The following is a 63313-nucleotide window of genomic DNA, read 5'->3' as shown; positions in this document are numbered from 1 at the left end:
CCCCTAAACCTAACCCTAACCCGAAACCCTAACCCTTAACCCTAACCCCTAACCCCTAACCCTAAACCCTAGCCCTAACCCTAACCCCTAACGCTAACCCTAACCCTAAACCCTAACCCTAAAACCCTAAAACCCTAACTCTAACCCTAACCCTAACCCGCGACCCTTACCCCTAACCCAAACCCTAACCCCTACCCCTAACCCCTAATCCAAACCCCTAATCATAACCCCTAATCCTAACCCTAACCCATATGCCTTTAAACGCATCTCAGCGGGATGAGTTGAATCGTATATGGCGCGACTCTGTCGAGTAGAGTCGAAGGGCAAACACCACTTGCTTGTGTGACTTGTGGAACCGGGGCGGCATTTGCATTGAAGTCAATGATGGGTGTGATTGTTGCCGATTTGTAGCGCACTGTTTGGGAATGCAGTGCGTTTCATTACTTCAGCACCGATGTTCAGCAAACATTCAACTGTGTAAACGTATGGGACAGCTTGGGATGTCAATGCAGTAGTTTGTTACTTGAAAATCCGTGATGAAATAAAGGATTGCAGTGCAAATCGGCCAGTTTCGTTTTTTATTACCGGCGCTTGACGTGTTACTTGTGCCCTCTGGTGGACACGTGCAGTACCACAACCATTCAATTCGTGGTTACGTCTGCTATGTGGTGGACATGTGCAGTACAGGCCAACACAGTAGGCCAGCAGTTGCCGCTGTCAGACGTCACCCGCGCATTCCCCGCAGTTGTGAGTCGCTGGTGCTGCGGTGTCTTGGCGTTAGTGCCAAGCGCGGTTGGCTGCAATGAAGCCGTGAAGACACCGCACAGTGCCACTGCTGCTGTTACCGCGCCAGGCACTGCAGTTGTACCATGTGACCACACGGTGGCGATACAGCACCATGTTGTTTAAGTTGATTAGCGAGTGTCCATAATGGTTAGGTTATTTAGCGAGTGTACATGTTGGTTAAGTTGTTTAAGCGAGTGTCCATGTTGGTTAGGTTATTTAGCGAGTGTCCATGTTGGTTAGGTTATTTAGCGAGTGTCCATTTGGTTAGGTTATTTAGCGAGTGTCCATGTTGGTTAGGTTATTTAGTGAGTGTCCATGATGGTGAGGTAATTTAGTGAGTGTCCATGTTGGTTAGGTTATTTAGCGAGTGTCCATGTTGGTTAGGTTATTTAGCGAGTGTCCATGATGGTGAGGTAATTTAGTGAGTGTCCATGATGGTTAGGTAATTTAGCAAGTGTCCATGATGGTTAGGTTATTTAGCGAGTGTCCATGTTGGTTAGGTTATTTAGCGAGTGTCCATGTTGGTTAGGTTATTTAGCGAGTGTCCATGATGGTGAGGTCATTTAGCGAGTGTCCATGTTGGTTAGGTTATTTAGCGAGTGTCCATGTTGGTTAGGTTATTTATTGAGTGTCCATGATTGTGAGGTTATTTAGCGAGTGTCCATGATGGTGAGGTCATTTAGCGAGTTTTCATGTTGGTTAGGTTATTTAGCGAGTGTCCATGATGGTGAGGTTATTTAGCGAGTGTCCATGTTGGTTAGGTCATTTAGCGAGTTTTCATGTTGGTTAGGTTATTTAGCGAGTGTCCATGATGGTTAGGTTTTTTTAGCGAGTGTCCATGTTGGTGTGTATGTTGAACTTCTTTCACACCGTACAGAGCCAACTATGCTCATCGAAGGACAACTTACTAAGCTCAAAAAGCAGTTCTAAAGAAAATTTATTTTCAATATAGATTTTAAAAATGCGTAGCTCCAGTGACTTCCTAATATCGGAAGGAAAAACATTCCAGATGGATGCAAAAGTGCATCTGAAAGCGTGCAATGCAGAGACCGTCTTTATTCGATGACTAGCCAAAAGGTGCCGCGAGGATGACCAGAGTTTGCGTGATAATGTCAGCAAGGTATTGAGGTTCATTTGTGGCAAGCGCTTTGTATGTAATGAGTGCAACCTTATAATTCATAATAAATGTTTTTGGGTTAGATCGCGTTATTTATAAATGTGTCGTAACCCTCCACCACCCGACACGGCCAATCAGCAAAAAAGTGTCACGTTGACAAAAGACAAATAGTTCACTACTTTAGCCCACCGGTGTGTTGAAGAGTGAATCCACAAGATCTACAGTTTTAGTACGACGTTTCACTGGTAATTACATCCAGCATCATCCGGCAATTCGCCAGAATGGTGAAGCCCTCACTTGCTCCTGGTCTTATAATGTATGAGCTCGGAAACAGGAAGCCAATGCAGTTCTGTTGAGCATTGGACAGACATGGCCAAAAAATGTTGTACTCGCTGCAGCTTGGTAATGTTTTTGCCAGATGTGCCAGAGAGAAGTGAGTCGGAATAATCGAGCCCTAACCCCTGAACCCTAACCCCAACCCCTAACCCCAACCCCTAACCCCAACCCTTAACCCCTAAACCCTAACCCCTAACCCTAACGCCTAACCCCTAATCCTAACCCTTATCCCTATCCCTAACACAATTTTGTCCAAAAGCGGCATCGGTTAGTATGACAATTTGCTTTTTGGCCAAAAAAGGTATGCAGATTTTCTTCCTGTCAGGTGAAAATTTTATTTCGATATTTTCAATGTTGTACGTCATACGTAGCATACTACAGCCAACACAATGGAGGAATGCACTTGTTGTTGAAACATAAAGCTATGGAAATTTGGTAAATTTTGGCAAAAAAAACTGCATAGGTTGGTATGCTGTTTTATTTTTGAGATTTGAAAATGTAATCGTAAAATTTTCCACTTTTTTGCGTAATATATAGGATCCTAAGGCTAAACACAACCAAGGAATGCACTTTTTATTCAAAAATAAAACTATAAAAACTGGGCCAATTTTGCCAAAAAACGGCATAGGTTAGTGTGCCGATTTGCTTTTTTATACTTGAAATTTTCATGGTGAAATGTCCCAATTTTAATGTAATATATAGCATACTAAGGCTAAATACAATGGAGGAATTAACTTTTAACGAAAAATAAAGCTGTGAAAGTTTGGCCAATTTTTGCCAAAAACAGCATAGGTTAGTATGCCGATTTTCTTATTTTTCCTTTAAAATTTCATGGTGAAATTTCACACTTTTTACGTAGTATATAGGATACTAAGGCTAAACACACCCGAGGATTGCACTTTTGTTTAAAAAAACAAAAACTTAAAATTTGGCCAACATTGGCCAAAACGGCATAGGTTAGTATGGGGATTTTCTTTTTGTGGGACATGAACATTTCTAATACATAGCATACTAATGTAGTGAGAGAGCACGCCGACATACGGAGGGCTGCATAGGCATTGCCGCATCGGTCATAGCCAATCAGGGCTACGGGTTCGATCTGGGCCAAAGTTAATGGGCGGAGCTCAGGGGTACACGCGGGAACAATCGAGAAGGTTCTGAAGGGGGCGTGGTTAGAGGCGGAGCGAAGCCCCGCCTCTAACCACGCCCCCCTTCCAGGTGGATATAAGGAGAGGCAGGAAGAGGACTCGGGGTCGGTGTGGAAGCCTGGGTCCGGACTGCATCTCGTCAGCCACCGACCACGTGGCAGCCTCGAGCGAAGCTCTCCTGACTCCGCGGGGAAGCGAGAGCGAGGGAATCTGCGTGGGAATGGAGGAGCAGTGAGCGCGTGCATGAGGCAAGAGAGAGAGGGAGGGAGGGTGACCTTCTAAGAGAGTGCAGAGCCGAGCAGTCATCACTAATAAAGGAGAGACGCAAATCTCAACGTGTCATGGAAGTCGTTTATTAAATTAAGGTGAAATAAAATGGAGGAATTAACTTTTTGTCGAAATCTAAAGCTGTGAAAGTTTGGCCAGTTTCAGCCAAAAACGGCATAGGTTAGTATGCCGATTTTCGTATTTTTACTTTAAAATTTAATGGTGAAATTTCCCACTTTTTTACGTAATACAGAGCATACTAATGCTAAACAAAATGGAGGAATTAACTTCTTGGAAAATGAAGCTGTGAAAATTATGCCAATTTTGCCCAAAAACGGCATGGGTTGTGCTGATTTTCTTTTTTGGTACGTGAACATTTAATAATATGTTCAACATTAAATCAAATACATATACTAAGGGTAAATACAATGGAGGAATGAACTTTTTCATGGAAAATGTAGCTATGAAAATGTGGCACATTTTGGCAAAAAACTGAATAGGTGCCCTAACCCTAACCCCTAACCCCCTAAACCTAAACCCTAACCCGTGACCCTTACCCCTAACCTAAACCATAACCCTTAATCCTAACCCCTAACCCAACCCCCTAAACCTACGCCCAAACCCTAACCCCTAATCCTAACCCCTAATCATAACCCCTAATCCTAACCCTAATCCATATGCCTTTAAACGCATCTCAGCGAGATGAGTTGAATCGTATATGGCGCGACTCTGTCGAGTAGAGTCGAAGGGCAAACACCACTTGCTTGTGTGACTTGTGGAACCGGGGCGGCATTTGCATTGAAGTCAATGATGGGTGTGATTGTTGCCGATTTGTAGCGCACTGTTTGGAAATGCAGTGCGTTTCATTACTTCAGCACCGATGTTCAGCAAACATTCAACTGTGTAAACGTATGGGACAGCTTGGGATGTCAATGCAGTAGTTTGTTACTTGAAAATCCGTGAAAAAAAATTAAGAATTGCAGTGCAAATCGGCCAGTTTCGTTTTTTATTACCCGCGCTTGACGTGTTACTTGTGCCCTCTGGTGGACACGTGCAGTACCACAACCATTCAATTAGTTGTTACGTCTGCCTATGTGGTGGACATGTGCAGTACAGGCCAACACAGTAGGCCAGCAGTTGCCGCTGTCAGGCGTCACCCGCGCATTCCCCGCAGTTGTGAGTCGCTGGTGCTGCGGTGTCCTGGCGTTAGTGCCAAGCGCGGTTGGCTGCAATGAAGCCGTGAAGACACCGCACAGTGCCACTGCTGCTGTTACCGCGCCAGGCACTGCAATTGTACCATGTGACCACACGGTGGCGATACAGCACCATGTTGGTTAAGTTGTTTAGCGAGTGTCCATAATGGTTAGGTTATTTAGCGAGTGTACATGTTGGTTAAGTTGTTTAAGCGAGTGTCCATGTTGGTTAGGTTATTTAGCGAGTGTCCATGTTGGTTAGGTTATTTAGCGAGTGTCCATGTTGGTTAGGTTATTTAGCGAGTGTCCATGTTGGTTAGGTTATTTAGCGAGTGTCCATGTTGGTTAGGTTATTTAGCGAGTGTCCATGTTGGTTAGGTTATTTAGCGAGTGTCCATTTTGGTTAGGTTATTTAGCGAGTGTCCATGTTGGTTAGGTTATTTAGCGGGTGTCCATGTTGGTTAGGTTATTTAGCGAGTGTCCATGATGGTGCGGTAATTTTGTGAGTGTCCATGATGGTTAGGTAATTTAGCGAGTGTCCATGATGGTTAGGTTATTTAGCGAGTGTCCATGTTGGTTAGGTTATTTAGCGAGTGTCCATGTTGGTTAGGTTATTTAGCGAGTGTCCATGTTGGTTAGGTTATTTAGCGATTGTCCATGTTGGTTAGGTTATTTAGCGAGTGTCCATGTTGGTTAGGTTATTTATTGAGTCTCCATGTTGGTTAGGTTATTTATTGAGTGTCCATGATGGTGAGGTTATTTAGCGAGTGTCCATGATGGTGAGGTCATTTAGCGAGTGTCCATGTTGGTTAGGTTATTTAGCGAGTTTTCATGTTGGTTAGGTTATTTAGCGAGTGTCCATGATGGTTAGGTTTTTTAGCGAGTGTCCATGTTGGTGTGTATGTTGAACTTCTTTCACACCGTACAGAGCCAACTATGCTCATCGAAGGACAACTTACTAAGCTCAAAAAGCAGTTCTAAAGAAAATTTATTTTCAATATAGATTTTAAAAATGCGTAGCTCCAGTGACTTCCTAATATCGGGAGGAAAAATATTCCAGATGGATGCAAAAGTGCATCTGAAAGCGTGCAATGCAGAGACCGTCTTTATTCGATGACTAGCCAAAAGGTGCCGCGAGGCTGACCAGAGTTTTCGTGATAATGTCAGCAAGGTATTGAGGTTCATTTGTGGCAAGCGCTTTGTATGTAATGAGTGCAACTTTATAAATCATAAATGTTTTTGGGTTATAGCGCGTTCTTTATAAATGTGTCGTAACCCTCCACCACCCGACACGGCCAATCAGCAAAAAAGTGTCACGTTGACAAAAGACAAATAGTTCACTCCTTTAGCCCACCGGTGTGTTGAAGAGTGAATCCACAAGATCTACAGTTTAATTCGACGTTTCACTGGTAATTACATCCAGCATCATCGGGCAATTCGCCAGAATGGTGAAGCCCTCACTTGCTCGTGGTCTTATAATGTATGAGCTCGGAAACAGGAAGCCAATGCAGTTCTGTGACCATTGGACAGACATGGTCGGATCTTGCAGTACCCGTCATGACGCCTGCCAAAAAATGTTGTACTCGCTGCAGCTTGGTAATGTTTTTGCCAGATGTGCCAGAGAGAAGTGAGTCGGAATAATCGAGCCCTAACCCCTGAACCCTAACCCCAACCCCTAACCCCAACCCCTAACCCCAACCCCTAACCCCTAACCCCTAAACCCTAACCCTAACCCCTAAACCCTAACCCCTAACGCCTAACCCCTAATCCTAACCCTTATCCCTAACCCTAACACAATTTTGTCCAAAAGCGGCATCGGTTAGTATGACAATTTGCTTTTTGGCCAAAAAAGGTATGCAGATTTTTTCCTGTCAGGTGAAAATTTTATTTCGATATTTTCAATGTTGTACATCATACGTAGCATACTACAGCCAACACAATGGAGGAATGCACTTGTTGTTGAAACATAAAGCTATGGAAATTTGGTAAATTTTGGCAAAAAAACTGCATAGGTTGGTATGCTGTTTTATTTTTGAGATTTGAAAATGTAATCGTAAAATTTTCCACTTTTTTGCGTAATATATAGGATCCTAAGGCTAAACACAACCAAGGAATGCACTTTTTATTCAAAAATAAAACTATAAAAACTGGGCCAATTTTGCCAAAAAACGGCATAGGTTAGTGTGCCGATTTGCTTTTTTATACTTGAAATTTTCATGGTGAAATGTCCCACTTTTAATGTAATATATAGCATACTAAGGCTAAATACAAAGAAGGAATTAACTTTTGTCGAAAAATAAAGCTGTAAAAGTTTGGCCAATTTTGGCCAAAAACAGCATAGGTTAGTATGCCGATTTTGTTATTTTTCCTTAAAAATTTCATGGTGAAATTTCACACTTTTTACGTAGTATATAGGATACTAAGGCGTAACACACCCGAGGATTGCACTTTTGTAGAAAACAAAAACTTAAAATTTGGCCAACATTGGCCAAAACGGCATAGGTTAGTATGGCGATTTTCTTTTTGTGGGACATGAACATTTCATAGTGAAATGTTCCACTTTTTATCTAATACATAGCATACTAATGTAATGAGAGAGCACGCTGACATACATAGGCATTGCCGCATCGGTCATAGCCAATCAGGGCTACGGGTTCGATCTGGGCCAAAGTTCATGGGCGGAGCTCAGGGGTACACGCGGGAACGATCGAGAAGGTTCTGAAGGAGGCGTGGTTAGAGGCGGAGCGAAGCCCCGCCTCTAACCACACCCCCCTTCCAGGTGGATATAAGGAGAGGCAGGAAGAGGACTCGGGGTCGGTGTGGAAGCCTGGGTCCGGACTGCATCTCGTCAGCCACCGACCACGTGGCAGCCTCAAGCGAAGCTCTCCTGACTCCGCGGGGAAGCGAGAGCGAGGGAATCTGCGTGGGAATGGAGGAGCAGTGAGCGCGTGCATGAGGCAAGAGAGAGAGAGGGAGGGTGACCTTCTAAGAGAGTGCAGAGCCGAGCAGTCATCACTAATAAAGGAAAGACGCAAATCTCAACGTGTCATGGAAGTCGTTTATTAAATTAAGGTGAAATCAAAATGGAGGAATTAACTTTTTGTCGAAAACTAAAGCTGTGAAAGTTTGGCCAGTTTCAGCCAAAAAACGGCATAGGTTAGTATGCCGATTTTCTTATTTTTACTTTAAAATTTAATGGTGAAATTTCCCACTTTTTTACGTAATACAGAGCATACTAATGCTAAACAAAATGGAGGAATTAACTTCTTGGAAAATGAAGCTGTGAAAATTATGCAAATTTTGCCCAAAAACGGAATGGGTTGTGCTGATTTTCTTTTTTGGTACGTGAACATTTAATAATAATATGTTCAACTTTAAATCAAATGCATATCATACTAAGGGTAAATACAATGGAGGAATTAACTTTTTCATGGAAAATGTAGCTATGAAAATGTGGCACATTTTGGCAAAAAACTGAATAGGTGCCCTAACCCCTACCCCTAATTCTAACCCCCTAAACCTAAACCCTAACCCGTGACCCTTACCCCTAACCTAAACCATAACCCTTAATCCTAACACCTACCCCAACCCCCTAAACCTAAACCCAAACCCTAACCCCTAATCATAACCCCTAATCCTAACCCTAATCCATATACCTTTAAACGCATCTCAGCGAGATGAGTTGAATCGCATATGGCGCGACTCTGTCGAGTAGAGTCGAAGGGCAAACACCACTTGCTTGTGTGACTTGTGGAACCGGGGCGGCATTTGCATTGAAGTCAATGATGGGTGTGATTGTTGCCGATTTGTAGCGCACTCTTTGGGAATGCAGTGAGTTTCACTACTTCAGCACCGATGTTCACCAAATATTCAACTATGTAAACGTATGGGACAGCTTGGAATGTCAATGCAGTAGTTTGTTACTTGAAAATCCGTGAAAAAATAAAGAATTGCAGTGCAAATCGGCCAGTTTCGTTTTTTATTACCGGCGCTTGACGTGTTACTTGTGCCCTCTGGTGGACACGTGCAGTACCACAACCATTCAATTCGTGGTTACGTCTGCTATGTGGTGGACATGTGCAGTACAGGCCAACACAGTAGGCCAGCAGTTGCCGCTGTCAGACGTCACCCGCGCATTCCCCGCAGTTGTGAGTCGCTGGTGCTGCGGTGTCCTGGCGTTTGTGCCAAGCGCGGTTGGCTGCAATGAAGCCGTGAAGACACCGCACAGTGCCACTGCTGCTGTTACCGCGCCGAGGCACTGCAGTTGTACCATGTGGCCACACGGTGGCGATACAGCACCATGTTGGTTAAGTTGTTTAGCGAGTGTCCATAATGGTTAGGTTATTTAACGAGTGTCCATGTTGGTTAAGTTGTTTTAGGAAGTGTCCATGATAGGTTATTTAGCGAGTGTCCATGATGGTGAGGTTATTTAGCGAGTGTCCATGATGGTTAGATTATTTAGCGAGTGTTCATGATGGTTAGGTTATTTAGCGAGTGTCCATGTTGGTTAAGTTGTTTTAGCGAGTGTCCATGATGGTTAGGTTATTTAGCGAGTGTCCATGTTGGTTAGGTAATTTAGCGAGTGTCCATGATGGTTAGGTAATTTAGCGAGTGTCCATGATGGTTAGGTTATTTAGCGAGTGTCCATGATGGTTAGGTTATTTAGCGAGTTATTTAGTCACGAAAGCTTTAAATCAAAATTTATTTAGCGAGTGTCCATGTTGGTTAGGTTATTTAGCGAGTGTCCATGTTGGTTAAGTTGTTTTAGCGAGTGTCCATGATAGGTAATTTAGCGAGTGTCCATGATGGTTAGGTTATTTAGTGAGTGCCTATGTTGTTTAGGTTATTTAGCGAGTGTCCATGATGGTTAGGTTATTTAGCGAGTGGTCCATGTTGGTTAGGTTATTTAGTGAGTGTCCATGTTGGTGTGTATGTTGAACTTCTTTCACACCGTACATAGCCAACCATGCTCATCGGAAGTGTGGGGGGAGGACAACTTACTAAGCACAAAAAACAGTTCCAAAGAAAATGTATTTTCAATCTAGATTGTAAAAATGCGTAGCTCCAGTGACTTCCTAATATCAGAAGAACATTCCAGATGGCTGTAGAAGTATATCTGAAAACGTGCAATGCAGAGACTGTCTTTATTCGATGACTAGCCAAAAGCTGCTGCGAGGATGACCAGAGTTAGCGTGATGGTTTATGCTCTTTGATGATACCAGCAAGGTATTGTGGTTCATTTGTGGCAAGCGCTTTGTATGTAATGAGTGCAACCTTATAATGAATGAGTTCAGCAACAGGAAGCCAATGCAGTTCGGTGAGCACTGGACAGACTTGGTCGGATCTTGCAGTACCCGTCACGTCGCCTGCCATAGAATTTTGTACTCGCTGCAGCTTGGTAATGTTTTTGCCAGATGTGCCGTAGAGTTGCTAGTCGGAATAATCGAGCCCTAACCCTATCCCTAACCCCTGAACCCTAACCCCTGAACTATAACCCTAACCCCTTATCCTAACACTACCACCAACCCTAACTTCTAACCTAACCGCCCTAACACTAACCCCTAACCCTAACCCCTAACCTTATCATGTAACCCTAACACGTAACCCAAACCCTAACCCTTAACCCTCACCCCTACCCTGACCCTGACCGACCCTGACCCTAACCCTAATCCCTAACCCTAATTCTCGCGAGAGTTGGCGGGAGGCATGAGCGAATTCTCGCGAGAGTTGGGGGGGGGCATGAACGAATTCTCGCGAGAGTTGGGGTGCGAGGCGTGAGAGGAGCAGAGGGAGGAGCATGTGGCGGTGTTTGGGTGGCAGGGGAGGGACCCATGCGGCCGGACCGAGTTTGTGAGACGAGTGGAGACTCAGAATGCGGAAGGACAAAAAAAACGAACGTGTTCCGTGTTGACACCACAGGCAACAAGACCGCCGTGAGTGTGTGGGTCTCTGTGTGGAACGTCTGTGGGTCTCTGTGTGGTGAGTCTGTGGGTCTCTATTTGGAGAGTCTGTGGGTCTCTGTTTGGAACGTCTGTGGGTCTCTGTGTGGTGAGTCTGTGGGTCTCTATTTGGAGAGTCTGAGGGTCTCTGTGTGGAGAGTCTGTGGGTCTCTGTGTGGAGAGTCTATGGGTCTCTGTGTGGATAATCTGTGGGTCTCTCTGTGGTGAGTCTGTGGATCTCTGTGTGGTGAGTCTGTGGGTCTCTGTGTGGAGAGCCTATGGGTCTCTGTGTGGAGAATCTGTGGGTCTCTGTGTGGAGAGTCTGTGGGTCTCTGTGTGGTGAGTCTGTGGGTCTCTGTGTGGTGAGTCTATGCGTCTCTGTGTGGTGAGTCTGTGGGTCTCTATTTGGAGAGTCTGTGGGTCTCTGTGTGGAGAGTCTGTGGGTCTCTGTGTGGAGAGTCTATGGGTCTCTGTGTGGATAATCTGTGGGTCTCTCTGTGGTGAGTCTGTGGGTCTCTGTGTGGAGAGCCTATGGGTCTCTGTGTGGAGAATCTGTGGGTCTCTGTGTGGAGAGTCTGTGGGTCTCTGTGTGGTGAGTCTATGGGTTTCTGTGTGGTGAGTCTGTGTGTCTCTGTGTGGAGAGACTGTGGGTCTCTGTGTGGTGAGTCTGTGGGTCTCTGTCTGGTGAGTCTATGCGTCTCTGTGTGGTGAGTCTATGGGTCTCTGTGTGGTGAGTCTGTGGGTCTCTGTGAGGTGAGTCTGTGGGTCTCTGTGTGGTGAGTCTGTGGGTCTCTGTGTGGTGAGTCTATGGGTCTCAATTTGGAGAGTCTGTGGGTCTCTGTGTGGTGAGTCTGTTGGTCTCTGTGTGGTGAGTCTGTGGGTCTCTGTGTGGAGAGTCTGTGGGTCTCTATTTGGAGAGTCTACGGGTCTCTGTGTGGTGAGTCTGTGGGTCTCTGTGTGGAAAGTCTGTGGGTCTCTGTGTGGTGAGTCTGTTGGTCTCTATTTGGAGAGTCTGTGGGTCTCTATTTGGAGAGTCTATGGGTCTCTATTTGGAGAGTCTGCGGGTCTCTGTGTCGTGAGTCTGTGGGTCTCTGTGTGGTGAGTCTGTGGGTCTCTGTGTGGTGAGTCTGTGGATCTCTGTGTGGTGAGTCTGTGGGTCTCTGTGTGGAGAGTCTGTGGGTCTCTATTTGGAGAGTCTGTGGGTGTCTGTGTGGAGAGTCTGTGGGTCTCTATTTGGAGAGTCTGTGGGTCTCTATTTGGAGAGTCTGTGGGTCTGTGTGGTGAGTCTGTGGGTCTCTCTGGTGAGTCTGTGGGTCTGTGTGTGGATAGTCTTTGGGTCACTGTGTAGTGAGTCTGTGGGTCTCTGTGGTGAGTCTGTGGGTCTCTGTGTGGTGAGTCTGTGGGTCTCTGGGGTGAGTCTATGGGTCTCTGTGGTGAGTCTGTGGGTGTCTGTGGTGAGTCTGTGGGTCTCTGTGGTGAGTCTGTGGGTCTCTGTGGTGAGTCTGTGGGTCTGTGTGGTGAGTCTATGGGTCTCTGGGGTGAGTCTATGGGTCTCTGTGGTGAGTCTGTGTGTCTGTGTGGTGAGTCTGTGGGTCTCTGTGTGGCGAGTCTGTGGGTCTCTGTGGTGAGTCTGTGGGTCTCTGTAGTGAGTCTGTGGGTCTCTGTGTGGTGAGTCTGTTGGTCTCTGTGTAGTGAGTCTGTGGGTCTCTGTGTGGTGAGTCTGTGGGTCTCTGTGGTGAGTCTGTGGAGAGTATGTGGGTCTCTTTGGGTCTCTGTGTGGTGAGTCTGTGGGTCTATGTGGTGAGTCTGTCAGTCTGTGTGGTGAGTCTGTGGTTGTGTGTGGTGAGTCTGTGGGTCTCTGTGGTGAATTCTAGATTTAAAGCTTTCGTGACTGCAAGGATCCATACTCTTTGGTTCTATTCGGTAAAGTCACGTTGGTAAATAAAAAAAAATCACGACGTTTTGGCCACAACACAAGCGGCCTTCATCAGGTGAAGGGACCAGGCTATCTCGAGGACAGCGCTAGAGTGAAACACAGCCACGCTCAGACCGCGACCTTTAAGCTGTGTGCCTAGGAAACAAGGTGCCTTGACAAAGGAATTAGCATAAAAATTAGCATTTGATTGGCCGACTTAGCATGATGAACGGTGTAGAGGTGGTGTACATGCGGGTGAACAAGCCGGTTGGCACGGGGGGGAGGGGGAGTTTACCTATTGATGGTGTGAAAAGGGAATTTTTAAGAGCTGCGAAAGTTTGGGGTACTACTACTTGAAAATATACTGTACCATTAAAAATTAGTTTAATGTTTGGTTCGATTTAGAACATCTTTCCAATGGTTGCTTAATTTGAAACCATTTTCTCGGTTGAAATTGTGTTTGTAGATCTGAATTGCCTCGTGAACAAATCTCTGATAAAAACCCGTGGGTTTGCAAAGAACCTTGGTATCGGAGAAAATTATATCGTGATCACCCAGAGCGTTGTTACAGTGATCAGCTACGGCAGAAGAATTCGTTCTGCCGTGTTTCAAATCTGATTTGTGCTCGCGAATTCGGTCTGAGACATGTTGCTTTGTCTCCCCGATATAGCAATCACCGCAGGTACAACTCAATTTGTAAACCCCGGGGTACTGTAAGTCAGGAATGACATCCTTCACGGATGGGATCAGATCACGAATTTTGTGTACTGTATTGAACCGGACCTGGATCTTGTGTTTGTTTAGAATTTTGGAAATCTTTTTAGTAACGCCTGCTATATATGGTAGTGTGATGGTTTTGACCAGAGTATCAAGTGGTTGTTTCTGTATGGAGGGAGAAACAGCTTGGCGGATGGTACGGTCAGAGTATCCATTCCTTTTGAGGGCCAGGTGTACATGTTTTAATTCACTGGTCAGGTGGTGTTGGTCCGAAATGCAATGAGCCCTATGGTATAAAGTTTTGATGAGATAATTATTTTGGGCTGGGTGGTGGTGGGAATCAGGTTTCAAGTAGGAATCTGTGTGGGTGGGTTTCCTGTAGACAGAATGCCCCAATGAGCCATCAGGTCTCCTCTCAAACAGAACATCTAAGAATGGTAGCTTGCCATCTTTCTCCACTTCCATGGTGAATTTGATGGCGGGATGTCTGGAATTGATGTGGTGTAGGAAAAGGTTCAGAGCTGGGAGGCCATGTGGCCAAATGACGAAAGTGTCATCCACATATCTCTTCCACAGGGAAGGTCTGAGGGTGGAAGTCTGGATGGCGTCTGATTCAAATGAGTCTGTGGGTCTCTGTGGTGAGTCTGTGGGTCTCTGTGTGGTGAGTCTGTGGGTCTCTGTGTGGTGAGTCTGTGGGTCTCTGTGTAGTGAGTCTGTGGGTCTCTGTGTGGTGAGTCTGTGGGTCTCTGTGGTGAGTCTGTGGAGAGTATGTGGGTCTCTGTGGGTCTCTGTGTGGTGAGTCTGTGGGTCTCTGTGGTGAGTCTGTGTGTCTGTGTGGTGAGTCTGTGGGTCTCTGTGGTGAGTCTGTGGGTCTCTGTGTGCTGAGTCTGTGGGTCTCTGTGTAGTGAGTCTGTGGGTCTCTGTGTGGTGAGTCTGTGGGTCTCTGTGTAGTGAGTCTGTGGGTCTCTGTGTGGTGAGTCTGTGGGTCTCTGTGGTGAGTCTGTGGAGAGTATGTGGGTCTCTGTGGTGAGTCTGTGGGTCTCTGTGTGGTGAGTCTGTGGGTCTCTGTGGTGAGTCTGTGGGTCTCTGTGGTGAGTATGTGGGTCTGTGTCGTGAGTCTGCTTGAACCAATGCTGGTTCACTGCCCATATGTATTGCTCCATTAATAAAGGGCGCCACGGTGGCTCGGGAGATGTTAACGACCTCACCTGGATTTCAGGAGGGCATGGGTTCCATTCCGACTCTTGACACCTGCTGTACGAGTCTGCGTGTCTCTCTCACCCCGTGGTCACGTGGATTTTTCTCCACATTTAGAAACACGCGTTCAGAGTAAGGGTTACTGCTCTAAATGTCCACATGATAAGCCACTTTTTTAAAGCTTGCATTAGTGATAGACAGGTCGCTCCTGAAAAAAAAGCGCTCTAAAGCTCAGTGGGCCTTGGTAAAATAAAAATAAAAGTTTATTATTCAATTGGGATCGCACGCAGAGGCATGCAACCATCGTGAAAACTTGACAGGACCCTCCTGAAAAAAGTGTCACGAGACTCGGTGAGGCTTTCGTTGGTAAACAAAGGGAATGGCAACGATAAAAACAAAATAATAATCGCACAACAAAAACTACGCAATTTGTATTTTTAGCAGGTAAGGCACACAGAGATATACAGCTCTTTTTTCATAAGCGACCTGGCCATGACAAATGATAGCTTTAACGAAGTGGCTTATCGCGTGTAAATGTATAGCGGCAGTCAAACACTCTGAACGTTTGATATTTATTTTAAATGTGGAGGTAAAAACTGGAGGACACTGAGAAAAATCCACGCAACCACCGCGGGGAGAGAGACACGAAAAGTCCAAATAATCAGCAGGCGCCAGGGTCGAGATGGGGATCGAACCCACGAGCTCCTGCGTACCAGGCGAGGGAGTAAACATCTCCTAGCCACCGTGGCACCCACGGTAATAATGATGATCGCCAGGTCCTGTTTCCTCACCCCACCCTAGTGACTCACGATGGCCAAGAATCAAGCCACGGCCGGTAACCACCACCACCACTGCATCGCCTTCAAGGTGGTGGTGATAGGCGACATATCCACCGACAAGGAGAGTCTGATGCACCGCTTCACAGCCGACGAGTATAAGCCAAACATGGGTAACATTGGCACGTCCTTTTTGTGTCATAATCTTGAGGTGGGTGGCAAGAACTTCGTAATGGCGCTCTACGGCTTGAGTGGCTTGAAGAGCTACCTGTCTCTCAACACGGCGCTCTACCGCGGGGCGCAGGGGGCGATGCTGGTCTACGACATCACCAACCGCGAGTCGTTCGAGACGGCCAAGTTCTTTCTCTGGCATCTGCGCGAGCATCACGATGGCGCCGTCGTGATGCTGCTCGGGGAAAAGAGCGACCTGGAGGTCAGGCGAGCGGTCGCCACGGCCGAGGCCGAGGCCTTCAGCCAGGAGGAGGACCTCTACTTCATGGAGGCTTCGGCTCTGGAGTCTACGAACGTGCAGGAGGCCTTCCTGAAGCTCTTGTCGGTGATGATTGCGAAGGCCGAGCGCGAGGACCCCTCCATCATGGCTGCACCTCCGACCGTAGAGCCTGGAAAACGCCCAGGCAAGAAGGGGTGCCAGGTCTGTTGAGGTTTAATCTCTGAACCCCACTGCCACTCCCTATCTCACTTCTACTACTCCCCATCTCCGTCATCAACTCACTCACCCACCATTGGTGTATCCATCAACTCCATCACAACTGGTATAACCATCAACTCACCCACTCACTACTGGTGTAAGTGTCGCGTCATCGACAGGCATTGTGTATAGCGTCTTGTTATATATACTTACCTGTAGTAGCAGACGCGTGTCCATAGGGGGTGGTAACCCGGGATGGGTAGGATGAGCCGGGCAGTTGGGACACGAGGCTCTCCCAGCCCCAAGAGAGGGGTTGGGGGGGGGGGGTATTCCAGAGCCCCCGAGAGAGTTCCAGAAGGAGGGCGTGGCCAGGGGCGGAGAGACCCTGGCACGACTATAAAAGGCGGACCTCGGGACGAGTCCGGTAGTCTTTGTCAAGCTGAAGAAGAAGACCGGCTAGGCTAGGACCCTGGGAACCCCGGGACCCGAGGTCCTTGTAAGGGCCGGGGCTGTAGTGGGCCGGTGGTCGGGACCCGAAGACCTTGGCTGGGTCGGGTCAGAGAGCCTCCCCCTAGGTCCCCTTAGCCGGAGGAACGGGAGTGTAGTCCCAGTGATTAGGGCACGCTAGCCCCGAGGCTGTACCTCCCCAGGTATCGGGTAGAGGGGCCGCTACCCCTCTGTGTTAGGGACCCGTGTATCTCACACGTAGCTAATAAACGTGTTGCCTCAAGCGCTCCGTCTCCGGTCTCCTTGGACCCACTACATGAGCATCAACCGCATCAGAACTTAACAAGGCCAATGCGCACATCACTTTCATGAATGCAAATTTTAAGACACAGCCAGAGAAATGTTATTGTGGCCATGCAACTAAACTATGGACTGTATATTAAACTCATAGACACGAGATAGATGCCCATAGAGATACATAGTGACCCATTGCGACCGGCAGTGACCAATAAAGACCCATAGTGACCCATGGAGACCCATAGAGACCCATAGTGACCCATAGAGACCCATAGTGACCCATAGAGACCCATAGTGACCCATAGAGACCCATAGTGACCCATAGAGACCCATAGTGACCCATAGAGACCCATAGTGACCCATAGAGACCCGTAGAGACCCGTAGAGACCCGTAGAGACCCGTAGAGACCCGTAGAGACCCATAGTGACCCATAGAGACCCATAGTGACCCATAGAGACCCATAGTGACCCATAGAGACCCATAGTGACCCATAGAGACCCATAGTGACCCATAGTGACCCATAGTGACCCATAGAGACCCGTAGAGACCCGTAGAGACCCGTAGAGACCCATAGTGACCCATAGTGACCCATAGAGACCCGTAGTGACCCATAGAGACCCGTAGAGATAGTTGTGGTGCCACGACCGCGGGGCAACTCGGCAAGCGCCGCGATTGTCCACTACCCCAACTCTGAGCACACGCAGCAGCACTTGCACCACGTGGTGTCCTGGCGGGGGATTGCTGGGCACGTTGGGTTTTAATCCCAAGGGCCCCTAGAGGTTTCCCGGTGCCAGGTGCTGCTCCATCAACCCATGAAGACATCACAAAATCAAAACGCGAGTACATCATGAAGACATGGGTTTAGAGTGGACAGATATCGATAGTCACCACTGAGACAGTTGAAGCACTGAAGCCAGACATCACCAGTTGATATCAACATGGACATCAATACGGGAGGCGTCATTGACACAGCGAGCCCGTTGTATTCAAGGACCAGAGCTCCCACGTGCCCAAGTTGATAGCCAAACAAGGTTGCACTGTTATTAAAATACTCTTGTAATGGAAAACAACGCTGTTCTACATTGGAGCGCATGCAGTGAATGGGCTCTGTGGATGAGAGCCCATTCAATGGATAGAGATGGGGTGAAGGGTAGGTTTAAGGCCTCCGAGTCACTGCAGCATTACTTTCTAAACATGGGTATCTAAAATAAAGTGCACACCTGTTACTCAGAGCTTTTGAGGCACGGGTGGTGGGTAAAGCAGCTCATAAGTGTGTGGTAGCCATCGACCAGCAGGCCAACCAGTTGATCTACAGAGCCCAGTACAGTAATCATCTTCCTCAACTAAATGTGGAATTTTGATTTAAAGCTTTTGTAACTGCAGTAATTCATATTCTTAGCTCTTTCGGTAAAGTCACGCTGAAGGGAAACAATAAAAAAATAAAATATATATAAAACAATAAAAATTCTCACGACGTTTCGACCATAACACAAAAGGTCGTCATCAGGTGAGTCGGTTTGCATTATTGTTTTATATATTTTATTATTTTATTGTTTCCCTTCAACGTGGCTTTACCGAAAGAGCAAAGAATATAAATGTGGAATTATTTAGTGGTATATTTGACTGTCTGATGTAAGTAGATATTTGTCAGGCACTCCGAGGCTCAACATCTTTCCTGATCACACAGCTGTTATTATCAACAAATAATTTGGCCACATGTCACCTGGCTAGATAAAGAACATCAGTGGGTCAATATTAGGTCGGCAGAACATTCCAGTCAAATAAAGTGGTAAAGGCATAAAAGCATCAATGATTAAAATCAAGTGATCAATACATAATCGGTGAATATGCCCAATAAAGCCTCGCTGACTTTATCGACTTTTTTAGAAGCTTCCCACATTCGGATGTTTGTTTTGCTGTGGAACAAACCTAAAGTATTCGATAGAAGCCGAGCCCCATTGTGGCAATCCTTTAACCTGGTCACCTCGCCGGCTTGTGGGATGGATATTGTCACACACCCACCAACCCTTGATTCCAAAGCGCTGAACTAAGAGGAGTGTGCACCACCAAGCTCAAAAATCGAATGTGATCCGTTTTTGTTTGTTGAAATTAAGCAAATGATGTTGGCTGAGGAAATTATCTGAGGCGGGATGTTGAGTCCTCGATGGATTCGTGCACGAGAGCCGGAAACCGTCTCGCGTCCAGAGGACTCAAGAGACCGCTTCGTATTTCCACCAATAGCTGGTGGATGGAGTCGACGCGTTTGTCTGGAAAGTGATGACTCGCAAACCGCGTGGTTAAATATTGTACGTATAAGCATGATACGGTAGTATGTAAAAGCATTATATAGTAATTGTGTGGTTTGTAATGATTGCACAGTTACTCTTTAAAATTACAAACATATAAATGTTGTTACGGTTGTCATGTATCCTTAGTTTGCCGGTTAAATCGCATTCAAATCGATAGGCCTCTCTTTGTAAAAGTATTTGCATTTGGTGCATGCTTTTTGACAGTGGTTTGTATTTACTCTGCATCTAATCGAGCTTTCATTTATCCACATACTATGCGAGTGGGATTTAATGAACGGTGCAAAGATTATTGGAAACGATGTCTTGTGGAATGCATTCTGAAGATCGAGTCGCCCAACCCGCATTGGCTCAGGAGAACCCGCTGTGATAATGTTCAACACAGAATGAAGTCTCTCCACTGTGAATGTTTTTAATCCTCCAGGGTGCGTGCTAAAGTGGCGTCACGCCTGTGAGAGTGTCACGAGCAGCACGTGAAGACGTCACACGGATACACAGAACTGAGTGGGAATGGTGCATAACTAAATCTTGACTTACAGCTTTCGTGACTGCAGGAATTCATACTCTTTGGGTCTGTTGGTAAAGTCACGTAGAAAAATAAAAATAATAAATCACGACGCTTCGATCGCAACACCAGCAATCGTCTTCAGGTGAAACAACACAGCCGGTGAATTTGCTGAGGCAGGAGAAATATTGCGGAAGAGCTGCTGCAGCAAGAGGTTATGTAGGTTTCATAAGGGTGCAACCCCAGGGTAAGTGGGCAGGGCTAGAGATGGAATTTACATGTGAATGTAAGCTCGGAGAGCCTGCCATTGTATTGCTAGAGATTAGCATGTCAATGTACTGTGACAGACCAGCATGTCAATGTACTGTGACAGACCAGCATGTCAATGTACTGTGACAGACCAGCGTGTCAATGTACTGTGACAGACCAGCATGTCAATGTACTGTGACAGACCAGCATGTCAACGTACTGTGAGAGACCAGCACGTCAATGTACTGTGACAGACCAGCATGTCAATGTACTGTGACAGACCAGCATGTCAATGTACTGTGACAGACCAGCATGTCAATGTACTGTGACAGACCAGCGTGTCAATGTACTGTGACAGACCAGCATGTCAATGTACTGTGACAGACCAGCATGTCAACGTACTGTGAGAGACCAGCACGTCAATGTACTGTGACAGACCAGCATGTCAATGTACTGTGACAGACCAGCACGTCAATGTACTGTGACAGACCAGCACGTCAATGTACTGTGACAGACCAGCACGTCAATGTACTGTGACAGACCAGCATGTCAATGTACTGTGACAGACCAGCATGTCAATGTACTGTGACAGACCAGCATGTCAATGTACTGTGAGAGACCAGCATGTCAACGTACTGTGACAGACCAGCACGTCAATGTACTGTGACAGACCAGCATGTCAATGTACTGTGAAAGACCAGCATGTCAATGTACTGTGACAGACCAGCGTGTCAATGTACTGTGACAGACCAGCACGTCAATGTACTGTGACAGACCAGCATGTCAATGTACTGTGACAGACCAGCACGTCAATGTACTGTGACAGACCAGCACGTCAATGTACTGTGACAGACCAGCATGTCAATGTACTGTGACAGACCAGCACGTCAATGTACTGTGACAGACCAGCGTGTCAATGTACTGTGACAGACCAGCACGTCAATGTACTGTGACAGACCAGCATGTCAATGTACTGTGACAGACCAGCATGTCAATGTACTGTGACAGACCAGCATGTCAATGTACTGTGACAGACCAGCACGTCAATGTACTGTGACAGACCAGCGTGTCAATGTACTGTGACAGACCAGCATGTCAATGTACTGTGACAGACCAGCACGTCAATGTACTGTGACAGACCAGCATGTCAACGTACTGTGAGAGACCAGCACGTCAATGTACTGTGACAGACCAGCATGTCAATGTACTGTGACAGACCAGCATGTCAATGTACTGTGACAGACCAGCACGTCAATGTACTGTGACAGACCAGCACGTCAATGTACTGTGACAGACCAGCATGTCAATGTACTGTGACAGACCAGCATGTCAATGTACTGTGACAGACCAGCATGTCAATGTACTGTGAGAGACCAGCATGTCAACGTACTGTGACAGACCAGCACGTCAATGTACTGTGACAGACCAGCATGTCAATGTACTGTGAGAGACCAGCGTGTCAATGTACTGTGACAGACCAGCATGTCAATGTACTGTGACAGACCAGCATGTCAATGTACTGTGACAGACCAGCACGTCAATGTACTGTGACAGACCAGCACGTCAATGTACTGTGACAGACCAGCATGTCAATGTACTGTGACAGACCAGCATGTCAATGTACTGTGACAGACCAGCATGTCAATGTACTGTGAGAGACCAGCATGTCAACGTACTGTGACAGACCAGCACGTCAATGTACTGTGACAGACCAGCATGTCAATGTACTGTGAGAGACCAGCGTGTCAATGTACTGTGACAGACCAGCATGTCAATGTACTGTGACAGACCAGCATGTCAATGTACTGTGAGAGACCAGCATGTCAATGTACTGTGACAGACCAGCATGTCAATGTACTGTGACAGACCAGCATGTCAATGTACTGTGACAGACCAGCATGTCAATGTACTGTGACAGACCAGCACGTCAATGTACTGTGACAGACCAGCGTGTCAATGTACTGTGACAGACCAGCATGTCAATGTACTGTGACAGACCAGCATGTCAATGTACTGTGACAGACCAGCACGTCAATGTACTGTGACAGACCAGCGTGTCAATGTACTGTGACAGACCAGCACGTCAATGTACTGTGACAGACCAGCATGTCAATGTACTGTGACAGACCAGCATGTCAATGTACTGTGACAGACCAGCATGTCAATGTACTGTGACAGACCAGCATGTCAATGTACTGTGACAGACCAGCATGTCAATGTACTGTGACAGACCAGCACGTCAATGTACTGTGACAGACCAGCATGTCAATGTACTGTGACAGACCAGCATGTCAATGTACTGTGACAGACCAGCATGTCAATGTACTGTGACAGACCAGCACGTCAATGTACTGTGACAGACCAGCGTGTCAATGTACTGTGACAGACCAGCACGTCAATGTACTGTGACAGACCAGCGTGTCAATGTACTGTGACAGACCAGCATGTCAATGTACTGTGACAGACCAGCATGTCAACGTACTGTGACAGACCAGCACGTCAATGTACTGTGACAGACCAGCGTGTCAATGTACTGTGACAGACCAGCGTGTCAATGTACTGTGACAGACCAGCATGTCAATGTACTGTGACAGACCAGCACGTCAATGTACTGTGACAGACCAGCGTGTCAATGTACTGTGACAGACCAGCATGTCAATGTACTGTGACAGACCAGCATGTCAATGTACTGTGACAGACCAGCACGTCAATGTACTGTGACAGACCAGCATGTCAACGTACTGTGACAGACCAGCATGTCAATGTACTGTGACAGACCAGCATGTCAACGTACTGTGACAGACCAGCATGTCAATGTACTGTGACAGACCAGCACGTCAACGTACTGTGACAGACCAGCATGTCAATGTACTGTGACAGACCAGCATGTCAATGTACTGTGACAGACCAGCATGTCAATGTACTGTGACAGACCAGCATGTCAATTTACTGTGACAGACCAGCGTGTCAATGTACTGTGACAGACCAGCATGTCAATGTACTGTGACAGACCAGCATGTCAATGTACTGTGACAGACCAGCACGTCAATGTACTGTGACAGACCAGCATGTCAATGTACTGTGACAGACCAGCACGTCAATGTACTGTGACAGACCAGCATGTCAATGTACTGTGACAGACCAGCGTGTCAATGTACTGTGACAGACCAGCATGTCAATGTACTGTGACAGACCAGCATGTCAATGTACTGTGACAGACCAGCACGTCAATGTACTGTGACAGACCAGCACGTCAATGTACTGTGACAGACCAGCGTGTCAATGTACTGTGACAGACCAGCGTGTCAATGTACTGTGACAGACCAGCATGTCAATGTACTGTGACAGACCAGCACGTCAATGTACTGTGACAGACCAGCGTGTCAATGTACTGTGACAGACCAGCATGTCAATGTACTGTGACAGACCAGCATGTCAATGTACTGTGACAGACCAGCACGTCAATGTACTGTGACAGACCAGCATGTCAACGTACTGTGACAGACCAGCATGTCAATGTACTGTGACAGACCAGCATGTCAACGTACTGTGACAGACCAGCATGTCAATGTACTGTGACAGACCAGCACGTCAACGTACTGTGACAGACCAGCATGTCAATGTACTGTGACAGACCAGCATGTCAATGTACTGTGACAGACCAGCATGTCAATGTACTGTGACAGACCAGCATGTCAATTTACTGTGACAGACCAGCGTGTCAATGTACTGTGACAGACCAGCATGTCAATGTACTGTGACAGACCAGCATGTCAATGTACTGTGACAGACCAGCACGTCAATGTACTGTGACAGACCAGCATGTCAATGTACTGTGACAGACCAGCACGTCAATGTACTGTGACAGACCAGCATGTCAATGTACTGTGACAGACCAGCGTGTCAATGTACTGTGACAGACCAGCATGTCAATGTACTGTGACAGACCAGCATGTCAATGTACTGTGACAGACCAGCACGTCAATGTACTGTGACAGACCAGCACGTCAATGTACTGTGACAGACCAGCATGTCAATGTACTGTGACAGACCAGCATGTCAATGTACTGTGACAGACCAGCATGTCAACGCAAGAGAACCCCCACAACGGTGGCCGTGCCAGTGAGACATTCGTCCTATTAAGCAATGAGAGCCACCGCCACATCGAGGAAAAGGGATCAGTGGCTATGTCAGTGAGACATTTAGCCTGTTAATGTAAAGACATTTACCAAGGTAATGTAAATTTCGATTTGAAGCTTTCGTGACTGCAAGGATTCATCTTCTTTGGTTCTTTCGGTAAAGTCACCACGTAGAATGAGAATAAAATACTACATTGATAAAATAAAACAACACAATAAAATTCTCACAACGTTTCGGCCACAACACAAGCGGCCTTCATCAGGTGAAGGGACGAGACTGTCTGGAGGACAGCGCTGGAGCGAACAAAGCCACGCTCAGATCGCGACCTTTAAGCTGTGTGAGAAGCAACAAAACCTTTAAGCTGTGTTGCTTCTCACACAGCTTAAAGGTCGCGATCTGAGCGTGGCTTCTCTCACTCCAGCGCTGTCCTCCAGACAGTCTCGTCCCTTCACCTGATGAAGGCCGCTTGTGTTGTGGCCGAAACGTCGTCAGAATTTTATTGTGTTATTTTATCAATTTATTATTTTATTCTCATTCTACGTGGTGACTTTACCGAAAGAACCAAAGAAGAAGGCAATGTAACTCAGAAAGTCGGAATAACTGCTAACATCGGCAGGTAAGATGGAAGCATCACAGCCAGTTATGACTTTACCTGGTTAATAACGTCCTTCCAATTATTGATCAGTTTGTACCCATCTCGGTTGAAATTGCGTCTGTGTTTATATATCTGGATGGCTTCATGAATGAATCTTTTTTGATAGCCAGTGGGTTTGCAGAGTACCTTCATTGGAAGGACGTTATTAACCAGGTGAAGTCATAACTGGCTGTGATGCTTCCATCATTCCTGCCGTTTGTCTGTTATCTCCGACTCTCTGAGTTGCATTGTCATGTTAGGTGCCTTTGCATTAACGGGCTGGGGTCTCGCTAACCCGGCCACCTCTGCTCCCTTAGCCTGATGTATCGATGGTTCTTAATGTTTCATTGGCTGTGTGTCTCACTGGCATGGCCACTGTTGCGGTGTTTCTCTTGCGTTGACGCTCTTGCCCCTCACAGCGCAGGCCTGGCCACAGCTTGCGCCACACACAGACTTGACACTAACTTGCTAATCTCCCCAATCTCTCTCCCTAATATATTGTATTAACATAGTGCTAATCTCCCATTAACACTGCTGCTCTGCGCATGTGCGGCGACGGTGCTCTTATACGGTGACGGACGCTCATTTACTTTGACATGCCAATCTCTCTCCCTAATCTCTCTCCCCCTAATCTCCCCCATTAACACAACTGATGTGCTTGCGTGCGGGAATGGGAGTCCGTTCCAGCTAAAACCCCGCTTGCTTGCACTTGAGCTAAATGCCCCTCAAACATAAATAACCCCTTTGTTGTAGCAACTCCCTCGCTCTGTTCTTCCTGGTTCAGCACTTCTACTGCTTTATTATTTATATTTTATTGTTTACCTAGGTGACTTTACTGAAAGAACCAAAGAGTAGAAAAACTAAGGCTAAACACACCCGAGGATTGCACTTTTGTTGACAAATAAAGCTGTAAAAATGTGGCCAATATTGGCCAAAAACGGCATAGGTTGGTATGCCGATTTGCTTTTTCTTGCTTTAAAATGTAATGGTGAAATTACCCACTTTTAACGTAATATATAGGATACTCAGGCTAAACACACCCGAGAATTGCACTTATTTTGACAATAAAGCTGTAAAAATGTGGCCAATATTGGCCAAAAACGGCATAGGTTGGTATGCCGATTTGCTTATTTTTTACTTCAAAATTGTCATGGTGAAATTTCCCACTTCTAACGTAATATATAGGATACTCAGGCTAAACACAACTGAGAAATGCACTTTTTTTGTAAAATAAAGCTGTAAAATTTGGCTAGTATTGGCCAAAATGGCATTGGTGAGTATACCGATTTTCTTTTTGTTGGACGGGAAAATTTCATTGTGAATGCACTTATTTTTCATCGTGAAATTTTCCACTTTTAATCTAATACATAGCATAATAAGGCTAAATACAATAAAGGAATGAACTTTGTACAAAAAAAACTGTGAAAGTTGGGCTTATTTAGGCTAAAAACGGAACAGTATTCCGATTTACTTTTCATTCTCGAAAATTTCATGGATGAAATTCCCCACCTTTTTTACATAATATATAGGATACTAAGGCTAAACACAACCAAAGAATGTACTTTTTATTGAAAAATAAAGCTATGTTAATGGGGCAAAGTTTGCCAAATAACGGTATGCCGATTTGCTTTTTTTACATGAAATGTTCATGGAGAAATTTCCCACTTTTAATGTAATATATGGCATACTAATGCTCAATAAAATGGAGGAATTAACTTTCTCTTGGAAAATCTAGCTATGAAAATTATGAAAATTTTGGTCAAAACGGCATAGGTTAGTATGCTGATTTTCTTTTTGAGACGTGAAAATGTAATCGTAAAATTTCTCACATTTAATGTGATATATAGCATACTAAGGCTAACCCCAACCAAGGACAGGACTTGTTGCAGAAAAATAAATCTATGAAAAGTGGGCCAATTTTTGGCAAATGTCACATAGATTAGTATGCGATTTGCTTTTTTTTCCATAAATTGTCATGGTGAAATTTTCCACTTTTAATGTAACATATAGGATACTCAGGCTAAATACTACCGAGGAATGCACTTTTTGTTAAAAATACAGCTGTAAAAATGCGTCCAATTTTGCAACAAACGGCATAGGTTAGTGTGCCGATTTTCTGTTTGGGACGTGAACATTTCATCGTGAAATTTTCCACTTTTAATCTAACACATTGCATACTAAGGCTAAATACAATGGAGGAATTAACTTTCGTCGAAAAATAAAGGTGTAAAAATTTGGCCAATATTGGCCAAAAACGGCATAGGTTAGTATGCCGATTTGCTTTTTATTACTTCAAAATTTCATGGTGAAATTTCCCACTTTTAACGTAATATATAGGATACTAAGGCTTAACACAACCGAGAAATGCACTTTTGTTGAAAAATAAAGCTGTAAAAATTTGGCCAATATTGGCCAAAAATGGCATGTTGGTTAGGTTATTTTGCGAGTGTCCATGTTGGTGAGGTTATTTAGTGAGTGTCCATGTTGGTTAGGTTATTTAGCGAGTGTCCATGATGCTTAGGTTATTTAGCGAGTGTCCATGATGGTTAGGTTATTTAGCGAGTGTCCATGATGGTTAGGTTATTTAGCGAGTGTCCATAATGGTTAGGTTATTTATCGAGTGTCCATGTTGGTTAAGTTGTTTTAGCGAGTGTCCATGATAGGTAATTTAGCGAGTGTCCATGATGGTTAGGTTATTTAGCGAGTGTCCATGATGGTTAAGTTATTTAGCGAGTTTTTTAGTCACGAAAGCTTTAAATCAAAATTTATTTAGCGAGTGTCCATGTTGGTTAGGTTATTTAGTGAGTGTCCATGTTGGTTAAGTTGTTTAGCAAGTGTCCATGTTGGTTAGGTTATTTAGCGAGTGTCCATGTTGGTTAGGTTATTTTGCGAGTGTCCATGTTGGTGAGGTTATTTAGTGAGTGTCCATGTTGGTTAGGTTATTTAGCGAGTGTCCATGATTGTTAGGTTATTTAGCGAGTGTCCATGATGGTTAGGTTATTTAGCGAGTGTCCATGTTGGTTAGGTTATTTAGCGAGTGTCCATGATTGTTAGGTTATTTAGCGAGTGTCCATGATGGTTAGGTTATTTAGTGAGTGTCCATAATGGTTAGGTTATTTAGCGAGTGTCCATGTTGGTTAAGTTGTTTTAGCGAGTGTCCATGTTGGTGTGTATGTTGAACTTCTTTCACACCATACATAGCCAACCATGCTCATCGGAGGTGTGGGGGAAGGACAACAAACTAAGCACAAAAGCAGTTCTCAAGAAAATTTATTTTCAATCTAGATTGTAAAAATGCGTAGCTCCAGTGACTTCCTAATATCAGAAGAAAGAACATTCCAGATGGCTGAAGTACATCTGAAAACGTGCAATGCAGAGACCGTCTTTATTCGATGACTAGCCAAAAGCTGCTGCGAGGATGACCAGAGTTAGCGTGATGGTTTATGCTCTTTGATGATACCAGCAAGGTATTGTGGTTCATTTGTGGCAAGCGCTTTGTATCTAATGAGTGCAACCTTATAATGAATGAGTTCGGGAACAGGAAGCCAATGCAGTTCAGTGAGCACTGGACAAACATGGTCGGATTTTGCAGTACCCGTCATGACGCCTGCCATAGAATTTTGTACACGCTGCAGCTTGGCAATGTTTTTGCCAGATGTGCCTAACCCCTAACCTTAAACCCTAACCGCTAACCTTAACCCCTAACCCCTAACCTCTAACCCTACCCATAACCCTAACAGCTAACCATAACAGCTAACCTTAACCCCTAACCCCGAACGCTAACTCCTAACCATAACCCTCTAACCTTACAAATTAACCCTAACCCCTAACCCTATCCCAAACCCGAATCCAAATGAACCCTAACCCCTAACCGCTAACCCTACCCTAACCCCTAACCCTAACCACTGACCCTGACCCTAACCCTAACCTTAAACCCTAACCCTAACCCCTAACACCTAAACCTTACCCTAACCCTCACCCCTAACCCTAAACCCTAACCCTAATAACCCTAACCCTTAACCCCTAACCCTAACCATAGCCCTAGCCACAGCCCTAACCCTAACCCCTAACCCTAACTCCAAACCCTAACCCCTAACCGTAAACCCTAACCCGAACCCCTACCCCTAACCCCGAACCGTAAACCCTAACCCGAACCCTAACGCTAAACCCTAACCCCTGACCCTAACCCTAACCCTACCCTAACCCTAATAACCCCAACCCTAACCCCTAACACTAAACCCTAACCCTTAACCCTAACCCTAAGAACCCTAACCCCTAATTCTAGATTCAAATAAACAATTAAAACACGACGTTTCGGAGGCAACGCAAGCTTCCGTCTTCAGGTGGGACCAGTCACAGCCAAAATCGCTGCACCAAGTGGCGAGACTCTGGGAACCTAGCGCTTAAATACAGATTAAGGTGGGGGGGGGCATGTGGGGGACTTTAGTGGGATGCGGAGCTGAGTTAATCCGTCTTTTGTTGTGTAGAGGGTGCGGGGGATGGGCCACTGTGTGTGTGCGGGGATGAGTTAATCCGTATTTTGTCGTGTAGAGGGTGCGAGGGATGGGTCACTGTGTGTGCAATAGAAAGGGAAAGAGGCTCTGCCAGGCTGTGCTGTAAGGGGAGGCAGTAGAAAAAAGGAAAATCGAAAAGTTCTGAAATAATGTTTGGTATACCACTGCTTGAAATTGCTGCTAGAAATTAGTCAGCGTTTGGTATGATTCAAAACGTCTGTCCAGTGGTTGCTTAATTTGAAACCATCCTCTCGGTTGAAATTATGCCTGTGTTTGTATATCTGAATGGCTTCGTGGACAAATCTTTGGTGATAACCTGTAGGTTTACAAAGAACCTTGGTATCAGAAAAGACAATCTCATGATCACCCAGAGCGTTGTAACTGTGATCAGCCACAGCAGATGAATTAGTTCTGCCGTGTTTCTGACCGAATTCGCGAGCATAAATCAGATTTGAAACACGGCAGAACGAATTCATATGCTGTGGCTGATCACTGTTACAACGCTATGGGTGATCATGAGATTGTCTTTTCCGATACCAAGGTTCTTTGTAAACCTACAGGTCATCACCAAAGATTTGTGAGTCTGTGGGTCTGTGTGGTGAGTCTGTGGGTCTCTGTGGTGAGTCTGTGAGTCACTGTATGGTAAATCTGTGGGTCTCTGTGTGGTGAGTCTGTGGGTCTCTGTATGGTGAGTCTGTGGGTCTCTGTGTGGTGAGTCTGTGCGTCTCTGTATGGTGAGTCTGTGGGTCTCTGTATGGTGAGTCTGTGGGTCTCTCTGTGATGAGTCTGTGGGTCTCTGTATGGTGAGTCTGTGGGTCTCTCTATGATGAGTCTGTGGGTCTCTGTGGTGAGTCTGTGGGTCTCTGTGGTCAGTCTGTGGGTCTCTGTATGGTGAGTCTGTGGGTCTGTGGGTCTCTGTGGTGAGTCTGTGGGTCTCTGTATGGTAAGTCTGTGGGTCTCTGTGTGGTGAGTCTGTGGGCCTCTCTGTGATGAGTCTGTGGGTCTCTCTGTGATGAGTCTGTGGGTCTCTGTGTGGTGAGTCTGTGGGTCTCTTTATAGTGAGTCTGTGGGTCTCTGTGGTGAGTCTGTGGGTCTCTCTGTGATGAGTCTCTGGATCTCTGAATGGTGAGTCTGTGGGTCTGTATGGTGAGTCTGTGGGTCTCTGTATGGTGAGTCTGTGGGTCTCTGTGGTGAGTCTGTGGGTCTCTGTATGGTGAGTATGTGGGTCTCTGTATGGTGAGTCTGTGGGTCTCTGTATGGTGAGTCTGTGGGTCTCTGTATGGCGAGTCTGTGGGTCTCTGTGGTGAGTTTGGGGGTCTCTATGTGGTGAGTCTGTGGGTCTCTGTATGGTGAGTCTGTGGGTCTCTGTGTGGTGAGTCTGTGGGTCTCTGTGTGGTGAGTCTGTGGATCTCTGTGTGGTGAGTCTGTGGGTCTCTGTATGGTGAGTCTGTGGGTCTCTGTGTGGTGAGTCAGTGGGTCTCTGTATGGTGAGTCTGTTGGTCTCAGTGGTGAGTCTGTGGGTCTCTGTATGGTGAGTCTGTGGGTCTCTGTATGGTGAGTCTGTGGGTCTCTGTATGGTGAGTCTGTCGGTCTCTGTATGGTGAGTCTGTGGGTCTCTCTGTGATGAGTCTGCGGGTCTCTGTATGGCGAGTCTGGGGGTCTCTGTATGGTGAGTCTGTGGGTCTCTGTATGGTGAGTCTGTGGGTCTCTGTATGGTGAGTCTGTGGGTCTCTGTATGGTGAGTCTGTGGGTCTCTGTATGGTGAGTCTGTGGGTCTCTATGTGATGAGTCTGTGGGTCTCTGTATGGTGAGTCTGTGGGTCTCTGTATGGTGAGTCTGTCGGTCTCTATGTGATGAGTCTGTGGGTCTCTGTATGGTGAGTCTGTGGGTCTCTGTATGGTAAGTCTGTGGGTCTCTGTATGGTGAGTCTGTGGGTCTCTGTATGGTGAGTCTGTGGGTCTCTGTGTGGTGAGTCTGTGGGTCTCTCTGTGGTGAGTCTGTTGGTCTCTGTATGGTGAGTCTGGGGGTCTCTATGTGGTGAGTCTGTGGGTCTCTGTATGGTGAGTCTGTGGGTCTCTCTGTGGTGAGTCTGTGGGTCTCTATGTGGTGAGTCCGTGGGTCTCTCTGTGATGAGTCTGTGGGTCTCTGTATGGTGAGTCTGTGGGTCTCTGTGGTGAGTATGTGGGTCTCTGTATGGTGAGTCTGTGGGTCTCTGTATGGTGAGTCTGTGGGTCTCTATGTGGTGAGTCTGGGGGTCTCTGTATGGTGAGTCTGTGGGTCTCTGTATGGTGAGTCTGTGGGTCTCTGTGTGGTGAGTCTGTGGGTACTCTCTGTGATGAGTCTGTGGGTCTCTGTATGGTGAGTCTGTGGGTCTCTGTGGTGAGTCTGTGGGTCTCTGTATGGTGAGTCTGTGGGTCTCTGTGATGAGTCTGTGGGTCCCTGTGATGAGTCTGGGTCTCTGTATGGTGAGTCTGTGGGTCTCTGCGGTGAGTCTGTGGGTCTCTGTATGGTGAGTCTGTGGGTCTCTATGTGGTGAGTCTGGGGGCTCTGTGTGGTTAGTCTGTGGGTCTCTCTATGATGAGTCTGTGGGTCTCTCTGTGATGAGTCTCTGGGTCTCTATGTGTTGAGTCTGGGGGTCTCTGTATGGTGAGTCTGTGGGTCTCTGTATGGTGAGTCTGTGGGTCTCAGTGTGGTGAGTCTATGGGTCTCTGTATGGTGAGTCTGTGGGTCTCTGTATGGTGAGTCTGTGGGTCTTTGTATGGTGAGTCTGTGGGTCTCTGTATGGTGAGTCTGTGGGTCTCTCTGTGATGAGTCTGTGGGTCTCTGTGATGAGTCTCTGGGTCTCTGTGGTGAGTCTGTGGGTCTCTGTATGGCGAGTCTGTGGGTCTCTGTATGGTGAGTATGTGGGTCTCTGTATGGTGAGTCTGTGGGTCTCTGTGGTGAGTCTGTGGGTCTCTGTATGGTGAGTCTGTGGGTTTCTGTATGGCGAGTCTTTGGGTCTCTCTGTGATGAGTCTGTGGGTCTCTGTGATGAGTCTCTGGGTCTCTCTGTGATGAGTCTGTGGGTCTCTCTGTGATGAGTCTGTGGGTCTCTGTGATGAGTCTCTGGGTCTCTCTGTGGTGAGTCTCTGGGTCTCTCTGTGGTGAGTCTGTGGGCCTCTCTGTGATGAGTCTGCGGGTCTCTGCGTGATCAGATGCTGGACCAGCTTGGGTCAGACGAGTGGACGAACACGACCTGAACACCGCAGTGCTGGCTGGGCAAAACCCTCCAGAGGTGCTGGGAGAGAGACTCGGGGGGAGCCACTCCAGGGACAAATTTTAATCTCAAATCTCAAGAGGCCACAATATAACGCGTTCACCATTTTGATTTAACTCCCCGCGCCAATCATCACCACCACCGCCGCTTCTGATTCGAGTACTCACACCCAGGTACTTACGCGGGTACTCTCACACACACACACACAGGTGTCTACACGTACACACACACAGGTGTGTACACACACACAGGTGTCTACACGTACACACACACAGGTGTGTACACACACACAGGTGTCTACACGTACACACACACAGGTGTGTACACACACACAGGTGTCTACACGTACACACAGGTGTGTACACACACACACACAGGTGTCTACACGTACACACACACAGGTGTGTACACACACACAGGTGTCTACACGTACACACACACAGGTGTGTACACACACACCTGTGTTTACACACACACCTGTGTTTACAGGTAAACACGTGTGTACACACACACGTGTCTACACGTACACAAAGGTGTCTACACGTACACACAGGTGTCTACACGTACACACAGGTGTCTACACGTACACACACACACACCTGTGTTTACAGGTAAACACAGGTGTGTACACACACACAGGTGTCTACACGTACACACAGGTGTGCACACACACACCAGTGTTTACAGGTAAACACAGGTGTGTTCTCTCACACATACACATAGGTGTGTGTACACACACAGGTGTATTCTCTTACACACACACGTACACAAAGGTCCCCTGTATAGCCTTTCACAGACTGCTGGGACAAGTGCTGTTGTTAGCGAGCACCTATGAAGGCTACCGGCACTGTGCCACACAAGGGGGTGTGTGGCCAGCATCACGGCCGGCCGCCTTTGTCTCCCCAGTGACGATGTTGACTACACACCGCACCAGGTACTTATTTGAGGCTGAATCGACTGAGGGGAGGCCCAGGACCGGTTCAGATAATCGCTACCATCGGTGGCGGTGGACGTGAGTGGGAATCGAACTCGATTCTCCGGGTTCGTTGCACAGCGCAAACCACTACACCACCGCTCCCCACACACACACACACACTCCTACACACACACACACACTCCTACACACACACACACTCCTACACACACACACACACACTCCTACACACACACACTCCTACACACACACACACAGACTCCTACACACACACACAGACTCCTACACACACACAGACTCCTACACACACACACACACTCCTACACACACACACAGACTCCTACACACACAGACACACACAGACTCCTACACACACAGACACACACAGACTCCTACACACACAGACACACACAGACTCCTACACACACACACACTCCTACACACACACAGACTCCTACACACACACACACACTCCTACACACACACACACTCCTACACACACACACAGACTCCTACACACACACACACTCCTACACACACACACACTCCTACACACACACACACTCCTACACACACACAGACTCCTACACACACACACACACTCCTACACACACACACACTCCTACACACACACACACACTCCTACACACACACACACTCCTACACACACACAGACTCCTACACACACACACAGACTCCTACACACACACACACTCCTACACACACACAGACTCCTACACACACACACACAGACTCCTACACACACACACACTCCTACACACACACACAGACTCCTACACACACACACAGACTCCTACACACACACACAGACTCCTACACACACACAGACTCCTACACACACACAGACTCCTACACACACACACAGACTCCTACACACACACACAGACTCCTACACACACACACACACACTCCTACACACACACACACACTCCTACACACACACACACACTCCTACACACACACACACACACTCCTACACACACACACACACTCCTACACACACACACAGACTCCTACACACACACACACTCCTACACACACACACAGACTCCTACACACACACACACACAGACTCCTACACACACACACACAGACTCCTACACACACACACAGACTCCTACACACACACACACACAGACTCCTACACACACAGACTCCTACACACACACACAGACTCCTACACACACACACAGACTCCTACACACACACACAGACTCCTACACACACACACACACTCCTACACACACACACACTCCTACACACACACACACACAGACTCCTACACACACACACAGACTTCTACACACACACACACACTCCTACACACACACACAGACTCCTACACACACACAGACTCCTACACACACACACAGACTCCTACACACACAGACTCCTACACACACACACACAGACTCCTACACACACACACACAGACTCCTACACACACACACAGACTCCTACACACACACACACACAGACTCCTACACACACACACACAGACTCCTACACACACACACACACTCCTACACACACACACACACTCCTACACACACACACACACTCCTACACACACACACACACAGACTCCTACACACACACAGACTCCTACACACACACACACACACTCCTACACACACACTCCTACACACACACACACACTCCTACACACACACACACACAGACTCCTACACACACACACAGACTCCTACACACACACACACAGACTCCTACACACACACACAGACTCCTACACACACACACACACAGACTCCTACACACACACACACAGACTCCTACACACACACACACTCCTACACACACACACACAGACTCCTACACACACACAGACTCCTACACACACACACAGACTCCTACACACACACACAGACTCCTACACACACACACACACACAGACTCCTACACACACACACACAGACTCCTACACACACACACACTCCTACACACACACACACAGACTCCTACACACACACAGACTCCTACACACACACACAGACTCCTACACACACACACAGACTCCTACACACACACACAGACTCCTACACACACACACACAGACTCCTACACACACACACACACAGACTCCTACACACACACACACAGACTCCTACACACACACACAGACTCCTACACACACACACACACACTCCTACACACACACACACAGACTCCTACACACTCACACACACAGACTCCTACACACTCACACACACAGACTCCTACACACACACACACACACAGACTCCTACACACACACACAGACTCCTACACACACACACACACACAGACTCCTACACACACACACTCCTACACACACAGGTACACACACAAAGGGTGCGTACACAGACACACACAGGTACACACACGCGGTGTGTACACACATCCGTGCACACACATTCACATACACAGGTACACACACAATCTGTGAACACACACACACTGGCACGTACACACACACACAGTGTACACGATTGTGTACGAATTACACGCGCACACACGCACGCACAGTGTTACCTATGTAATCATAATATACAGATCATCGTCACCACCATCACCACCATAAACAACCACCATCATCCCAGCCACGGAGAGGCTGCAAAGAGGTGCGCCTAAGATGTTACTCGCCCCATTTAATTAAAAACCCACCACCTCCTCCCTCTCCTCCTCCTCCACCACCATCACCACCACCTCCTTCCTCCACCTCCATGATCACCACCTCCACCTCCTCCCTCTCCACCACCATCACCACCTCCACCTCCTCCCTCTCCACCACCATCACCACCTCCACCACCACCTCCTCCCTTCACCTCCATGATCACCGCCACCACCACCTCCTCCCTCTCCACCACCACCACCTCCTCCCTTCACCTCCATGATCACCGCCACCACCACCACCACCACCGCCAACCTCCTCCGCCACCACCATCAGAGCCTGCAGAGGCAGAAGAGCGTGGGGATGAAGACCCCGAAGGCGACGAGGATGGGGAACATGAGGCTGGAGTTGTCGGCTGCGTAGGGGTCCGGGACACGCGGCCCGGACTTCAGTCTCTGCCTGTCACCTCCTCCACCTCCTCCTCCACCTCCTCCACCTCCTCCACCTCCTCCACCTCCTCGCCCCCCCTCCCCCTTCCCCTCCCCACCGCCCCTCTTCTTCCTCCTCCCCGCCGTGGATTTCCTGCCGTCCACCGCCGCCTCCTGCCCCTCTCCTCGCCCGGCTCCCCCCTCCTCCTCCTCGCGCTCCTCCGCCTCCCCCTCCTCTTCCCCCCCCTCCCCCTCCTCCTCTTCCTCCTCCTCCTCCTCTTCCTCCTCCTCTTCGGCGTCCTCGTCATTCGGTTTTGAGGGGGGGCGCAGCCCGGGGTGTGGGGGGAGCTGCGGGACGTCTGGGGGGGGGCAGGGGGGGGGGCAACACCCGAAAATCCACAGCGGGACGAGGAAGGAGATGTTGACTACCTCGCCTGGTTTACAGGAGGTCGTGGGTTAGATCCTGACACCACAGTGGCTAGGAGATGTTGACTACCTTGCCTGGTATACAGGAGGTCGTGGGTTAGATCCTGACACCACAGTGGCTAGGAGATGTTGACTACCTCGCCTGGTTTACAGGAGGTCGTGGGTTAGATCCTGACACCACAGTGGCTAGGAGATGTTGACTACCTCGCCTGGTCTACAGGAGGTCGTGGGTTAGATCCTGACACCACAGTGGCTAGGAGATGTTGACTACCTCGCCTGGTTTACAGGAGGTCGTGGGTTAGATCCTGACACCACAGTGGCTAGGAGATGTTGACTACCTCGCCTGGTATACAGGAGGTCGTGGGTTAGATCCTGACCCTGACACCACAGTGGCTAGGAGATGTTGACTACCTCGCCTGGTTTACAGGAGGTCGTGGGTTAGATCCTGACACCACAGTGGCTAGGAGATGTTGACTACCTTGCCTGGTATACAGGAGGTCGTGGGTTAGATCCTGACACCACAGTGGCTAGGAGATGTTGACTACCTCGCCTGGTTTACAGGAGGTCGTGGGTTAGATCCTGACACCACAGTGGCTAGGAGATGTTGACTACCTCGCCTGGTCTACAGGAGGTCGTGGGTTAGATCCTGACACCACAGTGGCTAGGAGATGTTGACTACCTCGCCTGGTATACAGGAGGTCGTGGGTTAGATCCTGACCCTGACACCACAGTGGCTAGGAGATGTTGACTACCTCGCCTGGTCTACAGGAGGTCGTGGGTTAGATCCTGACCCTGACACCACAGTGGCTAGGAGATGTTGACTACCTCGCCTGGTCTACAGGAGGTCGTGGGTTAGATCCTGACCCTGACACCACAGTGGCTAGGAGATGTTGACTACCTCGCCTGGTCTACAGGAGGTCGTGGGTTAGATCCTGACACCACAGTGGCTAGGAGATGTTGACTACCTCGCCTGGTCTACAGGAGGTCGTGGGTTAGATCCTGACACCACAGTGGCTAGGAGATGTTGACTACCTCGCCTGGTCTACAGGAGGTCGTGGGTTAGATCCTGACTCTGACACCACAGTGGCTAGGAGATGTTGACTACCTCGCCTGGTCTACAGGAGGTCGTGGGTTAGATCCTGACACCACAGTGGCTAGGAGATGTTGACTACCTCGCCTGGTCTACAGGAGGTCGTGGGTTAGATCCTGACACCACAGTGGCTAGGAGATGTTGACTACCTCGCCTGGTCTACAGGAGGTCGTGGGTTAGATCCTGACACCACAGTGGCTAGGAGATGTTGACTACCTCGCCTGGTCTACAGGAGGTCGTGGGTTAGATCCTGACACCACAGTGGCTAGGAGATGTTGACTACCTCGCCTGGTATACAGGAGGTCGTGGGTTAGATCCTGACACCAGTGGCTAGGAGATGTTGACTACCTCGCCTGGTCTACAGGAGGTCGTGGGTTAGATCCTGACCCTGACACCACAGTGGCTAGGAGATGTTGACTACCTCGCCTGGTCTACAGGAGGTCGTGGGTTAGATCCTGACACCACAGTGGCTAGGAGATGTTGACTACCTCGCCTGTTCTACAGGAGGCCGTGGGTTAGATCCTGACACCACAGTGGCTAGGAGATGTTGACTACCTCGCCTGGTCTACAGGAGGTCGTGGGTTAGATCCTGACACCACAGTGGCTAGGAGATGTTGACTACCTCGCCTGGTCTACAGGAGGTCGTGGGTTAGATCCTGACACCACAGTGGCTAGGAGATGTTGACTACCTCGCCTGGTCTACAGGAGGTCGTGGGTTAGATCCTGACACCACAGTGGCTAGGAGATGTTGACTACCTCGCCTGGTCTACAGGAGGTCGTGGGTTAGATCCTGACACCACAGTGGCTAGGAGATGTTGACTACCTCGCCTGGTATACAGGAGGTCGTGGGTTAGATCCTGACACCAGTGGCTAGGAGATGTTGACTACCTCGCCTGGTCTACAGGAGGTCGTGGGTTAGATCCTGACCCTGACACCACAGTGGCTAGGAGATGTTGACTACCTCGCCTGGTCTACAGGAGGTCGTGGGTTAGATCCTGACACCACAGTGGCTAGGAGATGTTGACTACCTCGCCTGGTATACAGGAGGTCGTGGGTTAGATCCTGACACCACAGTGGCTAGGAGATGTTGACTACCTCGCCTGGTCTACAGGAGGTCGTGGGTTAGATCCTGACCATAACACCACAGTGACTAGGAGATGTTAACTACCTCGCCTGGTCTACAGGAGGTCGTGGGTTAGATCCTGACACCACAGTGGCTAGGAGATGTTGACTACCTCGCCTGGTCTACAGGAGGTCGTGGGTTAGATCCTGACACCACAGTGGCTAGGAGATGTTGACTACCTCGCCTGGTATACAGGAGGTCGTGGGTTAGATCCTGACACCAGTGGCTAGGAGATGTTGACTACCTCGCCTGGTCTACAGGAGGTCGTGGGTTAGATCCTGACCCTGACACCACAGTGGCTAGGAGATGTTGACTACCTCGCCTGGTATACAGGAGGTCGTGGGTTAGATCCTGACACCACAGTGGCTAGGAGATGTTGACTACCTCGCCTGGTCTACAGGAGGTCGTGGGTTAGATCCTGACACCACAGTGGCTAGGAGATGTTGACTACCTCGCCTGGTCTACAGGAGGTCGTGGGTTAGATCCTGACACCACAGTGGCTAGGAGATGTTGACTACCTCGCCTGGTCTACAGGAGGTCGTGGGTTAGATCCTGACACCACAGTGGCTAGGAGATGTTGACTACCTCGCCTGGTATACAGGAGGTCGTGGGTTAGATCCTGACACCAGTGGCTAGGAGATGTTGACTACCTCGCCTGGTCTACAGGAGGTCGTGGGTTAGATCCTGACCCTGACACCACAGTGGCTAGGAGATGTTGACTACCTCGCCTGGTCTACAGGAGGTCGTGGGTTAGATCCTGACACCACAGTGGCTAGGAGATGTTGACTACCTCGCCTGGTATACAGGAGGTCGTGGGTTAGATCCTGACACCACAGTGGCTAGGAGATGTTGACTACCTCGCCTGGTCTACAGGAGGTCGTGGGTTAGATCCTGACTCTGACACCACAGTGGCTAGGAGATGTTGACTACCTCGCCTGGTCTACAGGAGGTCGTGGGTTAGATCCTGACACCACAGTGGCTAGGAGATGTTGACTACCTCGCCTGGTCTACAGGAGGTCGTGGGTTAGATCCTGACACCACAGTGGCTAGGAGATGTTGACTACCTCGCCTGGTCTACAGGAGGTCGTGGGTTAGATCCTGACACCACAGTGGCTAGGAGATGTTGACTACCTCGCCTGGTCTACAGGAGGTCGTGGGTTAGATCCTGACACCACAGTGGCTAGGAGATGTTGACTACCTCGCCTGGTATACAGGAGGTCGTGGGTTAGATCCTGACACCAGTGGCTAGGAGATGTTGACTACCTCGCCTGGTCTACAGGAGGTCGTGGGTTAGATCCTGACCCTGACACCACAGTGGCTAGGAGATGTTGACTACCTCGCCTGGTCTACAGGAGGTCGTGGGTTAGATCCTGACACCACAGTGGCTAGGAGATGTTGACTACCTCGCCTGTTCTACAGGAGGCCGTGGGTTAGATCCTGACACCACAGTGGCTAGGAGATGTTGACTACCTCGCCTGGTCTACAGGAGGTCGTGGGTTAGATCCTGACACCACAGTGGCTAGGAGATGTTGACTACCTCGCCTGGTCTACAGGAGGTCGTGGGTTAGATCCTGACACCACAGTGGCTAGGAGATGTTGACTACCTCGCCTGGTCTACAGGAGGTCGTGGGTTAGATCCTGACACCACAGTGGCTAGGAGATGTTGACTACCTCGCCTGGTCTACAGGAGGTCGTGGGTTAGATCCTGACACCACAGTGGCTAGGAGATGTTGACTACCTCGCCTGGTATACAGGAGGTCGTGGGTTAGATCCTGACACCAGTGGCTAGGAGATGTTGACTACCTCGCCTGGTCTACAGGAGGTCGTGGGTTAGATCCAGACCCTGACACCACAGTGGCTAGGAGATGTTGACTACCTCGCCTGGTCTACAGGAGGTCGTGGGTTAGATCCTGACACCACAGTGGCTAGGAGATGTTGACTACCTCGCCTGGTATACAGGAGGTCGTGGGTTAGATCCTGACACCACAGTGGCTAGGAGATGTTGACTACCTCGCCTGGTCTACAGGAGGTCGTGGGTTAGATCCTGACCATAACACCACAGTGACTAGGAGATGTTAACTACCTCGCCTGGTCTACAGGAGGTCGTGGGTTAGATCCTGACACCACAGTGGCTAGGAGATGTTGACTACCTCGCCTGGTCTACAGGAGGTCGTGGGTTAGATCCTGACACCACAGTGGCTAGGAGATGTTGACTACCTCGCCTGGTATACAGGAGGTCGTGGGTTAGATCCTGACACCAGTGGCTAGGAGATGTTGACTACCTCGCCTGGTCTACAGGAGGTCGTGGGTTAGATCCTGACCCTGACACCACAGTGGCTAGGAGATGTTGACTACCTCGCCTGGTATACAGGAGGTCGTGGGTTAGATCCTGACACCACAGTGGCTAGGAGATGTTGACTACCTCGCCTGGTCTACAGGAGGTCGTGGGTTAGATCCTGACCCTGACACCACAGTGGCTAGGAGATGTTGACTACCTCGCCTGGTCTACAGGAGGTCGTGGGTTAGATCCTGACCCTGACACCACAGTGGCTAGGAGATGTTGACTACCTCGCCTGGTATACAGGAGGTCGTGGGTTAGATCCTGACACCAGTGGCTAGGAGATGTTGACTACCTCGCCTGGTCTACAGGAGGTCGTGGGTTAGATCCTGACCCTGACACCACAGTGGCTAGGAGATGTTGACTACCTCGCCTGGTCTACAGGAGGTCGTGGGTTAGATCCTGACACCACAGTGGCTAGGAGATGTTGACTACCTCGCCTGGTATACAGGAGGTCGTGGGTTAGATCCTGACACCACAGTGGCTAGGAGATGTTGACTACCTCGCCTGGTCTACAGGAGGTCGTGGGTTAGATCCTGACCCTAACACCACAGTGACTAGGAGATGTTAACTACCTCGCCTGGTCTACAGGAGGTCGTGGGTTAGATCCTGACACCACAGTGGCTAGGAGATGTTGACTACCTCGCCTGGTCTACAGGAGGTCGTGGGTTAGATCCTGACCCTGACACCACAGTGGCTAGGAGATGTTGACTACCTCGCCTGGTCTACAGGAGGTCGTGGGTTAGATCCTGACACCACAGTGGCTAGGAGATGTTGACTACCTCGCCTGGTCTACAGGAGGTCGTGGGTTAGATCCTGACACCACAGTGGCTAGGAGATGTTGACTACCTCGCCTGGTCTACAGGAGGTCGTGGGTTAGATCCTGACCCTAACACCACAGTGACTAGGAGATGTTAACTACCTCGCCTGGTCTACAGGAGGTCGTGGGTTAGATCCTGACACCACAGTGGCTAGGAGATGTTGACTACCTCGCCTGGTCTACAGGAGGTCGTGGGTTAGATCCTGACACCACAGTGGCTAGGAGATGTTGACTACCTCGCTTGGTCTACAGGAGGTCGTGGGTTAGATCCTGACACCAGTGGCTAGGAGATGTTGACTACCTCGCCTGGTCTACAGGAGGTCGTGGGTTAGATCCTGACCCTGACACCACAGTGGCTAGGAGATGTTGACTACCTCGCCTGGTCTACAGGAGGTCGTGGGTTAGATCCTGACACCACAGTGGCTAGGAGATGTTGACTACCTCGCCTGGTGTACAGGAGGTCGTGGGTTAGATCCTGACACCACAGTGGCTAGGAGATGTTGACTACCTCGCCTGGTCTACAGGAGGTCGTGGGTTAGATCCTGACACCACAGTGGCTAGGAGATGTTGACTACCTCGCCTGGTCTACAGGAGGTCGTGGGTTAGATCCTGACACCACAGTGGCTAGGAGATGTTGACTACCTCGCCTGGTCTACAGGAGGTCGTGGGTTAGATCCTGACACCACAGTGGCTAGGAGATGTTAACTACCTCGCCTGGTCTACAGGAGGTCGTGGGTTAGATCCTGACACCACAGTGGCTAGGAGATGTTGACTACCTCGCCTGGTCTACAGGAGGTCGTGGGTTAGATCCTGACCCTGACACCACAGTGGCTAGGAGATGTTGACAACCTCGCCTGGTCTACAGGAGGTCGTGGGTTAGATCCTGACCCTGACACCACAGTGGCTAGGAGATGTTGACAACCTCGCCTGGTCTACAGGAGGTCGTGGGTTAGATCCTGACCCTAACACCACAGTGACTAGGAGATGTTAACTACCTCGCCTGGTCTACAGGAGGTCGTGGGTTAGATCCTGACCCTGACACCACAGTGGCTAGGAGATGTTGACTACCTCGCCTGGTCTACAGGAGGTCGTGGGTTAGCTCCTGACCCTGACACCACAGTGGCTAGGAGATGTTGACTACCTCGCCTGGTCTACAGGAGGTCGTGGGTTAGATCCTGACACCACAGTGGCTAGGAGATGTTGACTACCTCGCCTGGCATGCAGGAGGTCGTGGGTTAGATCCTGACACCACAGTGGCTAGGAGATGTTGACTACCTCGCCTGGTCTACAGGAGGTCGTGGGTTAGATCCTGACCCTGACACCACAGTGGCTAGGAGATGTTGACTACCTCGCCTGGTCTACAGGAGGTCGTGGGTTAGATCCTGACACCCACAGTGGCTAGGAGATGTTGACTACCTCGCCTGGTCTACAGGAGGCCGTGGGTTAGATCCTGACACCACAGTGGCTAGGAGATGTTGACTACCTCGCCTGGTCTACAGGAGGTCGTGGGTTAGATCCTGACACCACAGTGGCTAGGAGATGTTGACTACCTCGCCTGGTGTACAGGAGGTCGTGGGTTAGCTCCTGACCCTGACACCACAGTGGCTAGGAGATGTTGACTACCTCGCCTGGTCTACAGGAGGTCGTGGGTTAGATCCTGACCCTAACACCACAGTGGCTAGGAGATGTTAACTACCTCGCCTGGTTTACAGGAGGTCGTGGGTTAGATCCTGACACCACAGTGGCTAGGAGATGTTGACTACCTCGCCTGGTTTACAGGAGGTCGTGGGTTAGATCCTGACACCACAGTGGCTAGGAGATGTTAACTACCTCGCCTGGTTTACAGGAGGTCGTGGGTTAGATCCTGACACCACAGTGGCTAGGAGATGTTGACTACCTCGCCTGGTCTACAGGAGGTCGTGGGTTAGATCCTGACACCACAGTGGCTAGGAGATGTTGACTACCTCGCCTGGTCTACAGGAGGTCGTGGGTTAGATCCTGACACCACAGTGGCTAGGAGATGTTGACTACCTCGCCTGGTCTACAGGAGGTCGTGGGTTAGATCCTGATACCACAGTGGCTAGGAGATGTTGACTACCTCGCCTGGTCTACAGGAGGTCGTGGGTTAGATCCTGACACCACAGTGGCTAGGAAATATTGACTACCTCGCCTGGTCTACAGGAGGTCGTGGGTTAGATCCTGACACCACAGTGGCTAGGAAATGTTGACTACCTCGCCTGGTCTACAGGAGGTCGTGGGTTAGATCCTGACACCACAGTGGCTAGGAGATGTTGACTACCTCGCCTGGTCTACAGGAGGTCGTGGGTTAGATCCTGACACCACAGTGGCTAGGAGATGTTGACTACCTCGCCTGGTATACGGGAGGTCGTGGGTTAGATCCTGATACCACAGTGGCTAGGAGATGTTGACTACCTCGCCTGGTCTACAGGAGGTCGTGGGTTAGATCCTGACACCACAGTGGCTAGGAGATGTTGACTACCTCGTCTGGTCTACAGGAGGTCGTGGGTTAGATCCTGATACCACAGTGGCTAGGAGATGTTGACTACCTCGCCTGGTATACAGGAGGTCGTGGGTTAGATCCTGACACCACAGTGGCTAGGAAATATTGACTACCTCGCCTGGTCTACAGGAGGTCGTGGGTTAGATCCTGACACCACAGTGGCTAGATGTTGACTACCTCGCCTGGTCTACAGGAGGTCGTGGGTTAGATCCTGACCCTGACACCACAGTGGCTAGGAGATGTTAACTACCTCGCCTGGTATACAGGAGGTCGTGGGTTAGATCCTGACACCACAGTGGCTAGGAGATGTTGACTACCTCGCCTGGTCTACAGGAGGTCGTGGGTTAGATCCTGACCCTGACACCACAGTGGCTAGGAGATGTTGACTACCTCGCCTGGTCTACAGGAGGTCGTGGGTTAGATCCTGACCCTGACACCACAGTGGCTAGGAGATGTTGACTACCTCGCCTGGTCTACAGGAGGTCGTGGGTTAGATCCTGACCCTGACACCACAGTGGCTAGGAGATGTTGACTACCTCGCCTGGTCTACAGGAGGTCGTGGGTTAGATCCTGACACCCACAGTGGCTAGGAGATGTTGACTACCTCGCCTGGTCTACAGGAGGCCGTGGGTTAGATCCTGACACCACAGTGGCTAGGAGATGTTGACTACCTCGCCTGGTCTACAGGAGGTCGTGGGTTAGATCCTGACACCACAGTGGCTAGGAGATGTTGACTACCTCGCCTGGTGTACAGGAGGTCGTGGGTTAGCTCCTGACCCTGACACCACAGTGGCTAGGAGATGTTGACTACCTCGCCTGGTCTACAGGAGGTCGTGGGTTAGATCCTGACCCTAACACCACAGTGGCTAGGAGATGTTAACTACCTCGCCTGGTTTACAGGAGGTCGTGGGTTAGATCCTGACACCACAGTGGCTAGGAGATGTTGACTACCTCGCCTGGTTTACAGGAGGTCGTGGGTTAGATCCTGACACCACAGTGGCTAGGAGATGTTAACTACCTCGCCTGGTTTACAGGAGGTCGTGGGTTAGATCCTGACACCACAGTGGCTAGGAGATGTTGACTACCTCGCCTGGTCTACAGGAGGTCGTGGGTTAGATCCTGACACCACAGTGGCTAGGAGATGTTGACTACCTCGCCTGGTCTACAGGAGGTCGTGGGTTAGATCCTGACACCACAGTGGCTAGGAGATGTTGACTACCTCGCCTGGTCTACAGGAGGTCGTGGGTTAGATCCTGATACCACAGTGGCTAGGAGATGTTGACTACCTCGCCTGGTCTACAGGAGGTCGTGGGTTAGATCCTGACACCACAGTGGCTAGGAAATATTGACTACCTCGCCTGGTCTACAGGAGGTCGTGGGTTAGATCCTGACACCACAGTGGCTAGGAAATGTTGACTACCTCGCCTGGTCTACAGGAGGTCGTGGGTTAGATCCTGACACCACAGTGGCTAGGAGATGTTGACTACCTCGCCTGGTCTACAGGAGGTCGTGGGTTAGATCCTGACACCACAGTGGCTAGGAGATGTTGACTACCTCGCCTGGTATACGGGAGGTCGTGGGTTAGATCCTGATACCACAGTGGCTAGGAGATGTTGACTACCTCGCCTGGTCTACAGGAGGTCGTGGGTTAGATCCTGACACCACAGTGGCTAGGAGATGTTGACTACCTCGTCTGGTCTACAGGAGGTCGTGGGTTAGATCCTGATACCACAGTGGCTAGGAGATGTTGACTACCTCGCCTGGTATACAGGAGGTCGTGGGTTAGATCCTGACACCACAGTGGCTAGGAAATATTGACTACCTCGCCTGGTCTACAGGAGGTCGTGGGTTAGATCCTGACACCACAGTGGCTAGATGTTGACTACCTCGCCTGGTCTACAGGAGGTCGTGGGTTAGATCCTGACCCTGACACCACAGTGGCTAGGAGATGTTAACTACCTCGCCTGGTATACAGGAGGTCGTGGGTTAGATCCTGACACCACAGTGGCTAGGAGATGTTGACTACCTCGCCTGGTCTACAGGAGGTCGTGGGTTAGATCCTGACCCTGACACCACAGTGGCTAGGAGATGTTGACTACCTCGCCTGGTCTACAGGAGGTCGTGGGTTAGATCCTGACCCTGACACCACAGTGGCTAGGAGATGTTGACTACCTCGCCTGGTATACAGGAGGTCGTGGGTTAGATCCTGACCCTGAAACCACAGTGGCTAGGAGATGTTCACTACCTCGCCTGGTCTACAGGAGGTCGTGGGTTAGATCCTGACCCTGAAACCACAGTGGCTAGGAGATGTTGACTACCTCGCCTGGTCTACAGGAGGTCGTGGGTTAGATCCTGACCCTGACACCACAGTGGCTAGGAGATGTTGACTACCTCGCCTGGTATAGAAGAGGTCGTGGGTTAGATCCTGACTCTGACACCACAGTGGCTAGGATTGCAGAGAGTCTATGACTCTCTGCATGGTGAGCCTATGTGTCTCTGCGTGGTGAATCTATGGGTCTGCGTGGTGAGTCTGTGGGTCTCTGCGTGGTGAGTCTATGGGCTCTGCGTGGTGAGTCTATAGATCTGCGTGGTGAGTCTATGGGTCTGCGTGGTGAGTCTATGGGTCTCTGCGTGGTGAGTCTATGTGTCTCTGCGTGGTGAATCTATGGGTCTGCGTGGTGAGTCTGTGGGTCTCTGCGTGGTGAGTCTATGGGTCTCTGTGTGGTGAATCTATGGGTCTCTGTGTGGTGAGTCTATGGGTCTGTGTGGTAAGTCTATGGGTCTGCGTGGTGAGTCTATGGGCTCTGCGTGGTGAGTCTATGGGTCTCTGTGTGGTGAGTCTATGACTCTCTGCATGGTGAGCCTATGTGTCTCTGCGTGGTGAGTCTATAGATCTGCGTGGTGAGTCTATGGGTCTGCGTGGTGAGTCTATGGGTCTCTGCGTGGTGAGTCTATGGGTCTCTGTGTGGTGAGTCTATGGGTCTGTGTGGTGAGTCTATGGGTCTCTGCGTGGTGAGTCTATGGGTCTCTGCGTGGTGAGTCTATGGGTCTCTGTGTGGTGAGTCTATGGGTTTCTGCGTGGTGAGTCTATGGGTCTCTGCGTGGTGAGTCTATGGGTCTCTGCGTGGTGAGTCTATGGGTCTCTGTGTGGTGAGTCTATGGGTCTCTGTGTGGTGAGTCTACGGGTCTCTGTGAGGTGAGTCTATGGGTCTGCGTGGTGAGTCTGTGGGTCTGCGTGGTGAGTCTATGGGTCTCTGCGTGGTGAGTCTATGGGTCTCTGTGTGGTGAGTCTATGGGTCTCTGCGTGGTGAGTCTATGGGTCTCTGTGTGGTGAGTCTATGGGTCTGTGTGGTGAGTCTATGGGTCTCTGCGTGGTGAGTCTATGGGTCTGCGTGGTGAGTCTATGGGTCTCTGCGTGGTGAGTCTATGGGTCTCTGTGTGGTGAGTCTATGGGTCTGCGTGGTGAGTCTATGGGTCTCTGCGTGGTGAGTCTATGGGTCTCTGCGTGGTGAGTCTATGGGTCTCTGCGTGGTGAGTCTATGGGTCTCTGTGTGGTGAGTCTATGGGTCTCTGCGTGGTGAGTCTATGGGTCTCTGCGTGGTGAGTCTATGGGTCTCTGCGTGGTGAGTCTATGGGTCTCTGTGTGGTGAGTCTATGGGTCTGCGTGGTGAGTCTATGGGTCTGCGTGGTGAGTCTATGGGTCTCTGTATGGTGAGTCTATGGGTCTGCGTGGTGAGTCTATGGGTCTGCGTGGTGAGTCTATGGGTCTCTGTGTGGTGAGTCTGTGGGTCTCTGTGAGGTGAGTCTATGGGTCTCTGTGAGGTGAGTCTATGGGTCTCTGTGAGGTGAGTCTATGGGTCTCTGTGTGTTGAGTCTATGGGTCTCTGTGAGGTGAGTCTATGGGTCTCTGTGTGGTGAGTCTGTGGGTCTCTGCGAGGTGAGTCTGTGGGTCTCTGAGAGGTGAGTCTATGGGTCTCTGCGTGGTGAGTCTATCGGTCTGCGTGGTGAGTCTATGGGTCTGCGTGGTGAGTCTATGTCTCTCTGTGTGGTGAGTCTATGGGTCTCTGTGTGGTGAGTCTATGTGTCTCTGTGTGGTGAGTCTATGGGTCTCTGTGTGGTGAGTCTGTGGGTCTCTGTGAGGTGAGTCTGTGGGTCTGCGTGGTGAGTCTATGGGTCTCTGTGAGGTTTGTCTATGGGTCTCTGCGTGGTGAGTCTATGGGTCTCTGTGTGATGAGTCTATGTGGCTCTGTGTAGTGGTGAGTCTATGGGTCTCTGTGTAGTGGTGAGTCTATGGGTCTCTGCGTGGTGAGTCTGTGGGTCTCTGTGTGGTGAGTCTGTGGGTCTCTGTGAGGTGAGTCTATGGGTCTCTGCGTGGTGAGTCTGTGGTCTCTGCGTGGTGAGTCTATGTGTCTCTGTGTGGTGAGTCTATGTGTCTCTGTGTGGTGAGTCTATGGGTCTGCGTGGTGAGTCTGTGGGTCTCTGCGTGGTGAGTCTGTGGGTCTCTGTGAGGTGAGTCTATGGGTCTCTGTGAGGTGAGTCTATGGGTCTCTGTGAGGTGAGTCTATGGGTCTGCGTGGTGAGTCTGTGGGTCTCTGCGTGGTGAGTCTATGGGTCTCTGCGTGGTGAGTCTATGGGTCTCTGTGTGGTGAGTCTATGGGTCTCTGTGTGGTGAGTCTATGGGTCTCTGCGTGGTGAGTCTGTGGGTCTCTGCGTGGTGAGTCTGTGTCTCTGTGTGGTGAGTCTATGTGTCTCTGTATGGTGAGTCTATGGGTCTGCGTGGTGAGTCTGTGGGTCTCTGCGTGGTGAGTCTGTGGGTCTCTGCGTGGTGAGTCTGTGGGTCTCTGTGAGGTGAGTCTATGGGTCTGCGTGGTGAGTCTGTGGGTCTCTGCGTGGTGAGTCTATGGGTCTCTGTGAGGTGAGTCTATGGGTCTCTGTGAGGTGAGTCTGTGGGTCTCTGTGTGGTGAGTCTATGGGTCTCTGTGTGGTGAGTCTGTGGGTCTCTGCGAGGTGAGTCTGTGGGTCTCTGCGTGGTGAGTCTATGTGTCTCTGCGTGGTGAGTCTATGGGTCTCTGCGTGGTGAGTCTATGGGTCTCTGCGTGGTGAGTCTATGGGTCTCTGCGTGGTGAGTCTATGGGTCTCTGCGTGGTGAGTCTATGGGTCTCTGTGTGGTGAGTCTATGGGTCTGCGTGGTGAGTCTATGGGTCTCTGCGTGGTGAGTCTGTGGGTCTCTGCGTGGTGAGTCTATGGGTCTCTGCGTGGTGAGTCTATGGGTCTCTGTGTGGTGAGTCTATGGGTCTGTGTGTTGTGAGTCTATAGGTCTCTGTGAGGTAAGTCTGTGGGTCTCTGTGAGGTGAGTCTACGAACCTTCAAGCTGGCCACGGATGATGTATAGAGCACATATCTTTGGATTGTCATAGTCTCCCTGTGAAAGACACGGGGAGAGAGAGAGACACGGGGAGAGACACGGGGAGAGAGAGAGACACGGGGAGAGACACGGGGAGAGAGACGGGGAGAGAGACATGGGGAGAGAGAGACACGGGGGGAGAGAGAGACACGGGGAGAGAGACACGGGGAGAGACACGGGATGTGAGAGACAGACACGGGGAGAGAGACACGGGGAGAGAGACACGAGGAGAGAGAGACACACGAGGAGAGAGAGAGACACGGGGAGAGAGACATGGGGAGAGAGACATGGGGAGAGAGAGACACGGGAGGAGCGAGAGACACGGGGAGAGAGAGACACGGGGAGAGAGAGAGACACGGGGAGAGTGGCACGGGGAGAGACACGGGATGTGAGAGAGAGACACGGGGAGAGAGAGACACGGGGAGAGAGACACGAGGAGAGAGAGACATGTGGAGAGAGAGACACACGAGGAGAGAGAGAGACACGGGTACAGAGAGACACGGGGAGAGACACGGGATGTGAGAGAGAGACACGGGAAGTGAGAGAGAGACACGGGGAGAGAGACACGGGGAGTGAGAGACACGGGGAGTGAGAGACACACGAGGAGAAAGAGAGACACAGGGAGAGAGAGACACGGGGAGAGAGACAGAAAGACACGAGGAGAGAGAGAGAGACGCATGGGGAGAGACACGGGGAGAGAGAGACACGGAGAGAGAGAGACACGGGGAGAGAAAGACACGGGGAGAGAAAGACACGGGGAGAGAAAGACACGGGGAGTGAGAGAGACACGGGGAGTGAGACACGGGAATGAGACACGGGAAGTGAGAGACACGGGGAGAGAGAGACACGGGGAGAGAGAGACACGGGGAGTGAGAAACACGGGGAGAGAGACACGGGAAGAGAGACACGGGAAGAGAGAGACACGGGGAGAGAGAGACACGGGGAGAGAGAGACACGGGGAGAGAGAGACACGGGGAGAGAGAGACACGGGGAGAGAGAGACACGGGGAGAGAGCGACACGGGGAGAGAGAGACACGGGGAGTGAGAGACACGGGGAGAGAGAGACACGGGGAGTGAGAGACACGGGGAGAGGGAGACACGGGGAGAGAGAGACACGGGGAGACAGAGACACGGGGAGACAGAGAGAGAGACACGGTGAGAGATTAACACAAAGGTATAGACACAGGTGCTGGTGAGTGAGCGAGCAAGCGAGCGGGTGGTGAGTGGGTGGTGAGTGGGTGGTGAGTGGGTGGTGAGTGGGTGGTGAGTGGGTGGTGAGGACCGTCCCCCCCACCCACCCCTCACCTTGACGAACTCCACGGTGAGCAGGCCCTGGTAGGTGGAGGCCTCCCCGGCCACCGACAGCTTCCCACGCAGCAGCGAGAAGGCAACGGCCACGTCGTGGGCAGCGCTGTGCCCCACGCGCTCGTAGATGTCCAGCCCCGTGAGCACCGCGTGGCCGTTCACACGCACGTCAAACACCTGTAGGGTGGTACACTCACGTCAAACACCTGTAGGGTGGTACACTCACGTCAATCACCTGTAGGGTGGTACACTCACGTCAAACACCTGGTGGGTGGTACACTCACGTCAAACACCTGTAGGGTGGTACACTCACGTCAAACACCTGTAGGGTGGTACACTCACGTCAAACACCTGTAGGGTGGTACACTCACGTCAAACACCTGTAGGGTGGTACACTCACGTCAAACACCTGTAGGGTGGTACACTCACGTCAAACACCTGGTGGGTGGTACACTCACGTCAAACACCTGTAGGGTGGTACACTCACGTCAAACACCTGTAGGGTGGTACACTCACGTCAAACACCTGGTGGGTGGTACACTCACGTCAAACACCTGTAGGGTGGTACACTCACGTCAAACACCTGTAGGGTGGTACACTCACGTCAAACACCTGCAGGGTGGTACACACACGTCAAACACCTGGTGGGTGGTACACTCACGTCAAACACCTGTAGGGTGGTACACTCACGTCAAACACCTGTAGGGTGGTACACTCACGTCAAACACCTGTAGGGTGGTACACTCACGTCAAACACCTGTAGGGTGGTACACTCACGTCAAACACCTGTAGGGTGGTACACTCACGTCAAACACCTGTAGGGTGGTACACTCACGTCAAACACCTGTAGGGTGGTACACTCACGTCAAACACCTGGTGGGTGGTACACTCACGTCAAACACCTGTAGGGTGGTACACTCACGTCAAACACCTGGTGGGTGGTACACTCACGTCAAACACCTGTAGGGTGGTACACTCACGTCAAACACCTGTAGGGTGGTACACTCACGTCAAACACCTGGTGGGTGGTACACTCACGTCAAACACCTGTAGGGTGGTACACTCACGTCAAACACCTGTAGGGTGGTACACTCACGTCAAACACCTGCAGGGTGGTACACACACGTCAAACACCTGGTGGGTGGTACACTCACGTCAAACACCTGTAGGGTGGTACACTCACGTCAAACACCTGTAGGGTGGTACACTCACGTCAAACACCTGTAGGGTGGTACACTCACGTCAAACACCTGTAGGGTGGTACACTCACGTCAAACACCTGTAGGGTGGTACACTCACGTCAAACACCTGTAGGGTGGTACACTCACGTCAAACACCTGTAGGGTGGTACACTCACGTCAAACACCTGGTGGGTGGTACACTCACGTCAAACACCTGTAGGGTGGTACACTCACGTCAAACACCTGGTGGGTGGTACACTCACGTCAAACACCTGTAGGGTGGTACACTCACGTCAAACACCTGGTGGGTGGTACACTCACGTCAAACACCTGTAGGGTGGTACACTCACGTCAAACACCTGTAGGGTGGTACACTCACGTCAAACACCTGCAGGGTGGTACACACACGTCAAACACCTGGTGGGTGGTACACTCACGTCAAACACCTGTAGGGTGGTACACTCACGTCAAACACCTGTAGGGTGGTACACTCACGTCAAACACCTGTAGGGTGGTACACTCACGTCAAACACCTGTAGGGTGGTACACTCACGTCAAACACCTGTAGGGTGGTACACTCACGTCAAACACCTGGTGGGTGGTACACTCACGTCAAACACCTGTAGGGTGGTACACGCACGTCAAACACCTGTAGGGTGGTACACGCACGTCAAACACCTGGTGGGTGGTACACGCACGTCAAACACCTGTAGGGTGGTACACTCACGTCAAACACCTGTAGGGTGGCACACCCACGTCAAACACCTGTAGGGTGGTACACTCACGTCAAACACCTGTAGGGTGGTACACTCACGTCAAACACCTGTAGGGTGGCACACCCACGTCAAACACCTGTAGGGTGGTACACTCACGTCAAACACCTGTAGGGTGGTACACTCACGTCAAACACCTGTAGGGTGGTACACTCACGTCAAACACCTGTAGGGTGGTACACTCACGTCAAACACCTGTAGGGTGGCACACTCACGTCAAACACCTGTAGGGTGGTACACTCACGTCAAACACCTGTAGGGTGGTACACTCACGTCAAACACCTGTAGGGTGGTACACTCACGTCAAACACCTGTAGGGTGGTACACTCACGTCAAACACCTGCAGGGTGGTACACTCACGTCAAACAGCTGTAGGGTGGTACACTCACGTCAAACACCTGTAGGGTGGCACACTCACGTCAAACACCTGTAGGGTGGCACACTCACGTCAAACACCTGTAGGGTGGTACACTCACGTCAAACACCTGTAGGGTGGCACACTCACGTCAAACACCTGTAGGGTGGTACACTCACGTCAAACACCTGTAGGGTGGCACACTCACGTCAAACACCTGTAGGGTGGCACACTCACGTCAAACACCTGTAGGGTGGCCGTTCACACTCACGTCAAACACCTGTAGGGTGGTACACGCACGTCAAACGCCTGTGCAGGTAGGGTGAGGATGGAACCCACGACTCCCTGCGTGCCAGGCGAGGCAGTGAACGCCTCCCAGCCAGCGACCTCCAGCAGGCCGCCGGGGCAATCGCCGTCAGTAACGAGCGGCGGCTACGACGGGCGACAAAGCCCCGCGGGCCTCCCGGGGCACCTCCCTCCCCCCGTCACCTTGGCCTGCGAGTGGAGGAAGTAGACCTCGGCGAACTTGAGCACGAGGACGTAGTGGCCGTCGCGGGCCAGCGGCACGGTGTAGGAGAAGGAGGAGTCCGCCCACCGCTCCGTCTGGTACAGCTCCTGGTCCTGGGCCGAGACTCGAGCGATGGGAAGGCGGCGGCCGTAGTCAGACGCTGTGGTGGGGGGGGGTGGAGTAAGGTGGGGGAGAGAGGGGAGGTGCCAACTCGCTCGCTCATTCATTCATTATTAATTCACTCACTCACTCACACTCTCATTAACTCTCATTCGATCATCAATTCGCCCACTCAATCGCTCGCTCATTCGTTGATTCACACACTCATTCATTAACTCACTCACCCACTCAATCACTGATTAATCCACCAACCCCACCCACCCACCCACTCACCCACTCAGTCACTCACCCACCCACTCACCCACCCACTCACCCACCCACGCACCCACCCACCCACGCACCCACCCACCCACTCACCTACTCACCCAGCCCACCCACTCACCCACCCCACCCACCCCACTCACCCACTCACCCACTCACCCACCCACCCCACCCCTCACCCACTCACCCACTCACCCCACTCACCCCACTCACCCACCCACTCACCCACCCACTCACCCACCCCACCCCTCACCCACTCACCCACTCACCCCACTCACCCCACTCACCCACCCACTCACCCACTCACCCCACTCACCCCACTCACCCCACTCACCCCACTCACCCACCCACTCACCCACCCACTCACCCCACTCACCCACCCTCTCACCCACCCACCCACCCCACTCACCCACTCACCCACTCACCCCACTCACCCACTCACCCACTCACTCACCCACTCACCCCACTCACCCCACTCACCCACCCACTCACCCACCCACTCACCCCACTCACCCACCCTCTCACCCACCCACCCACCCCACTCACCCACTCACCCACTCACCCCACTCACCCACCCACCCACCCACTCACCCCACTCACCCCACTCACCCCACTCACCCACCCACTCACCCACCCACTCACCCACCCACCCACCCACCCACCCACCCGCCCCACTCACCTGTCCCCACCTTTCCGTCCAGGGGGTCAGCCTGGTAGCGTATTCCCTGTGAGTCCGTGTGGGCGCCCCCTCCTGCGTTCACGGCCCACACCACCTGGGGCCCCCTCGATCCTCCGCCACCGCCGTCACCGCCGTCACCGCCGTCACCACCGCCATCGCCAACGCCATCACCATCGCCGCACCGCACTCCGCCAAAGAGGAGTACGGGGAGGAGGAGGAGGACGCGATGGAGGTGATGGTGGTGATGATGGGAGCTGGCCATTGCGAACCTGTGGTAAACACGGAGGGGGGGTGGTATGGGGGTGGGGGGGTGGGTAGGTTGGGTGGGTATGGTGGGTAGGTTGGTGGGTGCGTGGGTGGATAGGTGGGTGGGTCGGTTGGGTGGGTGGGTAGGTTGGGTGGGTGGGTAGGTTGGGTGGGTAGGTTGGGTGGGTGGGTAGGTGAGTGGGTGGGTAGGTGGGTAGGTTGGGTGTGTAGGTTGGTGGGTAGGTGAGTTGGTAGGATGGGTGGGTGGGTAGGTTGGGTGGGTAGGTTGGGTAGGTGAGTGGGTGGGTAGGTGAGTGGGTAGGTTGGGTGGGTGGGTGGGTAGGTTGGGTGGGTTGGGTGGGGGGGTGGGTAGGTTGGGTGGGTGGGAAGTTTAGGTGGGTGAGTGGGTAGAGTGGGGGAGCGTGGGTAGGTGGGTGGGTAGGTGGGTGGGTAGCTGGGTGGGTGGGTAGGTGGGTGGGTGGGTGGGTAGGTGGGTGGGTAGTTTGGGGGGGAAGGAAGGTCGGTGGGAAGGTGGGTGGGTTGGGTGGGTGGGTAGGTGGGTGGGTGGGCGGGTGGGAAGGTGGTTAGGTGGGAAGGTGGGTGGGAAGATGGATGGGTGGGTGCGTGAGTGGGTAGGTTGGGTTGTGGGTGGGTAGGTTGGATTGGTGGGTGGGAAGGTGGCTGTGTGGAAAGGTGGGTGGGTAGGTAGGTGGGTTGTGGGTAGGTTGGGTTGTGGGTGGGTAGGTGGGTGGGTACGTTGGGTTGTGGGTGCGTGGGTGGGTGGGTAGGTTGGATTGGTGGGTGGGAAGGTGGCTGTGTGGAAAGGTGGGTGGGTAGGTGGGTAGGTAGGTTGGGTTGTGGGTGGGTAGGTGGGTGGGTAGGTTGGGTTGTGGGTGCGTGGGGTGTTCTATAGGCTTCCTGCTCTCACCCCACACGTGGGTGGGTGGATAATTGTAATTCTAGATTTGAAGCTATCGTGACTGCAAGGATCCATACTCTTTGGTTCTATTCGGTAAAGTCACCACGTAGGTACAAAAAAAAACCGTCGTGATTTTTGTTATTTTATTTTTTACCTACGTGACTTTACCGAATAGAACCAAGGAGTATGGATGATTGGAAGTTGGCTATAGGGAGAGAGAACCATCTCTCAATATAGGATCGCAGAACTTGGGCAAATGTCAGCACCCGTTCTCATTTTGGGGAGAGAATCGCGCACAAATATTCTGTATTGTGCAAGGTGAGGCCCCACTAAGCTACTGCTGTGTAGAGCTCCGATCAGACAGGCGACGTGGCCATCACAATGATAACAGCTCCACCACGTGGCTGATGTCATCATCATCACCACGTGGCTGATGTCGTCATCAGCACCACGTGGCTGATGTCATCATCAGCACCACGTGGCTGATGTCGTCATCATCAGCACCACGTGGCTGATGTCGTCATCATCATCACGTGGACATTCACAGCAGCAGCCAAATCCTCTGAACGCAGAGAGACCCACAGAGATCCACAGAGACCTACAGAGACCCATAGAGACCCACAGAGACCCATAGAGACTCACAGAGACCCAGAGACCCACAGAGATCCACAGAGATCCACAGAGACCCATAGAGACCCACAGAGACTCACAGAGACCCATAGAGACCTACAGAGACCTACAGAGACCCACAGAGACCCACAGAGACCCACAGAGACCCACAGAGACCCAGAGACCCACAGAGACCAAGATAGAACCATAATTGAAGGGGAAAACCGGTGGACCTGGAGACATTCACACAGTGACCACCACGGGGAGAGAGAGAGAGAGACAAAGAGACAGAGAGAGACAAACAGACAGAGAGAGACAGAGAGAGAGACAGAGAGAGAGACAGAGAGAGACAGAGAGAGAGAGACAGAGAGAGAGACAGAGAGAGAGACAGAGAGACAGAGAGACAGAGACTCCACATAGACAGCAGCAGCAGGCATTGTCAGGGTCCAGGATGAAACCCACGACCTCCTGTGTACCGGGCGAGGTAGTTAACATCTCCTAGCCACTGTGGTGTCAGGGTCAGGATCTAACCCACGACCTCCTGTGTACCAGGCGAGGTAGTTAACATCTCCTATCCACCGTGGTGTCCCAGACGCATAAACACAAACAGTACATGCATGTACAGTGCTGTACGCATTTAAAGTACTAAAGTACACGCACATACAGCACGCACGTGCAGTACACAGGTGTACAGTACGCATGTTCACTGTACATGCACAAATTGGGCACATTCACATTACATACAGTGCATACAGTTCTCACATACAGTACGCGCATACAGTACGCGCATGCAGAGTGCACACGTCTGTACAGTGCGCGCGCCTGTGCAGTGCGCGCGCCTGTACAGTACGCGCGCCTGTACAGTACGCGCACCTGTACAGTACGCACACCTGTACAGTACGCACACCTGTACAGTACGCACACCTGTACAGTACACACACCTGTACAGTACACACACCTGTACAGTACACACACCTGTACAGTACACACACCTGTACAGTACACACACCTGTACAGTACACACACCTGTACAGTACACACACCTGTACAGTACACACACCTGTACAGTACACACACCTGTACAGTACACACACCTGTACAGTACACACACCTGTACAGTACACACACCTGTACAGTACACACACCTGTACAGTACACACACCTGTACAGTACACACACCTGTACAGTACACACACCTGTACAGTACACACACCTGTACAGTACACACACCTGTACAGTACACACACCTGTACAGTACACACACCTGTACAGTACACACACCTGTACAGTACACACACCTGTACAGTACACACACCTGTACAGTACACACACCTGTACAGTACACACACCTGTACAGTACACAACAGGCAAAGGTGCCCCGTGTAGTCCAAGCGGGCTGTAGCGGCGCGTGCTGGGCACGCCAGTGAAGTCACGTGGTGGTGGTGGGGTAACACGTGGGTCATAACATGTCGACCAAACACCAACTGGCGGTGCCAGGCGAGGTGCACGTGTGGTGAGTTACCCGTATGGCGGCAGTCGTGGTGACAGTGGAGCTGGTGCCAGGCTAGGTGCACCTGCTGTGGTGAGTGAGCTACCCGTATGGCAGCAGTCGTAGTGACAGTGGAGCTGGTGCCAGGCTAGGTGCACCTGCTGTGGCGAGCGAGTTACCCGTATGGCGGCAGTCGTGGTGACAGTGGAGCTGGTGCCAGGCTAGGTGCACGTGTGGTGAGTTGCACGTGTGGTGAGTTACCCGTATGGCGGCAGTCGTGGTGACAGTGGAGCTGGTGCCAGGCTAGGTGCACCTGCTGTAGTGAGCGAGTTACCCGTATGGCAGCAGTCGTGGTGACAGTGGAGCTGGTGCCAAGCTAGGTGCACCTGGAGTTGAAGCCGCGACGAGACCGGGGGGGGGGAGGGGGGCAACTTGGAGCTCTCTGATTGGTCCACGCGGCAGCCAAGCCACCTCCCACCATTGCCTTCTCCCATTGGTCGGAGCCTCGAGCATCGCGCCTGCCCATTGGCTCAGCCACCCACCCCACTTTGAAACCCGTGCTGGGAATCGATACACGAGTTGATACGAATCGTGAATCGATTCCGACGCTATTCACCAATAGGAGACGGCGGAATCGATAAACGATTATCCGAATCGGTTGTATTGGAGTCTCAGAACGAAGAGAATCGGTTGGTTTTAACGCCGTGGGTTCGATGCGGGCTAAGTCAACGACGAGTCGAAACTACGGAACCGCGTTTGGGTCATTTTAAATTAAATGAGACGTCTTACATTTCCGCGTTTTTTAATATTCATGAAAAAATGAATATTTACACCGCGAAAATGTCACAGTTTTATTCTTATTGTTGCAACATCGATTTGTGATTTTTTGTAATTTTATTATAGTTTAAACGAATTGTCAATAGCTCCACACACTGTCAGGGGCATAAAGGGGGGGAGGATATATAAAGTAGGCGACGTTTCGGTTGATGTGCCTACTTCATGGCTCACGCACACACGCTCGTTCAGTAATTCACTCATTCAGTCTCTCACCCACTCACTCGCTCACTCACTAAGTCACTCACCCACTCACTCACTCACCCACTCACTAAGTCACTCACCCACTCGCTCACTCACTCACTAAGTCACTCACCCACTCACTCACCCACTCACTAAGTCACTCACCCACTCACTAAGTCACTCACCCACTCACTCACTAAGTCACTCACTCACTAAGTCACTCACTCGCTCACTAAGTCACTCACCCACCCACTCACTCTCTCACCCACCCACTAAGTCACCCACTCACCCACTCACTCACCCACTCACTAAGTCACCCACTCACTCACCCACTCGCTCGCCCACCCACTCACTAAGTCACCCTCTCACTCACTCACTCGCTCACTCACTCTCTCACCCACTCACTAAGTCACTCACCCACTCACTAAGTCACTCACCCACTCACTCGCTCGCCCACCCACTCACTCGCTCACCCACTCACTAAGTCACTCACCCACTCACTAAGTCACTCACCCACTCACTAAGTCACTCACCCACTCACTAAGTCACTCACCCACTCACTCGCTCGCCCACCCACTCATTCACTCACCCACTCACTAAGTCACCCACTCACTCTCTCACTCACTAAGTCACTCCCCCACTCGCTCGCCCACCCGCTCACTCACTCACTAAGTCACTCACCCACTCACTCACTCACTCGCTCACTCACCCGCTCACTCACTCTCTCACCCACTCACTAAGTCACTCACCCACTCACTCGCTCACTCACCCGCTCACTCACTCTCTCACCCACTCACTAAGTCACTCACCCACTCACTCTCTCACCCACTCACTAAGTCACTCACTCACTCACCCACTCACTCGCTCACTCACTAAGTCACTCACCCACTCACTCACCCGCTCGCTCACTCACTCACCCACTCACTAAGTCACTCACCCACTCACTCACCCACTCACTAAGTCACTCACCCACTCACTAAGTCACCCACTCACTCACCCACTCACTAAGTCACTCACCCACTCACTAAGTCACTCACCCACTCACTAAGTCACTCACTCACTCGCTCGCTCACCCGCTCACCCACTCACTCACCCGCACTCCCAATCACTCACCAACGCATGTGAACCTGCACAGCTGGTGCCAGGCTAGGTGCACGTTATATCCAGACAGTTCTGGTGCGAACCTTAAAACACGGAGAGCGGAGAGACAGTGGAGTCTACCACGTGGTGCGGGGTAAAGTGTGGGCACACAGACAAAGCTCCCCCAGGTAGCCTCTAGCAGGGCTGTAGGGGCAAGTGCTGTTAGCTATCGAGTAGCAGCAGTGTCTATGTACTACACACACCACACACAGACAAAGCTCCCCCAGGTAGCCTCTAGCAGCCTGTAGGGGCAAGTGCTGTTAGCTAGCGAGTAGCAGCAGTGTCTATGTACTACACACACCATACACAAAGCTCCCCCAGGTAGCCTCTAGCAGGCTGTAGGGGCAAGTTCTGTTACACAAAGCTCCCCCAGGTAGCCTCTAGCAGGGCTGTAGGGGCAAGTGCTGTTACAAAGAAAAAACTCCCCCAGGTAGCCTCTAGCAGGCTGTAGGGGCAAGTGCTGTTACACAGACAAAGCTCCCCCAGGTAGCCTCTAGCAGGCTGTAGGGGCAAGTGCTGTTACACAAAGCTCCCCCAGGTAGCCTCTAGCGTGCTGTAGGGGCAAGTGCTGTTAGCGAGCACCTATGAAGGCCGCCGGCACTGTGGCTACACACAGAGGGGGTGGGTGGCCAGCACCACCACGCCCGGCCGCCTTTGTCTCCCCAGTGGCGATGTTCACTGCACCACCACCACTGCACCTGGCACTCATTTGAGGCTGAGGTGACCTAGGGGAAGCCCAGGACCGGCTCAGACAATCGTCACTGGTGGTGTTGCCCGTGAGCACGAATCGAACTCGGGTCGCCAGGTTCGTAGCGCAGCGCACGAACCGTTACACACAGAGACACACACAGAGACACACAGTGACACACACACACAGAGACACACACAGAGAGACACACAGAGACACACACAGACACACACACATAGACACACAGTGACACACACAGACACACACAGAGACACACAGTGACACACAGTGACACACACACAGAGAGACACACACAGAGAGACACACAGAGACACACACACAGAGACACACACAGAGACACACACAGAGACACACACACAGAGACACACACACAGTGATACACACACAGAGACACACACACAGAGACACACACACAGTGACACACACACAGTGACACACACACACAGTGACACACACACACAGAGACACACACACAGAGACACACACAGAGACACACACGGTGACACACACAGACACACACACACAGAGACACACACAGATACACACACACACACAGAGACACACACAGAGACACACACACAGAGACACACACACAGTGACACACACACAGAGAGACACACACAGAGAGACACACACACAGAGACACACACAGAGACACACACAGAGACACACACAGTGACACACACACAGTGACACACACACAGAAACACACAGAGACACACACAGAGACACACACAGTGACACACACAGACACACACACAGAGACACACACAGACACACACACACACAGAGACACACAGAGACACACACAGTGACACACACACAGTGACACACACACAGACACACACAGAGACACACACAGTGACACACACACAGAGACACACACACAGAGACACACACAGACACACACACAGAGACACACACAGAGACACACAGTGACACACACACACAGACACACACTTAGACACACACAGAGAGACACACAGAGACACACACAGAGACACACACAGAAACACACAGTGACACACACAGTGACACACACACAGAGACACACACAGAGACACATACACAGAGACACACTGAGACACACAGAGACACACACAGAGACACAGAGACACACACAGAGACACACACAGTGACACACACACAGAGACACACACACAGAGACACAGAGACACACACAGTGACACACTGAGACACACACAGTGACACACAGTGACACACACAGTGACACACAGTGACACACACAGTGACACACACAGAGACACACACACAGAGACACACACTGAGACACACAGAGACACACAGAGACACACACAGAGACACACAGTGACACACACACAGTGACACATAGAGACACACAGTGACACACACAGAGACACACAGAGACACACACAGTGACACACACACAGTGACACACAGTGACACACACAGACACACAGAGACACAGTTAGACACACACACAGTGACACACACAGAGACACACAGAGACACACTGAGACACACACAGAGACACACAGAGACGCACACACACAGTGACACACAGTGGCACACACACACAGTGACACACAGTGACACACACAGAGACACACACACAGAGACACACTGTGGCACACAGACACACACACACAGTGACACACAGTGGCACACAGACACACACACAGTGACACACAGTGGCCCACACACAGAGACACACACAGAGACACACACAGTAACACACAGTGACACACACAGTGACACACAGAGACACACTGAGACACTCACAGAGAAACAGAGTGACACACAGAGACACACACACAGTGACACACACAGAGACACACACATAGAGACACACACTGAGACACACACAGAGACACACAGAGACACACACAGAGACACACAGTGACACACACACAGTG

The 63313-nt window shown here is 50.5% G+C and overlaps 2 protein-coding genes across 4 annotated transcripts; one reads left to right on the top strand and one right to left on the bottom strand.

Annotated features, from left to right (window-relative positions):
* Positions 1-10625: 10625 nt before the first annotated feature.
* On the top strand, positions 10626-16770 carry LOC116937534 (uncharacterized). Of its 3 annotated transcripts, none has more exons than XM_076064288.1 (2): positions 10626-10826; positions 15417-16770. In XM_076064288.1, exon 2 carries the CDS (start codon positions 15426-15428, stop codon positions 16050-16052), a length of 627 nt encoding a protein of 208 aa, XP_075920403.1. In that variant the 5' UTR covers positions 10626-10826; positions 15417-15425; the 3' UTR covers positions 16053-16770. The 3 variants fall into 3 exon arrangements, with proteins under 3 accessions (XP_075920403.1, XP_075920402.1, XP_075920404.1); XM_076064287.1 differs by having other exon boundaries at positions 10629-10780; XM_076064289.1 differs by lacking the exon at positions 10626-10826 and adding an exon at positions 13976-14056.
* Positions 16771-32436: 15666 nt separating this feature from the next.
* On the bottom strand, positions 32437-55555 carry LOC142923261 (malectin-B-like). Its single transcript, XM_076064286.1, has 7 exons — positions 55287-55555; positions 54208-54386; positions 51410-51586; positions 50065-50122; positions 36506-36741; positions 32940-36442; positions 32437-32847 (listed from the first exon to the last, which is right to left on the bottom strand). The coding sequence occupies exons 1-6, from the start codon at positions 55546-55548 to the stop codon at positions 36287-36289; spliced, it is 1068 nt and encodes a 355-aa protein (XP_075920401.1). The 5' UTR covers positions 55549-55555; the 3' UTR covers positions 32437-32847; positions 32940-36286.
* Positions 55556-63313: the final 7758 nt, after the last annotated feature.

The sequence above is a fragment of the Petromyzon marinus genome, unplaced genomic scaffold, assembly GCF_048934315.1.
Source record: "Petromyzon marinus isolate PM22_M1 ecotype Great Lakes invasive population unplaced genomic scaffold, UKy_Petmar_22M1.pri1.0 PM_Scaffold_37, whole genome shotgun sequence".
Taxonomy (NCBI): Eukaryota; Metazoa; Chordata; class Hyperoartia; order Petromyzontiformes; family Petromyzontidae; genus Petromyzon; species Petromyzon marinus.
Note: the sequence above shows the minus strand (reverse complement) of the source record. Positions and strands in the feature narration are given on the sequence as shown.

Excerpts from the sequence above, each read along its gene's own strand:
- LOC142923261 (XM_076064286.1), bottom strand. The coding sequence starts at position 55,548 with ATGGCCAGCTCCCATCATCACCACCATCACCTCCATCGCGTCCTCCTC. Across the intron at positions 54,387-55,286 it reads GGACGGAAAGGTGGGGACAG|CGTCTGACTACGGCCGCCGC; the intron begins GTGAGTGGGGCG and ends CCCCCACCACAG. Across the intron at positions 51,587-54,207 it reads TCCTCCACTCGCAGGCCAAG|GTGTTTGACGTGCGTGTGAA; the intron begins GTGACGGGGGGA and ends ACCACCCTACAG.
- LOC116937534 (XM_076064288.1), top strand. The coding sequence starts at position 15,426 with ATGGCCAAGAATCAAGCCACGGCCGGTAACCACCACCACCACTGCATC.